This window comes from Salvelinus namaycush, unplaced genomic scaffold, assembly GCF_016432855.1.
Source record: "Salvelinus namaycush isolate Seneca unplaced genomic scaffold, SaNama_1.0 Scaffold1250, whole genome shotgun sequence".
Classification (NCBI taxonomy): domain Eukaryota; kingdom Metazoa; phylum Chordata; class Actinopteri; order Salmoniformes; family Salmonidae; genus Salvelinus; species Salvelinus namaycush.
The window spans coordinates 330-72,418 of record NW_024057954.1 but is presented as its reverse complement, the minus strand read 5'-3'; the positions used below and the strand labels follow the sequence as shown (position 1 = coordinate 72,418).

Below are 72,089 nucleotides of genomic sequence, written 5' to 3'. Positions count from 1 at the left end.
TTACTGACTGTTGGAGCTAGAAACACAAGCATTATATATTACTGTACTGTTGGAGCTAGAAACACAAGCATTATATATTACTGTACTGTTGGAGCTAGAAACACAAGCATTATATATTACTGTACTGTTGGAGCTAGAAACACAAGCATTATATATTACTGACTGTTGGAGCTAGAAACACAAGCATTATATATTACTGACTGTTGGAGCTAGAAACACAAGCATTATATATTACTGACTGTTGGAGCTACTGTAGAAACACAAGCATTATATATTACTGTACTGTTGGAGCTAGAAACACAAGCATTATATATTACTGTACTGTTGGAGCTAGAAACACAAGCATTATATATTACTGACTGTTGGAGCTAGAAACACAAGCATTATATATTACTGACTGTTGGAGCTAGAAACACAAGCATTATATATTACTGTACTGTTGGAGCTAGAAACACAAGCATTATATATTACTGACTGTTGGAGCTAGAAACACAAGCATTATATATTACTGACTGTTGGAGCTAGAAACACAAGCATTATATATTACTGTACTGTTGGAGCTAGAAACACAAGCATTATATATTACTGACTGTTGGAGCTAGAAACACAAGCATTATATATTACTGACTGTTGGAGCTAGAAACACAAGCATTATATATTACTGACTGTTGGAGCTAGAAACACAAGCATTATATATTACTGACTGTTGGAGCTAGAAACACAAGCATTATATATTACTGACTGTTGGAGCTAGAAACACAAGCATTATATATTACTGTACTGTTGGAGCTAGAAACACAAGCATTATATATTACTGTACTGTTGGAGCTAGAAACACAAGCATTATATATTACTGACTGTTGGAGCTAGAAACACAAGCATTATATTACTGACTGTTGGAGCTAGAAACACAAGCATTATATATTACTGACTGTTGGAGCTAGAAACACAAGCATTATATATTACTGACTGTTGGAGCTACTGTAGAAACACAAGCATTATATATTACTGACTGTTGGAGCTAGAAACACAAGCATTATATATTACTGTACTGTTGGAGCTAGAAACACAAGCATTATATATTACTGTACTGTTGGAGCTAGAAACACAAGCATTATATATTACTGTACTGTTGGAGCTAGAAACACAAGCATTATATATTACTGACTGTTGGAGCTAGAAACACAAGCATTATATATTACTGACTGTTGGAGCTAGAAACACAAGCATTATATATTACTGACTGTTGGAGCTACTGTAGAAACACAAGCATTATATATTACTGTACTGTTGGAGCTAGAAACACAAGCATTATATATTACTGTACTGTTGGAGCTAGAAACACAAGCATTATATATTACTGACTGTTGGAGCTAGAAACACAAGCATTATATATTACTGTACTGTTGGAGCTAGAAACACAAGCATTATATATTACTGACTGTTGGAGCTAGAAACACAAGCATTATATATTACTGACTGTTGGAGCTAGAAACACAAGCATTATATATTACTGTACTGTTGGAGCTAGAAACACAAGCATTATATATTACTGTACTGTTGGAGCTAGAAACACAAGCATTATATATTACTGACTGTTGGAGCTAGAAACACAAGCATTATATATTACTGTACTGTTGGAGCTAGAAACACAAGCATTATATATTACTGACTGTTGGAGCTAGAAACACAAGCATTATATATTACTGTACTGTTGGAGCTAGAAACACAAGCATTAGATATTACTGACTGTTGGAGCTAGAAACACAAGCATTATATATTACTGACTGTTGGAGCTAGAAACACAAGCATTAGATATTACTGACTGTTGGAGCTAGAAACACAAGCATTATATATTACTGACTGTTGGAGCTAGAAACACAAGCATTATATATTACTGACTGTTGGAGCTAGAAACACAAGCATTATATATTACTGTACTGTTGGAGCTAGAAACACAAGCATTATATATTACTGACTGTTGGAGCTAGAAACACAAGCATTATATATTACTGTACTGTTGGAGCTAGAAACACAAGCATTATATATTACTGACTGTTGGAGCTACTGTAGAAACACAAGCATTATATATTACTGACTGTTAGAGCTAGAAACACAAGCATTATATATTACTGACTGTTGGAGCTAGAAACACAAGCATTATATATTACTGTACTGTTGGAGCTAGAAACACAAGCATTATATATTACTGACTGTTGGAGCTAGAAACACAAGCATTATATATTACTGACTGTTAGAGCTAGAAACACAAGCATTATATATTACTGTACTGTTGGAGCTAGAAACACAAGCATTATATATTACTGACTGTTAGAGCTAGAAACACAAGCATTATATATTACTGACTGTTGGAGCTAGAAACACAAGCATTATATATTACTGACTGTTGGAGCTAGAAACACAAGCATTATATATTACTGACTGTTGGAGCTAGAAACACAAGCATTATATATTACTGACTGTTAGAGCTAGAAACACAAGCATTATATATTACTGTACTGTTGGAGCTAGAAACACAAGCATTATATATTACTGACTGTTAGAGCTAGAAACACAAGCATTATATATTACTGACTGTTGGAGCTAGAAACACAAGCATTATATATTACTGACTGTTGGAGCTAGAAACACAAGCATTATATATTACTGACTGTTGGAGCTAGAAACACAAGCATTATATATTACTGTACTGTTGGAGCTAGAAACACAAGCATTATATATTACTGACTGATTTCGCTGCAACTGCGATCTATCTGTGCACGTGACCAATAAACTTTGATTTGTATGTGTTTCAGGTGTGGGCCGTCTGATAGCAGAGTGCTCCCTTAACCCTGTTATTCTCCCTGTGTGGCATGTAGGTGAGTTACACCCCCCCCCCCACACACACACACTGACCACACACACACACACTGACCACACACACACTGAACACACACACGCACACTGACCACACACACACTGACCACACACACACACACTGACCACACACACACTGAACACACACACGCACACTGACCACACACACACTGACCACACACACACACACTGACCACACACACACTGAACACACACACACACACTGACCACACACACACTGAACACACACACGCACACTGACCACACACACACTGAACACACACACACACACTGACCACACACACACTGACCACACACACACACACTGACCACACACACACTGAACACACACACACACTGACCACACACACACTGAACACACACACACACACTGAACACACACCATGCACACACTTTGCGCACACGTTTTAACTTGTGTTCAATATTCCTGTCTCAGGTATGAGTGATGTCTTGCCCAATGAGCGACCCTACATCCCTCGTACTGGACAGGTGAGAACAAACACACACACACTGGACAGAGACTCTCTCTCTCACACACACACACACACACACTGGACGGATACACACACACACACACACACTGGACGGATACACACACACACACACACACACTGGACAGAGACTCTCTCACACACACACACACACACACACACACACACACACACACACACACATACACACACACTGGACAGAGAGAGAGAGACACACATACACCCTGACCTCTAACCCTTAACCTCTAACACCTGACCTCTGTGTTGTAGAGAATCACAGTCCTGATAGGGAATCCATTTACAGTCAAAGACCTTCTGGAGTCACTCCGACAACAGCAGAAGAGCCAGGTGAACACACACACACACACACACACACACACACACACACACACACACACACACACACACACACACACACACACACACACACACACACACACACACACACACACACACACACACAGGTCAGGGAGACACAGGTCAGACAGTACACACTGGGGTAGGACTAAAGACAGTACACACTGGGGTAGGACTAAAGACAGTACGCACTGGGGTAGGACTAAAGACAGTACGCACTGGGGTAGGACTAAAGACAGTACGCACTGGGGTAGGACTAAAGACAGTACACACTGGGGTAGGACTAAAGACAGTACGCACTGGGGTAGGACTAAAGACAGTACACACTGGGGTAGGACTAAAGACAGTACGCACTGGGGTAGGACTAAAGACAGTACACACTGGGGTAGGACTAAAGACAGTACACACTGGGGTAGGACTAAAGACAGTACACACTGGGGTAGGACTAAAGACAGTACACACTGGGGTAGGACTAAAGACAGTACACACTGGGGTAGGACTAAAGACAGTACGCACTGGGGTAGGACTAAAGACAGTACGCACTGGGGTAGGACTAAAGACAGTACGCACTGGGGTAGGACTAAAGACAGTACACACTGGGGTAGGACTAAAGACAGTACGCACTGGGGTAGGACTAAAGACAGTACGCACTGGGGTAGGACTAAAGACAGTACACACTGGGGTAGGACTAAAGACAGTACACACTGGGGTAGGACTAAAGACAGTACACACTGGGGTAGGACTAAAGACAGTACACACTGGGGTAGGACTAAAGACAGTACGCACTGGGGTAGGACTAAAGACAGTACGCACTGGGGTAGGACTAAAGACAGTACGCACTGGGGTAGGACTAAAGACAGTACGCACTGGGGTAGGACTAAAGACAGTACGCACTGGGGTAGGACTAAAGACAGTACACACTGGGGTAGGACTAAAGACAGTACACACTGGGGTAGGACTAAAGACAGTACGCACTGGGGTAGGACTAAAGACAGTACACACTGGGGTAGGACTAAAGACAGTACGCACTGGGGTAGGACTAAAGACGGTACGCACTGGGGTAGGACTAAAGACAGTACGCACTGGGGTAGGACTAAAGACAGTACGCACTGGGGTAGGACTAAAGACAGTACGCACTGGGGTAGGACTAAAGACAGTACGCACTGGGGTAGGACTAAAGACAGTACGCACTGGGGTAGGACTAAAGACAGTACACACTGGGGTAGGACTAAAGACAGTACGCACTGGGGTAGGACTAAAGACAGTACACACTGGGGTAGGACTAAAGACAGTACACACTGGGGTAGGACTAAAGACAGTACACACTGGGGTAGGACTAAAGACAGTACACACTGGGGTAGGACTAACTACACCCCAAAAAAACATCTGGGTCAGATGGTTTATACCCTTTCTTCTTTAAGGTTGCTGCCCCTATCATCGCCAAGCCTACAGTATCTCTGACCTTTTAAACCTGTCTCTCCTCTCTGGGGAGGTTCCCATTGCTTGGAAGGTAGCCACAGTTCATCTTTTATTTAAAGGGGGAGATCAATCTGATCCTAACTGTTAAAGGCCTATTTCTATTTTGCCCTGTTTATCAAAAGTGTTGGAAAAACGTGTCAATAATCAACTGACTGGCTTTCTTGATGTCTATAGTATTCTCTCTGGTATGCAATCTGGTTTCCGGTCAGGTTATGGATGTGTCACTGCAACCTTAAAGGTCCTCAATGATGTCACCATTGCCCTTGATTCTAAACAATGTTGTGCTGCTACTGACTTGGCCAAAGCTTTTGATACGGTAGACTATTATATTATTTTGGGCCGGCTAAGGAGTATTGGTGTCTCTGAGGGGTCTTTGCCCTGGTTTGCTAACTACCTCTCTCAAAGAGTGCAGTGTATAAAGTCAGAAAATATGCTGTCTCAGCCACTGCCTGTCATCAAGGGAGTACCCCAAGGCTCGATCTTAGGTCCCACGCTCTTCTCAATTTACATCAACAACATAGCTCAGGCAGTAGGAAGCTCTCTCATCCATTTATATGCAGATGATACAGTCTTATACTCAGCTGGCCCCTCCCCGGATTTTGTGTTATAATGCTCTACAACAAAGCTTTCTTAGTGTCCAACAAGCTTTCTCTACCCGTTCTGAACACCTCCAAAACAAAGGTCACGTGGTTTGGTAAGAAGAATGCCCCTCTCCCCACAGGTGTGATTACTACCTCTGAGGGTTTAGAGCTTGAGGTAGTCACCTCATACAAGTACTTGGTAGTATGGCTAGACGGTGCACTGTCCTTCTCTCAGCACATATCAAAGCTGCAGGCTAAAGTTAAATCTAGACTTGGTTTCCTCTATAATAATCGCTCCTCTTTCACCCCAGCTGCCAAACTAACCCTGATTCAGATGACCATCCTACCCATGCTAGATTACGGAGACATAATTTATAGATCGGCAGGTAAGGGTGCTCTCGAGCAGCTAGATGTACTTTACCATTCGGCCATCAGATTTGCCACCAATGCTCCTTATAGGACACATCACTGCACTATATACTCCTCTGTAAACTGGTCATCTCTGTATACCCGTCGCAAGACCCACTGGTTGATGCTTATTTATAAAACCCTCTTAGGCCTCACCCTCCCCCCTATCTGAGATATCTACTGCAACCCCCATCCTCCACATACAACACCCGTTCTGCCAGTCACATTCTGTTAAAGGTCCACAAAGCACACACATCCCTGGGTCGCTCCTCTTTTCAGTTCGCTGCAGCTAGCGACTGGAACGAGCTGCAACAAACACTCAAACTGGACAGTTTTATCTCAATCTCTTCATTCAAAGACTCAATCATGGACACTCTTACTGACAGTTGTGACTGCTATTGTGCCCAATAATATTTGTACCCTGTTTTGTGCTGCTACCATGTTGTTGTCATGTTGTGTTGCTACCATGTTGTTGTCATGTTGTGTTGCTGCCATGTTGTTGTCATGTTGTGTTGCTACCATGTTGTTGTCAGGTTGTGTTGCTACCATGTTGTTGTTATGTTGTGTTGCTACCATGCTGTTGTCATGTTGTGTTGCTACCATGTTGTTGTCATGTTGTGTTGCTACCATGTTGTTGTCATGTTGTGTTGCTGCCATGTTGTTGTCATGTTGTGTTGCTACCATGTTGTTGTCATGTTGTGTTGCTACCATGTTGTTGTCATGTTGTGTTGCTGCCATGTTGTTGTCATGTTGTGTTGCTACCATGTTGTTGTCATGTTGTGTTGCTACCATGTTGTTGTCATGTTGTGTTGCTACCATGTTGTTGTCATGTTGTGTTGCTGCCATGTTGCTACCATGTTGTTGTCATGTTGTGTTGCTACCATGTTGTTGTCATGTTGTGTTGCTACCATGTTGTTGTCATGTTGTGTTGCTACCATGTTGTTGTCATGTTGTGTTGCTGCCATGTTGTTGTCATGTTGTGTTGCTACCATGTTGTTGTCATGTTGTGTTGCTACCATGTTGTTGTCATGTTGCTACCATGTTGTTGTCAGGTTGTGTTGCTACCATGTTGTTGTCATGTTGTGTTGCTACCATGTTGTTGTCATGTTGTGTTGCTACCATGTTGTTGTCATGTTGTGTTGCTACCATGTTGTTGTCATGTTGTGTTGCTACCATGTTGTTGTCATGTTGTGTTGCTACCATGTTGTTGTCATGTTGTGTTGCTGCCATGTTGTTGTCATGTTGTGTTGCTACCATGTTGTTGTCATGTTGTGTTGCTACCATGTTGTTGTCATGTTGTGTTGCTACCATGTTGTTGTCATGATGTGTTGCTACCATGTTGTTGTCATGTTGTGTTGCTACCATGTTGTTGTCATGTTGTGTTGCTACCATGTTGTTGTCATGTTGTGTTGCTACCATGTTGTTGTCATGTTGTGTTTCTACCATGTTGTTGTCATGTTGTGTTGCTACCATGTTGTTGTCATGTTGTGTTGCTGCCATGTTGTTGTCATGTTGTGTTGCTACCATGTTGTTGTCATGTTGTGCTGCTACCATGTTGTGTTGCTACCATGTTGTTGTCATGTTGTGTTGCTACCATGTTGTTGTCATGTTGTGCTGCTACCATGTTGTTGTCATGTTGTGTTGCTACCATGTTGTTGTCATGTTGTGTTGCTACCATGTTGCTACCATGTTGTTGTCATGTTGTGTTGCTACCATGTTGTTGTCATGTTGTGTTGCTACCATGTTGTTGTCATGTTGTGTTGCTACCATGTTGTTGTCATGTTGTGTTGCTACCATGTTGTTGTCATGTTGTGTTGCTACCATGTTGTTGTCAGGATGTGTTGCTACCATGTTGTTGTCATGTTGTATTGCTACCATGTTGTTGTCATGTTGTATTGCTACCATGTTGTTGTCATGTTGTGTTGCTACCATGCTGTGTTGTCATGTGTTGCTGCCTTGCTACTTTGTCTTAGTAGGTCTCTCTTTATGTAGTGTTGTGTTGTCTCTCTTGTCGTGATGTGTGTTTTGTCGTATATTTGTTTTAAATTTATGTTTATTTTTAATCCCATTCCCCGTCCCCGCAGGAGGCCTTTTGCTTTTTGGTAGGCCGTCATTGTAAATAAGAATTTGTTCTTAACTGACTTGCCTAGTTAAATAAAAAATCTAAAGAAATGTTCACTCTGTCAATTAGGTTCGTATTGTGGAGTAACTACAATGTTGTTTATCCATTCTCAGTTTTCTCCTATCACAGCCATTAAACTCTGTAACTGTTTTAAAGTCACCATTGGCCTCATGCTGAAATCCCTGAGCGGTTTCCTTACTCTCTGGCAACTGAGTTAGGAAGGGCGCCTGTATCTTTGTAGTGACTGGGTGTAATTAATAACTTCAACATGTTCAAAGGGATATTCTGTCTGCTTTTTACATTTTTACCCATCTACCAATTGGTGCCCTTCTTTGCGAGGCATTGGAAAACCTCCCTGATCTTTGTGCTCGAATCTGTGCTTGAAATTCCCTGCTCGACTGAGGGACCTTACAGATAATTGTATGTGTGGGATGAGGTAGTCATTAAGAACCCCTGTTGATTCTTTAGAGTCTAAGACGTTGGGGGAGGGGTGGTGCTAAACGGACATGTTTTAAGACAGTCATACTATGGATCATTTAGCCATTTGATTTAGAATGTTAGGACACCTTTAAGTATAAAACATAAATAACAATAATTTCATAAAATATTGAATTTTGGTATTTAAATATTACTACATTGAATAACACATTCATAAATGGTGAAAAGGACAGTAAATAATAAATCCAAAGACACAAGATTCTGAAGTAAATCTACACATATTTAACCCCATTATTTGAGTTGACACAAAACTACCTTCATACTTCCATTAGTTGTTTTTTTAACTGGTTACATTCAGATGAGTCCTGTCGTAGAGCAAAACGGAGAAAACCATCGTGTTCGTGAGAGTCTCCCCTTTCCATTGAGTGGTCATAATAGTTTTTAGGTCAAACCGTTCGGACGCTACAGACATCGTCTCTAACTATGTCACCTTTCATCGCTGATGCGGAAGTGCCTGGATTGAGACGCATCCAATGCAACAATATCTCTAGATTAAACTGGCAGATTCTGATGGGGATGTTGACGGTGCGTCAATCGACTCTAGGGGGTTAAATACTATTATTACACACACAGAGTAAATCCATGCCACTTAATAAGTAGACTTGTTAAGTACATTTTTACTCCTGGACTTATTTAGGTTTGCCATAACAAAGAGGTTGAATACTTATTGACTCAAAACATTTCAGCTTTTCATAAAACATAATTCCACTTTGACATTATGTGTGTAAGCCAGTGTCGTGTGTTTCTTTTCTCTCAATGTCATCCATTTTGAATTCAGCCTGTAACACAACAATGTGGAAAAAGTCAAGGGGTGTGAATACTTTCTTTGCCCCCCAGCAGGCAAATCGAATGTGATGTTTATTGATAGTTGGCTCTGGTATCTTCCCCAATATTTGGAACCAAGGACTGATCACACCAATCCACAAAAGTGGAGACATTCAACCCCAATAACTATCCTGGGATATGCGTCAACAGCAACCTTGGGAAAATCCTCTTCATTAACAGCAGACTCGTACATTTCCTCAGTGAAAACAATGTCCTGAGCAAATGTCAAATTGGCTTTTTACCAAAATGGGCGGCAGGTAGCCTAGTGGTTAGAGCGTTGGACTAGTAACCGAAAGGTTGCAAGTTCCAATCCCCGAGCTGACAAGGTAAAAATCTATCGTTCTGCCCCTGAACAAAGCAGTTAACCCACTGTTCCTAGACCGTCATTGAAAATAAGAATTTGTTCTTAAATGCCTATTGGATATATTTGCCTAGTTAAATTAAAAAATACCCTACGACAGATCACATATTCACCCTGCACATCCTAATTTGACAAACAAACCAAAAAAAGGCATGCTTTGTTGATTTCAAAAAAGCTTTTGGCTGAATTTGGCATGAGGGTCTGCTTTACAAGTTGATGGAAAGCGGTGATGGGGGGAAATACGACAAAATGTACATGAACAATCCATGTACACAAACAAGTGTTAAAATTGGCAAAAAAAACACTGATTTTTATTTTTATTATTTTACACGTCCGTGGGGTGACACAGGAAGTCCGTTTAACTATCATTGTAAGTAAGAATTTGTTCTTAATTAACTTGCCTAATTAAATAAAGGTTACGTTTAAAAAACAAATTTAAACTTAATCTTTAAAGTTGTAATAGTAGAATCCACAAGGTGCAATTTCTATATTGGGTATTACATCATCAGTTCCTCTTGTCATTACAGACCTTAAAGATATTTATAACTTGTCAGAAATGTCCAGATCAACTAGCCCATGCCAGCTACCGTTTTTATAGTTCGTTTTTTTTAGCCTATAGATAATGTTGTAATTTTTTGTCACTCAAATATCACATGAATACACATTAAATGTATATAAAGTATATAATTGCAAGAAAATTTGCTTTAAAACTGCTAAATGTTCTTTGCACCCCATGACAAAATGTGTAGAATTGCAGGAAATAAGCTTTAAACCTGTAAAATTCTCTCCGCCAGTAAGAGGAGCGGTTTGTCATGAGCTTGTTGCCATAGAAATAGATGTGGTGCGACAGCTCGCGCGGGATGTTCCCCAACGCCAGAGCGAAAACGTTTGAGAACCACTGCTCTAGGGCAACAGTGTCTAGATATCATTTGTATTCGTGGTCCTGGCAGCTCGACCTTTTTTGGAACACCATTATTTTTGTCTTACTGAAATTTCCTGTCAGGGCCCAGGTCTGACAGAATCTGTGCAGAAGATCTAGGTGCTGCTGTAGGCCCTCCTTGGTTGGGGACAGAAGCCCCAGATTATCTGAAAACAGTAGACATTTGATTTCTGAGTCCGGTAGGTTAAGGCTGGGTGCTGTAGACTGTTTTAGTGCCCTTGCCAATTCTTTGATCATTTAAATATTTTTTATTTTATTTAACCTTTATTTAACTAGGCAAGTCAGTTAAGAACAAATTCTTATTTACAATGACGTCCTACCGGAGAACAGTGGGTTAACTGCCTTGTTCAGGGGCAGAACGAGAGATTTGTACCTTGTCAGCTCTGGGATTCGATCCAGCAACCTTTCGGTTACTGGCCCAACGCTCTAACCACTAGGCTACCTGCTGCCCCATGAGTAACTTTAAAGCCCTAAGGAGTGTGCCCCTCAGTTTGAGCACACAAAAAACGACATACCTCGGCCTAAACATCAGCGCCACAGGTAACTTCCACAAAGCTGTGAACGAGGCAAGAAGGGCCTTCCATGCAATCAAAAGGAACATAAAATTCGACATACTAATTAGGATCTGTCTAAAAATACTTTAATCAGTTCTAGAACCATTGCCCTTTATGGTTGTGAGGTGTGGAGTCCGCTCACCATTTAAACAGATAAAAATACACCTTATGGAACAGCGGGGACTGTGAAGTAACACAAACATAGTCACAATAACATACACACTATACACACGTACACATGGATTTTGTGTTGTAAATATATGATAGTAGAGTAGGGTCCTGAGGGCACACACTCAATGTGAAATCTGTTGTGAATGTAATGTAATGTTTTTAAAATTGTACTGCCTTAATGTTCCTGGACCCTAGGAAGAGTAGCTGCTGCCTTGGCAGGAACTAATGGGGATCCATAATAAACCACAGGAAGAGTAGCTGCTGTCTTGGCAGGAACTAATGGGGATCCATAATAAACCCCAGGAAGAGTAGCTGCTGCCTTGGCAGGAACTAATGGGGATCCATAATAAACCCCAGGAAGAGTAGCTGCTGCCTTGGCAGGAACTAATGGGGATCCATAATAAACCCCAGGAAGAGTAGCTGCTGCCTTGGCAGGAACTAATGGGGATCCATAATAAACCCCAGGAAGAGTAGCTGCTGCCTTGGCAGGAACTAATGGGGATCCATAATAAACCCCAGGAAGAGTAGCTGCTGCCTTGGCAGGAACTAATGGGGATCCATAATAAACCCCAGGAAGAGTAGCTGCTGCCTTGACAGGAACTAATGGGGATCCATAATAAACCCCAGGAAGAGTAGCTGCTGCCTTGGCAGGAACTAATGGGGATCCATAATAAACCCCAGGAAGAGTAGCTGCTGCCTTGGCAGGAACTCATGGGGATCCATAATAAACCCCAGGAAGAGTAGCTGCTGCCTTGGCAGGAACTAATGGGGATCCACAATAAACCCCAGGAAGAGCATCTGCTGCCTTGGCAGGAACTCATGGGGATCCATAATAAACCCCAGGAAGAGTATCTGCTGCCTTGGCAGGAACTCATGGGGATCCATAATAAACCCCAGGAAGAGTAGCTGCTGCCTTGGCAGGAACTAATGGGGATCCATAATAAACCCCAGGAAGAGTAGCTGCTGCCTTGGCAGGAACTCATGGGGATCCATAATAAACCCCAGGAAGAGTAGCTGCTGCCTTGGCAGGAACTAATGGGGATCCATAATAAACCCCAGGAAGAGTAGCTGCTGGCTTGACAGGAACTAATGGGGATCCATAATAAACCCCAGGAAGAGTAGCTGCTGCCTTGACAGGAACTTATGGGGATCCATAATGAACCCCAGGAAGAGTAGCTGCTGCCTTGGCAGGAACTAATGGGGTCCATAGTAAATGCAAATACCAACCAAGAACTCACAAAATGGGACAAACACCAAATTGAGATTTTGCATGCAGAATTCTGCAAAAACATCCTCAGTGTACAACACAAAACCACAAATAATGCATGCAGAGTAGAATTAGTACGATACCCGCTAAATAGCAAAATCCAGAAAATAAACGTTAAATTCTAAAACTAACTAAAAGGAAGTGATTCTCAAATCTTCATTAGTAAAGCACTCACCTACAGAGAGATTTCCCTCAGCCAGCAACACGAGCCCCAGGACAACAACACAATTAGACCCAACCAAATCATGAGAAAACAAAAAGATAATTACTTGACACATTGGTTAGAATTAACAAACAAAGCAAACTAGAATGCTATTTGGCCCTAAACAGAGAGTACACAGTGGCAGAATACCTGACCACTGTGACTGACCCAAACTTAAGGAAAGCTTTGACTATGTACAGACTCAGTGAGCATAGCCTTGCTATTGAGAAAGGCCGCCGTAGGCAGACCTGGCTCTCAAGAGAAGACAGGCTATGTGCACACTGCCCACAAAATGAGGTGGAAACTGAGCTGCACTTCCTAACCTCCTGCCCAATGTATGACCATATTAGAGAGACTACCCTGAAGAGATGAGTTGAGACCGAGTCTGCGTCTCTCACATGGATAGGCAGACCATTCCATAATAATGGAGCTCTATAGGAGAAAGCCCTGCCTCCAGCTGTTCGTTTAGAAATTCTAGGGACAGTAAGGAGGCCTGCGTCATGTGATCATAGCGTACGTGTAGGTATGTACGGCAGGACCAACTCGGAAAGATAGGTAGGAACAAGCCCATGTAATGCTTTGTAGGTTAGCAGTAAAACCTTGAAATCAGCTCTAGCCTTAACAGGAAGCCAGAGGCTAGCACTGGAGTAATATGATCACATTTTTTGTTGTACTCCATCACACAGATGGAGATGAGGAAGGCCCTGACAGATTCCATCCAGGAGGAGTTTCGTAGCCTGCGGACCAAGGCTGAGGCTCTCCACCAGCGGGTACAGACCACTACCTGAGCCCCAGGCTCCAGCCCGGCCTCCACACCTGGACCCTACCCTAACCTCAGGGTACCAACTCAATATAGAGTGGACAAAGAGACTGTATACACACACACACAAACAGTAAACTATATTCACACACACACACACACACACACCTGTGCCTCATAGTGTGTGCAGTCCAACCTGCTGTCTGATAAACCAGTGGTCACCAATGTGATAATTGCAAGGAGAATCCTGCGATGCCCCTCAAAAATCATTCAGGCAACATACAGGCAACGCTGAGAAAACAGTGTTTTTTGCTTCATGTTTGAAACCAATTCAATGGGAATGTCCATAAAGCCAATGTTGTGTTTAACAGGCATTGTACCAACTGTCCCGTTCCCTCCCGTGTTATGAAGTCACGTGACACTCACCTCTGTCCCCACGGTAACAGCAGAACTAGGAGTAGTGGAGTGAAGTGTGGTGCCCACGGTAACAGCAGAACTAGGAGTAGTGGAGTGAAGTGTGGTTCCCACAGTAACAGCAGAACTAGGAGTAGTGGAGTGAAGTGTGGTTCCCACGGTAACAGCAGAACTAGGAGTAGTGGAGTGAAGTGTGGTTCCCACGGTAACAGCAGAACTAGGAGTAGTGGAGTGAAGTGTGGTGCCCACGGTAACAGCAGAACTAGGAGTAGTGGAGTGAAGTGTGGTTCCCACGGTAACAGCAGAACTAGGAGTAGTGGAGTGAAGTGTGGTGCCCACGGTAACAGAACTATGAGTAGTAGAGAAGTGAAATGTGGTTCTGATCCTCTGGCAGCAGGAACTGACATACAGGCAGGAAAAACTACGGGTCCTAATCACAAATCCTTTCACTTTGTGCCCTCAATCTCTCTCTCTCTATTGTACTCTGTTTCTCTCCCGTTCTCCATCTCTGTTTCTCTCCCGTTCGCCATCTCTGTTTCTCTCCCGTTCTCCATCTCTGTTTCTCTCCCATTCTCCATCTCTGTTTCTCTCCCGTTCTCCATCTCTGTTTCTCTCCCGTTCTCCATCTCTGTTTCTCTCCCGTTCTCCATCTCTGTTTCTCTCCCGTTCTCCATCTCTGTTTCTCTCCCGTTCTCCATCTCTGTTTCTCTCCCGTTCTCCATCTCTGTTTCTCTCCCGTTCGCCATCTCTGTTTCTCTCCCGTTCTCCATCTCTGTTTCTCTCCCGTTCTCCATCTCTGTTTCTCTCCCGTTCGCCATCTCTGTTTCTCTCCCGTTCTCCATCTCTGTTTCTCTCCCGTTCTCCATCTCTGTTTCTCTCCCGTTCTCCATCTCTGTTTCTCTCCCGTTCTCCATCTCTGTTTCTCTCCCGTTCGCCATCTCTGTTTCTCTCCCGTTCGCCATCTCTGTTTCTCTCCCGTTCGCCATCTCTGTTTCTCTCCCGTTCTCCATCTCTGTTTCTCTCCCGTTCTCCATCTCTGTTTCTCTCCCGTTCTCCATCTCGCTCTGTTTCTCTCCCATTCTCCATCTCTGTTTCTCTCCCGTTCTCCATCTCTGTTTCTCTCCCGTTCTCCATCTCTGTTTCTCTCCCGTTCTCCATCTCTGTTTCTCTCCCGTTCTCCATCTCGCTCTGTTTCTCTCCCATTCTCCATCTCTGTTTCTCTCCCGTTCTCCATCTCTGTTTCTCTCCCGTTCTCCATCTCTGTTTCTCTCCCGTTCTCCATCTCTGTTTCTCTCCCGTTCTCCATCTCTGTTTCTCTCCCGTTCTCCATCTCTGTTTCTCTCCCGTTCTCCATCTCTGTTTCTCTCCCGTTCTCCATCTCTGTTTCTCTCCCGTTCTCCATCTCTGTTTCTCTCCCGTTCTCCATCTCTGTTTCTCTCCCGTTCTCCATCTCTGTTTCTCTCCCGTTCGCCATCTCTGTTTCTCTCCCGTTCTCCATCTCTGTTTCTCTCCCGTTCTCCATCTCTGTTTCTCTCCCGTTCTCCATCTCTGTTTCTCTCCCGTTCTCCATCTCTGTTTCTCTCCCGTTCTCCATCTCTGTTTCTCTCCCGTTCTCCATCTCTGTTTCTCTCCCGTTCTCCATCTCTGTTTCTCTCCCGTTCTCCATCTCTGTTTCTCTCCCGTTCTCCATCTCTGTTTCTCTCCCGTTCTCCATCTCTGTTTCTCTCCCGTTCTCCATCTCTGTTTCTCTCCCGTTCTCCATCGCTCTGTTTCTCTCCCGTTCGCCATCTCGCTCTGTTTCTCTCCCGTTCTCCATCTCTGTTTCTCTCCCGTTCTCCATCTCTCTCACCTGATCCCTCCTGTTGTACTGTTATGCATCCTCGGTTCAGTCATCTCTGATCTCTATTGATCACATATCTATTACTGTGATTGAAACAATGACACCAATAAAGTACTGCATTTTGTTCATTTCTGATGTGTGTATTGTAGGAATGCTGTTAACTGTAATGACTTGGGCAGATACGTTTGGACATCAGTGAATCATGGAAGACATTGAAGAACTATTTTGTCACACTCACCTTTCCTACAGACAATTAGGATCAATTAAAGCCATGTGCCACGTTATCTGGTATATTTTTTGCTCTACAGTTTACCCACCTTTTGCAGAGTTCACCCCCCCTTTTTTACCACTACATAACTAAACCAACGCACATTCCCTCTAAAATCAAAGAGTATTTGTTCAATCTGAATATTTGACAAACCTAACATAATAGATTGGACTTGTTTGAGGCGAAAGCATCTACTACAGCCGAGAATCAGACACGGATGTGGTTTTCCAACAGCAAGGCCCAGAGCATCGTGGCAGTGCTGCCATTGTTTAGAACAGTGTTTCTTTATAATGAGGAATATGTCTCCAACACCCATCACACTCAAACTGAAAATATATGTGGACATTTTACAATCAATTGGTTCATTTTTAAATTTCCACAGTATACATTAATTGCAGCAAAGTTGGTTTTGGTTTCAGTCATGTATATGATCAAGTTCACATGGGTCAAAACAACAACAAAAAATTATAATTGGTTGACAATAGAGCCCCCTACTATCCAGGCGGTGGCTGCAAGATGACGCTGGTGAAGAGCACAGAGGTTGAGGACACATCTTTGTATCTGTGACATCATAGCTTCTGTGACATCATGGGCAGCGTCATGAAGACTTATCTCCATTTTAAAGTTGTAAATGTTCTTCCTCACAATTGGCTGATCCACCCTGATGGACAACAGGGTCACCAGGAGGAATCAGCCACCCAGTTGACTACATTAAGATGGTGACGTTCTCAATGGCGCTGCCCGTGCTAATACGGCCTTTTGGCCACTAGAAGCCTCTACCATTCTCTATGATGAAGAGCAACTGCCCAAACTGGCAGTCGACTGCAGTCTAAACTTCGACTTGTAGGTGCAAGTCTGACTATTTTTATCCCCACAATGCAACACACTTTGAAAAGGCTGTGACTATCAACTTGACAAAAGTGATTTGTTAAAACGCACCCATTCTCAACTGGGAAATCTCAGACTTCAGTGAGTTCAAGACAACTGGGAACTTAAGACATGAAGGTCAGTCAATCCGGAAAATGTCAAGAACTTTGAAAGTTTCTTCAAGTGCAGCCGCAAAAACTATCAAGCACAATGATGAAACTGGTTCTCACGAGGACCGCCACAGGAATGGAAGACCCAGAGTCACCTCTGCTACAGAGGATACGTTCATTAGAGTTACCAGCCTCAGAAATTGCAGGCCAAATAAATGCTTCACAGAGTTCAAGTAACAGACACATCTCAACATCAACTGTTCAGAGGAGACTGTGAATCAGGCCTTCGTGGTCGAATTGCTGCAAAGAAACCACTACTAAAGGACACCAATAAGAAGAAGAGACTTGCTTGGGCCAAGAAACACAAGCAATGGACATTAGACCGGTGGAAATTTGTCCTTTGGTCTGATGAGTCCAAGTTGGAGATTTTTGGTTCCAACCGCCGTGTCTTTGTGAGACGCAGTGAGGGTGAACGGATGATCTCCGCATGTGTATTTCCCACCGTGAAGCATGGAGGAGGAGGTGTTATGGTGTGGGGGTGCTTTGCTGGTGACACTGTCAGTGATTTATTTAGAATTCAAGGCACACTTAACCAGCATGGCTCCCACAGCATTCTCTTCAACCTCAGGAGGCTGAAAAAATGTGGCTTGTCACCGAAAACTCTCACTAACTTTTACAGGTGCACAGTTGAGAGCATCCTGTCGGGCTGTATCACCGCCTGGTATGGCAACTGCACCGTCCTCAACCGCAGGGCTCTCCAGAGGGTGGTGCGGTATGCACAACGCATCACCGGGGGCAAACTACCTGCCCTCCAGGACACCTACAGCACCCGATGTCACAGAAAGGCCAAAAAGATCAAGGACATCAACCACCCGAGCCTCTGCCTGTTCACACCGCTATCATCCAGAAGGCGAGGTCAATACAGGTGCATCAAAGTTGGGACAGAGAGATTGAAAAACAGCTTCTTCCTCAAATCCATCAGATTGTTAAACAGCCACCACTAACACAGAGAGGCACCTGCTTACCTACAGACTTGATATCATTGGCCAATTTAATAAATGGAACACTAGTCACTTTAATAACGCCACTTTAATAGTGTTTACATATCTCTCATTACTCATCTCATATGTATATACTGTATTCTGTATCCTTCACTATCTATTCTTTACTATCTATTGCATCTTAGCTGCTCTGTCACTGCTCATCAATATATTTTATATTTATATATTCTCATCCCATTCCTTTACTAGATTGTGTGTATTAGGTTTTGTTGTGGAATTGTTAGATATGACCTGTTAGATACTACTGCACTGTTGGATCTAGAAGCATTTCACTACACTCACAATAACGTCTGCTAACCAGGTGTATGTGACCAATAACATCTGCTAGCCATGTGTATGTGACCAATAACATCTGCTAACCATGTGTATGTGACCAATAACATCTGCTAACCAGGTGTATGTGACCAATAACACCTGCTAACCATGTGTATGTGACCAATAACATCTGCTAACCATGTGTATGTGACCAATAACATCTGCTAACCATGTGTATGTGACCAATAACATCTGCTAACCATGTGTATGTGACCAATAACATCTGCTAACCATGTGTATGTGACCAATAACATCTGCTAACCATGTGTATGTGACCAATAACATCTGCTAACCAGGTGTATGTGACCAATAACGTCTGCTAACCATGTGTATGTGACCAATAACATCTACTAACCATGTGACCAATAACATCTGCTAACCATGTGTATGTGACCAATAACATCTGCTAACCATGTGACCAATAACATATGTTAACCATGTGTATGTGACCAATAACATCTGCTAACCATGTGTATGTGACCAATAACATCTGCTAACCATGTGACCAATAACATATGTTAACCATGTGTATGTGACCAATAACATCTGCTAACCATGTGACCAATAACATCTGCTAACCATGTGTATGTGACCAATAACATCTGCTAACCATGTGACCAATAACACCTGCTAACCATGTGACCAATAACATCTGCTAACCAGGTGTATGTGACCAATAACATCTGCTAACCATGTGACCAATAACATCTGCTAACCATGTGACCAATAACATCTGCTAACCATGTGTATGTGACCAATAACATCTGCTAACCATGTGTATGTGACCAATAACATCTGCTAACCATGTGTATGTGACCAATAACATCTGCTAACCATGTGTATGTGACCAATAACATCTGCTAACCATGTGTATGTGACCAATAACATCTGCTAACCATGTGTATGTGACCAATAACATCTGCTAACCATGTGACCAATAACATCTGCTAACCATGTGACCAATAACATCTGCTAACCATGTGACCAATAACATCTGCTAACCATGTGACCAATAACATCTGCTAACCATGTGACCAATAACATCTGCTAACCATGTGACCAATAACATCTGCTAACCATGTGACCAATAACATCTGCTAACCATGTGTATGTGACCAATAACATCTGCTAACCATGTGACCAATAACATCTGCTAACCATGTGACCAATAACATCTGCTAACCATGTGACCAATAACATCTGCTAACCATGTGACCAATAACATTTGATCTGGTGGCGTTGATGCGCTATTAGTACATAACTACCGGTCAAAAGTTTAGGAACACTCGTTCAAGTCGGGATCAGGTGGGACCATTCTAGCCAATGAGAAGGCAGATACGAGTGTGATAACTGGCACAAGTCCGATATAAAGTGTTTTTGTTGTTGCCGGGATGTCACGTGTCCTACTCATATCAGTACCCTGGTGTATAAAGGGTGTGACCATTGACCAAGTTGAAGAATCTGAACTCCTAGGAGTAACATTGGATGGTCAGTTATCAAGGTCAAGTTATATTGACAAAGTTGTTTTAAAGATGGGGAGCGGTACACTACATCACCAAAAGTATGTGGACACCTGCTCGTATATCTCATTCCAAAATCATGGGCATTAATATGGAGTTGGTCCCCCTTTGCTGCTATAACAGCCTCCACTCTTCTGGGAAGTCATTAACATGGAGTTGGTCCCCCTTTGCTGCTATAACAGCCTCCACTCTTCTGGGAAGTCATTAACATGGAGTTGGTCCCCCCCCTTTGCTGCTATAACAGCCTCCACTCTTCTGGGAAGTCATTAACATGGAGTTGGTCCCCCCCCTTTGCTGCTATAACAGCCTCCACTCTTCTGGGAAGTCATTAACATGGAGTTGGTCTCCCCCCTTTGCTGCTATTACAGCCTCCACTCTTCTGGGAAGGCATTAATATGGAGTTGGTCCCCCTTTGTTGCTATAACAGCCTCCACTCTTCTGGGAAGTCATTAATATGGAGTTGGTCCCCCTTTGCTGCTATAACAGCCTCCACTCTTCTGGGAAGTCATTAATATGGAGTTGGCCCCCCCTTTGCTGCTATAACAGCCTCCACTCTTCTGGGAAGTCATTAATATGGAGTTGGTCCCCCCTTTGCTGCTATAACAGCCTCCACTCTTCCGGGAAGTCATTAATATGGAGTTGATCCCCCCTTTGCTGCTATAACAGCCTCCACTCTTCCGGGAAGTCATTAATATGGAGTTGGTCCCCCCTTTGCTGCTATAACAGCCTCCACTCTTCCGGGAAGTCATTAATATGGAGTTGGTCCCCCCTTTGCTGCTATAACAGCCTCCACTCTTCCGGGAAGTCATTAATATGGAGTTGGTCCCCCCTTTGCTGCTATAACAGCCTCCACTCTTCTGGGAAGTCATTAATATGGAGTTGGTCCCCCTTTGCTGCTAGTACAGCCGCCACTCTTCTGGGAAGGATTTCCACTAGATGTTGGAACATTGCTGTGGGGACTTGCTTCCATTCAGACACAAGAGCATTAGTGAGGTTGGGCATTGATGTTGAGCGATTAGGCCTGGCTTGCAGTCGGCGTTCCAATTCATCCCAAAGGTGTTAGATGGGGTTGAGGTGAGGGCTCTGTGCAGGCCAGTCAAGTTCTTTCACACCAATCTAGACAAACCATTTCCTTATGGACCTCGCTTTGTGCACGGGGGCATTGTCATGCTGAAACAAGAAAGGGCCTTCCCGAAACTGTTGCCACAAAGTTGGAAGCGCAGAATCATCTAGAATGTCATTGTATGTTGTAGTGTTAAGATTTCCCTTCACTGGAACTAAGGGGCCTAGCCCGAACCGTGAAAAACAGCCCCAGACCCTTATTCCTCCTCCACCAAACTTTACAGTTGGCACTATGCATTCAGGTAGGTAGCGTTCTCCTGCATCCGCCAAACCCAGATTCGTCCGTCGGATTGCCAGATGGTGAAGCGTGATTCATCACTCCAGAGAACGCATTTCCACTGCTCCAGAGTCCAATGGCGGCGAGCTTTACACCACTCCAGCCAATGCTTGGCATTGCGCTTGGTGATCTTAGGCTTGTGTGCGGCTGCTTGGCCATGGAAACCCATTTCATGAAGCTCCCGATGAACAGTTTTTGTGCTGATGTTGCTACGCGCTTCAGCACTCGGCGGTCCCGTTCTGTGAGCTTGTGGTCTACCACTTCACGGCTGAGCCGTTGTTGCTCCTAGACGTTTCCACTTCACAATAACAGCACTGACAGTTGACCGGGGCAGCTCTAACAGTTGATGGGGCAGCACTTACAGTTGACCGGGGCAGCTCTAACAGTTGATGGGGCAGCACTTACAGTTGACCGGGGCAGCTCTAACAGTTGATGGGGCAGCACTTACAGTTGACCGGGGCAGCTCTAACAGTTAATGGGGCAGCACTTACAGTTGACCGGGGCAGCTCTAACAGTTGATGGGGCAGCACTTACAGTTGACCAGGGAAGCTCTAGCAGGGCAGAAATTTGAGGAACTGACTTGTTGGAAAGGTGGCATCCTATGACAGTGCCACATTGAAAGTCACTGAGCTCTTCAGTAAGGCCATTCTACTGCCAATGTTTTGTTTATGGAGATTGCATGGCTGTGTGCTTGATTTTATACACCTGTCAGCAACGGGTATTGCTGAAATAAAACAAAGTATTGAGATAAACTTTTGTTATTGACCAAATACTTATTTTCCACCATAATTTGCAAATAAATTCATAAAAAATCCTACAATGTGATTTTCTGGATCATTTTGTCTGTCATAGTTGAAGTGTACCTATGATGAAAATTACAGGCCTCTCTCATCTTTTTAAGTGGGAGAACTTGCACAATTGGTGGCTGACTAAATACTTTTTTGCCCCACTGTATTTGAACATTTAATTCATCCTTCATTCAGTTCAGTCATCCATTTAGTCATTTGTCTGAGTTGCAATAGGAACAAAATCAAAGAGAACAGAATATCCATTTGTTTATTGAAATCCATGTGTGTATTCAAATATATCTACATTTTCCAAAGTTCTTTAGCCTATCACTTTAATAATTCAATATTTAATTTAGGCCTATCCAAATAAAAAAATAGGCTTTCAACTTGTAGGCATTGCAATTTAGGCTATCATTTTGCGTACTGGTGTCTTGCGGAATAATTTTTGAATTATATTTGTTTTTTTATAACTGTTTTTATTATAGGCCTCCCCTTTAAAAGAGACCTAGTTCACAGGCCTCTAAATACATGTGAAACAGAAAGAAGCACATGCAGTGGCTGATAGGGGAAACAGATCTGGCAATAAGAATAGGCTGTAGATAGTCTTGACCATTTGGGACCCCTTGGCTATTTAGCTCAGGACAGGTCATAGTCAAGACTTGATATTTTGTTTTGTCTCATTTATTGATATGTATATATCCTCTGTGTGATGGGTTGAGCAACGCAAATGGCTGTAACAAGCCTCCATACAGAGTGGAATTGTCACGTTCCTGACCTGTTTTCCTTTGTTATGTATTTGTTTTAGTTGGTCAGGGCGTGAGTTGGGTGGGTTGGTCTAGGTTTGATTTTCTATGTTGGGATTTTGTGTTCGGCCTGGTATGATTCTCAATCAGAGACAGCTGTGAATCGTTGTCCCTGATTGAGAGTCATACTAAGGCAGCCAGGGTTTCACTTGTGTTTTTGTGGGTGTTTGTTCCTGTGGAGGTTTTTGTTGCCACACAGGACGGTTTCGGTTTTGTCACGTTGGTTGTTTTTGTATTTTGAAGTGTTTTGTTGATTTTCATTAAAAGAATGAACACTAACCACTCTGCGTTTTGGTCCCCACCTTCTGTCAGCGAGGACAGCCGTAACAGGAATTCACTAATACAACAGTCAAAAGACCTAATATAAGGCCTACAGTTCGTGCTCCTAAATACTGGGACAAGTGTGATTCATTAGGTTACATGATCACCACATTAGCCCCACGCGGCTATACAATTTATGCAATTAAATGTCCATTAAATAACACACAACAGCATGGCATATTTAGAGAGCGGAATAGGCCTAGACTAAATCATATTTACTTTCTATTTTGTAGCTCAGGCGGTTATTCTAGACAAGACTCTTCTGTGTCTTTATAGTATCATTCTCACACAAGTCATTAGCTGGAGGTCCAAGCCGTTACTACGCCATCTACTGGTATAACGTCGTTATTGAAGGCAGGTCTAAAACAAGCTCTGGACTTTTTGCTGCAAAGCAAGAGTTGCTTTATTGACTAGACATCTTCGACTAGCTTTGTTCGGTTCATGTCCTTTAGTTGTTTGTTTGACTAGCTAACTTCGACTAGCTATGTTCGCTATGTCCTTTGCAGATGCCACATTCCTGACAGTTTGTACATATAAAAAAGATCTGTAACAGATTGAAGGGAGAGGTAAAGTAAGAATTGAACGTGTAAATGTTCATTCATAGTCGTAACATAGGATTTACAGATCTAATTGAACTATTACATGTCATGTTTAACGCTTTTCTTACGATCCTCCTAACAATTTATGTATGGCTTTTCATACTATCCCAAAGATACCTACGTTCAACCTTTTGGCAGCTATCTGGCTCCATACAGCTGTCCTGATTATTCTTTTTTGACAGTGTGACTTTACTCTCATAAAAACTGTGGATGCTGGGATTTTCTTTTGTCGGTAAAATTTATTATGCGGAAAATTGCGGTGGAAACGTCTTTATGCGCAAATATTGAATAGTAACGATCATATCGAAGAACATTTGGAGTCACGTGATGATATGTTGTGCGGTCATCCCACTACGACGCCGTAATCCATGCAGTTTGTTTGGCTACAGATGAAATAAATGATGATGAATTTAACAGGGTGGTGAAAGTGCTCGGTGATGGTCCTGATGCTGCTTCCCAATAAATATCGAGGGACTTATTCTGGTGACATGATGATCGATGCTTGACTGCCGTTTGACAAATACAAATATTCTCGCTCTTATCCATAATAATCTCATCATGTAGACTACACAACCTGCAGTTTACCTGCAGCTAGACTAGATAACCCGCACAGCTTCACTGTGTCTGCAAACTGTTGGCTAGAGCGCAGGTTGCCAAGACCAGAGTAGACACAGACAAAACTATCGGTAGAGTTGAAAATGCAAAGCAAACATATTGAATTTTAGATTTTTATTTGGTCCAAATTTAAGCAAAAAAAAACATTTTGTGTGCAGTATGTCATCACGCACTGATTTGTATCTGCAACAAGTTTATTTGGTGGGAACATACGGGGCAACGTAGCCTTAGAGTGTTGGACTAGTAACTGGAATGTTGAATATCGGATCCCCGAGGTGACAAGGTAAAAATCTGTTGTTCTGTCCATGAACAAGGCAGTTAACCCACTGTTCCTAGGCCCTCATTGAAAATAAGAATTGTTCTTAATAACTGACTTGCCTAGTTAAATACATTTTTTTAAATACCACTGATGAGAAAATGCGCATCGTTTCTTTATGCGGATTCTAGAATATTCACATTAAAATCTGTCGCCAATTGGGATGGAAACCTAGCTACTGTCACGTTTCCTAGAAATAGCATAAATTGTCAAATGTAATTAATGTCGGTGCCTATTTACCTCCCCGACTTTACTCGATGACTTCCGTCTACACTCGGCTATCACTCAAACGCGCCCAATAAGACACAGGTTGGTCCCGTGATCTGCGGGCGACGGGCACGTCGTCATTCCCTGTAGGACCACAGTAGAACAGCTTTGGTAGTACTCCCGAGGAAGATGGCGGCTGAGCAGAGGATGATGTCTGGTCGGGTCTGTATGGCGGCATTTCTAGCCATGTTGTGCACCTTCTCCTCCGGGAAATGTGACGGACAGGTGCCGCTGATGCTGTGGACGAGTGAAGGGTAAGGGCGGTGTGTGTGGTTGGTTTTGGTCTCTGATATGGGGATGCGTTTCTAACCGTGCAAGGGGGTTGACCTCTTGTCATTCATACTCATAATGGGGATATTCATATTGTCCTAACGTATTTGCTTGCTCGATACCTAGCTAGCTACGTTATATCGTGACAATTAAAAAATAATAATAATATCGTGACAATTTCATATGTGAAGCCACTAGCCAGTAAGAAATGTACTATTATGTTGGCCATATGAGATGTAGTTAGTTTAGGTCATGTCCTCATCGAGCTAGCAAGACGTTTACCTAGTTAGCCACCTGATCTGTTTACATGGGCTAACTAAACAATATTTCAAATGTGTTCATCAATCCAATCTGGAGTGCCGTAAATTCCGAGCGTCGTTTCGCTCTCGGGTCACAGTGGACGCTCTGGCGGAGGAGTAGGATTAATCCCAGTGTTTCTCTCTCGGGTTATTCAGAGCGCACAGTGGACGCCCTGGCGGAGGAGTAGGATTAATCCCAGTGTTTCTCTCTCGGGTTATTCAGAGCGCACAGTGGACGCCCTGGCGGAGGAGTAGGATTAATCCCAGTGTTTCTCTCTCGGGTTATTCAGAGCGCACAGTGGACGCTCTGGCGGAGGAGTAGGATTAACCCCAGTGTTTCTCTCTCGGGTTATTCAGAGCGCACAGTGGACGCCCTGGCGGAGGAGTAGGATTAATCCCAGTGTTTCTCTCTCGGGTTATTCAGAGCGCACAGTGGACGCTCTGGCGGAGGAGTAGGATTAATCCCAGTGTTTCTCTCTCGGGTTATTCAGAGCGCACAGTGGACGCCCTGGCGGAGGAGTAGGATTAATCCCAGTGTTTCTCTCTCGGGTTATTCAGAGCGCACAGTGGACGCCCTGGCGGAGGAGTAGGATTAATCCCAGTGTTTCTCTCTCGGGTTATTCAGAGCGCACAGTGGACGCTCTGGCGGAGGAGTAGGATTAATCCCAGTGTTTCTCTCGGGTTATTCAGAGCGCACAGTGGATGCCCTGGCAGAGGAGTAGGATTAATCCCAGTGTTTCTCTCGGGTTATTCAGAGCGCGCAGTGGATGCCCTGGCAGAGGAGTAGGATTAATCCCAGTGTTTCTCTCGGGTTATTCAGAGCGCACAGTGGACGCTCTGGCGGAGGATTAGGATTAATCCCAGTGTTTCTCTCAGGTTATTCAGAGCGCACAGTGGATGCCCTGGCGGAGGAGTAGGATTAATCCCAGTGTTTCTCTCTCGGGTTATTCAGAGCGCACAGTGGACGCTCTGGCGGAGGAGTAGGATTAATCCCAGTGTTTCTCTCTCGGGTTATTCAGAGCGCACAGTGGACGCTCTGGCGGAGGAGTAGGATTATTCCCAGTGTTTCTCTCTCGGGTTATTCAGAGCGCACAGTGGACGCCCTGGTGGAGGAGTAGGATTAATCCCAGTGTTTCTCTCGGGTTATTCAGAGCGCACAGTGGACGCCCTGGCGGAGGAGTAGGATTAATCCCAGTGTTTCTCTCTCGGGTTATTCAGAGCGCACAGTGGACGCTCTGGCGGAGGAGTAGGATTAATCCCAGTGTTTCTCTCTCGGGTTATTCAGAGCGCACAGTGGACGCTCTGGCGGAGGAGTAGGATTAATCCCAGTGTTTCTCTCGGGTTATTCAGAGCGCACAATGGACGCTCTGGCGGAGGAGTAGGATTAATCCCAGTGTTTCTCTCTCGGGTTATTCAGAGCGCACAGTGGACGCTCTGGCGGAGGAGTAGGATTAATCCCAGTGTTTCTCTCGGGTTATTCAGAGCGCACAGTGGACGCTCTGGCGGAGGAGTAGGATTAATCCCAGTGTTTCTCTCTCGGGTTATTCAGAGCGCACAGTGGACGCTCTGGCGGAGGAGTAGGATTAATCCCAGTGTTTCTCTCGGGTTATTCAGAGCGCACAGTGGACGCTCTGGCGGAGGATTAGGATTAATCCCAGTGTTTCTCTCGGGTTATTCAGAGCGCACAGTGGATGCCCTGGCGGAGGAGTAGGATTAATCCCAGTGTTTCTCTCTCGGGTTATTCAGAGCGCACAGTGGACGCCCTGGCGGAGGAGTAGGATTAATCCCAGTGTTTCTCTCTCGGGTTATTCAGAGCGCACAGTGGACGCCCTGGCGGAGGAGTAGGATTAATCCCAGTGTTTCTCTCTCGGGTTATTCAGAGCGCACAGTGGACGCTCTGGCGGAGGAGTAGAATTAATCCCAGTGTTTCTCTCGGGTTATTCAGAGCGCACAGTGGATGCTCTGGCGGAGGAGTAGAATTAATCCCAGTGTTTCTCTCGGGTTATTCAGAGCGCACAGTGGATGCTCTGGCGGAGGAGTAGAATTAATCCCAGTGTTTCTCTCGGGTTATTCAGAGCGCACAGTGGATGCTCTGGCGGAGGAGTAGAATTAATCCCAGTGTTTCTCTCACAGTGGACGCCCTGGCGGAGGAGTAGGATTAATCCCAGTGTTTCTCTCTCACAGTGGACGCCCTGGCGGAGGAGTAGGATTAATCCCAGTGTTTCTCTCTCACAGTGGACGCCCTGGCGGAGGAGTAGGATTAATCCCAGTGTTTCTCTCTCGGGTTATTCAGAGCGCACAGTGGACGCCCTGGCGGAGGAGTAAGATTAATCCCAGTGTTTCTCTCTCGGGTTATTCAGAGCGCACAGTGGACGCCCTGGCGGAGGAGTAGGATTAATCCCAGTGTTTCTCTCTCGGGTTATTCAGAGCGCACAGTGGACGCCCTGGCGGAGGAGTAGGATTAATCCCAGTGTTTCTCTCTCGGGTTATTCAGAGCGCACAGTGGACGCTCTGGCGGAGGAGTAGGATTAATCCCAGTGTTTCTCTCTCGGGTTATTCAGAGCGCACAGTGGACGCTCTGGCGGAGGAGTAGGATTAATCCCAGTGTTTCTCTCTCGGGTTATTCAGAGCGCACAGTGGATGCTCTGGCGGAGGAGTAGAATTAATCCCAGTGTTTCTCTCGGGTTATTCAGAGCGCACAGTGGATGCTCTGGCGGAGGAGTAGAATTAATCCCAGTGTTTCTCTCGGGTTATTCAGAGCGCACAGTGGACGCTCTGGCGGAGGAGTAGGATTAATCCCAGTGTTTCTCTCTCGGGTTATTCAGAGCGCACAGTGGACGCTCTGGCGGAGGAGTAGGATTAATCCCAGTGTTTCCCTCGGGTTATTCAGAGCGCACAGTGGACGCTCTGGCAGAGGAGTAGGATTAATCCCAGTGTTTCTCTCTCGGGTTATTCAGAGCGCACAGTGGACGCTCTGGCGGAGGAGTAGGATTAATCCCAGTGTTTCTCTCGGGTTATTCAGAGCGCACAGTGGATGCCCTGGCAGAGGAGTAGGATTAATCCCAGTGTTTCTCTCGGGTTATTCAGAGCGCACAGTGGATGCCCTGGTGGAGGAGTAGGATTAATCCCAGTGTTTCTCTCTCGGGTTATTCAGAGCGCACAGTGGACGCTCTGGCGGAGGAGTAGGATTAATCCCAGTGTTTCTCTCGGGTTATTCAGAGCGCACAGTGGACGCTCTGCCGGAGGAGTAGGATTAATCCCAGTGTTTCTCTCTCGGGTTATTCAGAGCGCACAGTGGACGCTCTGCCGGAGGAGTAGGATTAATCCCAGTGTTTCTCTCTCACAGTGGACGCCCTGGCGGAGGAGTAGGATTAATCCCAGTGTTTCTCTCTCGGGTTATTCAGAGCGCACAGTGGACGCCCTGGCAGAGGAGTAGGATTAATCCCAGTGTTTCTCTCTCGGGTTATTCAGAGCGCACACTGGACGCTCTGGCGGAGGAGTAGGATTAATCCCAGTGTTTCTCTCGGGTTATTCAGAGCGCACAGTGGACGCTCTGCCGGAGGAGTAGGATTAATCCCAGTGTTTCTCTCTCGGGTTATTCAGAGCGCACAGTGGACGCTCTGCCGGAGGAGTAGGATTAATCCCAGTGTTTCTCTCTCACAGTGGACGCCCTGGCGGAGGAGTAGGATTAATCCCAGTGTTTCTCTCTCGGGTTATTCAGAGCGCACAGTGGACGCCCTGGCAGAGGAGTAGGATTAATCCCAGTGTTTCTCTCTCGGGTTATTCAGAGCGCACAGTGGATGCTCTGGCGGAGGAGTAGAATTAATCCCAGTGTTTCTCTCGGGTTATTCAGAGCGCACAGTGGATGCTCTGGCGGAGGAGTAGAATTAATCCCAGTGTTTCTCTCTCGGGTTATTCAGAGCGCACAGTGGACGCCCTGGCGGAGGAGTAGGATTAATCCCAGTGTTTCTCTCTCGGGTTATTCAGAGCGCACAGTGGACGCTCTGGCGGAGGAGTAGAATTAATCCCAGTGTTTCTCTCGGGTTATTCAGAGCGCACAGTGGATGCTCTGGCGGAGGAGTAGAATTAATCCCAGTGTTTCTCTTGGGTTATTCAGAGCGCACAGTGGACGCTCTGGCGGAGGAGTAGGATTAATCCCAGTGTTTCTCTCTCGGGTTATTCAGAGCGCACAGTGGACGCTCTGGCGGAGGAGTAGGATTAATCCCAGTGTTTCCCTCGGGTTATTCAGAGCGCACAGTGGACGCTCTGGCGGAGGAGTAGGATTAATCCCAGTGTTTCTCTCTCGGGTTATTCAGAGCGCACAGTGGACGCTCTGGCGGAGGAGTAGGATTAATCCCAGTGTTTCTCTCGGGTTATTCAGAGCGCACAGTGGATGCCCTGGCAGAGGAGTAGGATTAATCCCAGTGTTTCTCTCGGGTTATTGAGAGCGCACAGTGGATGCCCTGGCGGAGGAGTAGGATTAATCCCAGTGTTTCTCTCTCGGGTTATTCAGAGCGCACAGTGGACGCTCTGGCGGAGGAGTAGGATTAATCCCAGTGTTTCTCTCTCGGGTTATTCAGAGCGCACAGTGGACGCTCTGGCGGAGGAGTAGGATTAATCCCAGTGTTTCTCTCAGGTTATTCAGAGCGCACAGTGGACGCTCTGCCGGAGGAGTAGGATTAATCCCAGTGTTTCTCTCTCGGGTTATTCAGAGCGCACAGTGGACGCTCTGCCGGAGGAGTAGGATTAATCCCAGTGTTTCTCTCTCACAGTGGACGCCCTGGCGGAGGAGTAGGATTAATCCCAGTGTTTCTCTCTCGGGTTATTCAGAGCGCACAGTGGACGCTCTGCCGGAGGAGTAGGATTAATCCCAGTGTTTCTCTCTCGGGTTATTCAGAGCGCACAGTGGACGCCCTGGCGGAGGAGTAGGATTAACCCCAGTGTTTCTCTCTCGGGTTATTCAGAGCGCACAGTGGACGCTCTGCCGGAGGAGTAGGAATAATCCCAGTGTTTCTCTCTCACAGTGGACGCCCTGGCGGAGGAGTAGGATTAATCCCAGTGTTTCTCTCTCGGTTATTCAGAGCGCACAGTGGACGCTCTGCCGGAGGAGTAGGATTAATCCCAGTGTTTCTCTCTCGGGTTATTCAGAGCGCACAGTGGACGCCCTGGCGGAGGAGTAGGATTAACCCCAGTGTTTCTCTCTCGGGTTATTCAGAGCGCACAGTGGACGCTCTGGCGGAGGAGTAGGATTAATCCCAGTGTTTCTCTCTGGTTATTCAGAGCGCACAGTGGACGCTCTGGCGGAGGAGTAGGATTAATCCCAGTGTTTCTCTCTCGGGTTATTCAGAGCGCACAGTGGACGCTCTGGCGGAGGAGTAGGATTAATCCCAGTGTTTCTCTCTCGGGTTATTCAGAGCGCACAGTGGATGCCCTGGCGGAGGAGTAGGATTAATCCCAGTGTTTCTCTCTCGGGTTATTCAGAGCGCACAGTGGACGCTCTGGCGGAGGAGTAGAATTAATCCCAGTGTTTCTCTCGGGTTATTCAGAGCGCACAGTGGATGCTCTGGCGGAGGAGTAGAATTAATCCCAGTGTTTCTCTCGGGTTATTCAGAGCGCAAAATGGATGCTCTGGCGGAGGAGTAGAATTAATCCCAGTGTTTCTCTCGGGTTATTCAGAGCGCACAGTGGACGCTCTGGCGGAGGAGTAGGATTAATCCCAGTGTTTCTCTCTCGGGTTATTCAGAGCGCACAGTGGACGCTCTGCCGGAGGAGTAGGATTAATCCCAGTGTTTCTCTCTCGGGTTATTCAGAGCGCACAGTGGACGCTCTGCCGGAGGAGTAGGATTAATCCCAGTGTTTCTCTCTCACAGTGGACGCCCTGGCGGAGGAGTAGGATTAATCCCAGTGTTTCTCTCTCGGGTTATTCAGAGCGCACAGTGGACGCTCTGCCGGAGGAGTAGGATTAATCCCAGTGTTTCTCTCTCGGGTTATTCAGAGCGCACAGTGGACGCCCTGGCGGAGGAGTAGGATTAACCCCAGTGTTTCTCTCTCTCTGGTTATTCAGAGCGCACAGTGGACGCTCTGCCGGAGGAGTAGGATTAATCCCAGTGTTTCTCTCTCACAGTGGACGCCCTGGCGGAGGAGTAGGATTAATCCCAGTGTTTCTCTCTCGGGTTATTCAGAGCGCACAGTGGACGCTCTGCCGGAGGAGTAGGATTAATCCCAGTGTTTCTCTCTCGGGTTATTCAGAGCGCACAGTGGACGCCCTGGCGGAGGAGTAGGATTAACCCCAGTGTTTCTCTCTCGGGTTATTCAGAGCGCACAGTGGACGCTCTGGCGGAGGAGTAGGATTAATCCCAGTGTTTCTCTCTCACAGTGGACGCCCTGGCGGAGGAGTAGGATTAATCCCAGTGTTTCTCTCGGGTTATTCAGAGCGCACAGTGGACGCCCTGGCGGAGGAGTAGGATTAATCCCAGTGTTTCTCTCTCGGGTTATTCAGAGCGCACAGTGGACGCTCTGGCGGAGGAGTAGGATTAATCCCAGTGTTTCTCTCGGGTTATTCAGAGCGCACAGTGGACGCCCTGGCGGAGGAGTAGGATTAATCCCAGTGTTTCTCTCTTGGGTTATTCAGAGCGCACAGTGGACGCTCTGGCAGAGGAGTAGGATTAATCCCAGTGTTTCTCTCTCGGGTTATTCAGAGCGCACAGTGGACGCCCTGGCGGAGGAGTAGGATTAATCCCAGTGTTTCTCTCTTGGGTTATTCAGAGCGCACAGTGGACGCTCTGGCAGAGGAGTAGGATTAATCCCAGTGTTTCTCTCGGGTTATTCAGAGCGCACAGTGGACGCCCTGGCGGAGGAGTAGGATTAATCCCAGTGTTTCTCTCTCGGGTTATTCAGAGCGCACAGTGGACGCTCTGGCGGAGGAGTAGGATTAATCCCAGTGTTTCTCTCTCGGGTTATTCAGAGCGCACAGTGGACGCCCTGGCGGAGGAGTAGGATTAATCCCAGTGTTTCTCTCTCGGGTTATTCAGAGCGCACAGTGGACGCTCTGCCGGAGGAGTAGGATTAATCCCAGTGTTTCTCTCTCGGGTTATTCAGAGCGCACAGTGGACGCCCTGGCGGAGGAGTAGGATTAACCCCAGTGTTTCTCTCTCGGGTTATTCAGAGCGCACAGTGGACGCCCTGGTGGAGGAGTAGGATTAATCCCAGTGTTTCTCTCTCGGGTTATTCAGAGCGCACAGTGGACGCTCTGGCGGAGGAGTAGGATTAATCCCAGTGTTTCTCTCTCGGGTTATTCAGAGCGCACAGTGGACGCTCTGGCGGAGGAGTAGGATTAATCCCAGTGTTTCTCTCGGGTTATTCAGAGCGTACAGTGGACGCTCTGGCGGAGGAGTAGGATTAATCCCAGAGTTTTTCTCTCTCGGGTTATTCAGAGCGCACAGTGGACGCTCTGGCGGAGGAGTAGGATTAATCCCAGTGTTTCTCTCGGGTTATTCAGAGCGCACAGTGGACGCTCTGGCGGAGGAGTAGGATTAATCCCAGTGTTTCTCTCTCGGGTTATTCAGAGCGCACAGTGGACGCTCTGGCGGAGGAGTAGGATTAATCCCAGTGTTTCTCTCGGGTTATTCAGAGCGCACAGTGGATGCCCTGGCAGAGGAGTAGGATTAATCCCAGTGTTTCTCTCAGGTTATTCAGAGCGCACAGTGGATGCCCTGGCGGAGGAGTAGGATTAATCCCAGTGTTTCTCTCTCGGGTTATTCAGAGCGCACAGTGGACGCTCTGGCGGAGGAGTAGGATTAATCCCAGTGTTTCTCTCTCGGGTTATTCAGAGCGCACAGTGGACGCTCTGGCGGAGGAGTAGGATTAATCCCAGTGTTTCTCTCGGGTTATTCAGAGCGCACAGTGGATGCCCTGGCAGAGGAGTAGGATTAATCCCAGTGTTTCTCTCGGGTTATTCAGAGCGCACAGTGGATGCCCTGGCGGAGGAGTAGGATTAATCCCAGTGTTTCTCTCTCGGGTTATTCAGAGCGCACAGTGGACACTCTGGCGGAGGAGTAGGATTAATCCCAGTGTTTCTCTCTCGGGTTATTCAGAGCGCACAGTGGACGCTCTGGCGGAGGAGTAGGATTAATCCCAGTGTTTCTCTCGGGTTATTCAGAGCGCACAGTGGACGCTCTGCCGGAGGAGTAGGATTAATCCCAGTGTTTCTCTCTCGGGTTATTCAGAGCGCACAGTGGACGCTCTGCCGGAGGAGTAGGATTAATCCCAGTGTTTCTCTCTCGGGTTATTCAGAGCGCACAGTGGACGCTCTGCCGGAGGAGTAGGATTAATCCCAGTGTTTCTCTCTCGGGTTATTCAGAGCGCACAGTGGACGCCCTGGCGGAGGAGTAGGATTAACCCCAGTGTTTCTCTCTCGGGTTATTCAGAGCGCACAGTGGACGCTCTGCCGGAGGAGTAGGAATAATCCCAGTGTTTCTCTCTCACAGTGGACGCCCTGGCGGAGGAGTAGGATTAATCCCAGTGTTTCTCTCTCGGTTATTCAGAGCGCACAGTGGACGCTCTGCCGGAGGAGTAGGATTAATCCCAGTGTTTCTCTCTCGGGTTATTCAGAGCGCACAGTGGACGCCCTGGCGGAGGAGTAGGATTAACCCCAGTGTTTCTCTCTCGGGTTATTCAGCGCGCACAGTGGACGCTCTGGCGGAGGAGTAGGATTAATCCCAGTGTTTCTCTCTCGGGTTATTCAGAGCGCACAGTGGACGCCCTGGCGGAGGAGTAGGATTAACCCCAGTGTTTCTCTCTCGGGTTATTCAGAGCGCACAGTGGACGCTCTGGCGGAGGAGTAGGATTAATCCCAGTGTTTCTCTCTCGGGTTATTCAGCGCGCACAGTGGACGCCCTGGCGGAGGAGTAGGATTAATCCCAGTGTTTCTCTCGGGTTATTCAGAGCGCACAGTGGATGCCCTGGCGGAGGAGTAGGATTAATCCCAGTGTTTCACTCTCGGGTTATTCAGAGCGCACAGTGGACGCTCTGGCGGAGGAGTAGGATTAATCCCAGTGTTTCTCTCTCGGGTTATTCAGAGCGCACAGTGGACGCTCTGGCGGAGGAGTAGGATTAATCCCAGTGTTTCTCTCTCGGGTTATTCAGAGCGCACAGTGGACGCTCTGGCGGAGGAGTAGGATTAATCCCAGTGTTTCTCTCTCGGGTTATTCAGAGCGCACAGTGGACGCTCTGGCGGAGGAGTAGGATTAATCCCAGTGTTTCTCTCTCGGGTTATTCAGAGCGCACAGTGGACGCTCTGGCGGAGGAGTAGGATTAATCCCAGTGTTTCTCTCTCGGGTTATTCAGAGCGCACAGTGGACGCTCTGGCGGAGGAGTAGGATTAATCCCAGTGTTTCTCTCTCGGGTTATTCAGAGTGCACAGTGGATGCTCTGGCGGAGGAGTAGGATTAATCCCAGTGTTTCTCTCGGGTTATTCAGAGCGCACAGTGGACGCTCTGGCGGAGGAGTAGGATTAATCCCAGTGTTTCTCTCTCGGGTTATTCAGAGTGCACAGTGGATGCTCTGGCGGAGGAGTAGGATTAATCCCAGTGTTTCTCTCGGGTTATTCAGAGCGCACAGTGGACGCTCTGGCGGAGGAGTAGGATTAATCCCAGTGTTTCTCTCTCGGGTTATTCAGAGCGCACAGTGGACGCTCTGGCGGAGGAGTAGGATTAATCCCAGTGTTTCTCTCTCGGGTTATTCAGAGCGCACAGTGGACGCTCTGGCGGAGGAGTAGGATTAATCCCAGTGTTTCTCTCGGGTTATTCAGAGCGCACAGTGGACGCTCTGGCGGAGGAGTAGGATTAATCCCAGTGTTTCTCTCTCGGGTTATTCAGAGCGCACAGTGGACGCTCTGGCGGAGGAGTAGGATTAATCCCAGTGTTTCTCTCTCGGGTTATTCAGAGCGCACAGTGGACGCTCTGCCGGAGGAGTAGGATTAATCCCAGTGTTTCTCTCTCGGGTTATTCAGAGCGCACAGTGGACGCTCTGCCGGAGGAGTAGGATTAATCCCAGTGTTTCTCTCTCACAGTGGACGCCCTGGCGGAGGAGTAGGATTAATCCCAGTGTTTCTCTCTCGGGTTATTCAGAGCGCACAGTGGACGCCCTGGCGGAGGAGTAGGATTAACCCCAGTGTTTCTCTCTCGGGTTATTCAGAGCGCACAGTGGACGCTCTGCCGGAGGAGTAGGATTAATCCCAGTGTTTCTCTCTCACAGTGGACGCCCTGGCGGAGGAGTAGGATTAATCCCAGTTTCTCTCTCGGGTTATTCAGAGCGCACAGTGGACGCTCTGCCGGAGGAGTAGGATTAATCCCAGTGTTTCTCTCTCGGGTTATTCAGAGCGCACAGTGGACGCCCTGGCGGAGGAGTAGGATTAACCCCAGTGTTTCTCTCTCGGGTTATTCAGAGCGCACAGTGGATGCTCTGGCGGAGGAGTAGGATTAATCCCAGTGTTTCTCTCTCAGGTTATTCAGAGCGCACAGTGGACGCCCTGGCGGAGGAGTAGGATTAATCCCAGTGTTTCTCTCTCGGGTTATTCAGAGCGCACAGTGGACGCTCTGGCGGAGGAGTAGGATTAATCCCAGTGTTTCTCTCTCACAGTGGACGCCCTGGCGGAGGAGTAGGATTAATCCCAGTGTTTCTCTCTCGGGTTATTCAGAGCGCACAGTGGACGCTCTGCCGGAGGAGTAGGATTAATCCCAGTGTTTCTCTCTCGGGTTATTCAGAGCGCACAGTGGACGCCCTGGCGGAGGAGTAGGATTAACCCCAGTGTTTCTCTCTCGGGTTATTCAGAGCGCACAGTGGACGCTCTGGCGGAGGAGTAGGATTAATCCCAGTGTTTCTCTCTCACAGTGGACGCCCTGGCGGAGGAGTAGGATTAATCCCAGTGTTTCTCTCGGGTTATTCAGAGCGCACAGTGGACGCCCTGGCGGAGGAGTAGGATTAATCCCAGTGTTTCTCTCTCGTGTTATTCAGAGCGCACAGTGGACGCTCTGGCGGAGGAGTAGGATTAATCCCAGTGTTTCTCTCGGGTTATTCAGAGCGCACAGTGGACGCCCTGGCGGAGGAGTAGGATTAATCCCAGTGTTTCTCTCTCGGGTTATTCAGAGCGCACAGTGGACGCTCTGGCGGAGGAGTAGGATTAATCCCAGTGTTTCTCTCTCGGGTTATTCAGAGCGCACAGTGGACGCTCTGGCGGAGGAGTAGGATTAATCCCAGTGTTTCTCTCTCGGGTTATTCAGCGCGCACAGTGGACGCTCTGGCGGAGGAGTAGGATTAATCCCAGTGTTTCTCTCTCGGGTTATTCAGCGCGCACAGTGGACGCTCTGGCGGAGGAGTAGGATTAATCCCAGTGTTTCTCTCTCGGGTTATTCAGCGCGCACAGTGGACGCTCTGGCGGAGGAGTAGGATTAATCCCAGTGTTTCTCTCGGGTTATTCAGAGCGCACAGTGGACGCTCTGGCGGAGGAGTAAGATTAATCCCAGTGTTTAGACCTCACAACGGCAGTCATGCACCCAAGCTAATTGGCTAACGTTGGCTGGCTTGCTAGCTACATAAATGAGAGAACACCTCACTCTGACAATTTTACTCCACCTAGCAGAGCTGGGTAGGCTGTTTGTATTTTATCCAGAGGGTTGGTAACTAATTGCTGCTGGTAACAATTTAATTACGCATTTTTTTGTCGACACCGGCCATATTCAACGGGTGTTGAGCGTTCGTAAATTTGTCAGTTATTCTGAGCTCTGGCACATTCAAACGAAGGTGCTCTGAAATCGGAATAGCCAGAGTGAATTTACGAACGCACCCTTTGTCTCCAATGTTTATTTAAAACAATACATTTGCACAATGATTTTCAAATACATTGTTAGAGTTGTTGGTTAGCTAGCTAGCAGGTTTATGGTCATTAGCATAGAGGTGACACCAGTCAAAACATAGCGAGCGAGTTCTCTCACCTCGATATGAGAAGATGAATGGAAATAGCGCGACAGCTAGGTAAAATACCAGTCATTCACGTATAAAATAGATTAGATATGAGTCTTTGTGTATGGGATATTTTGTATTTTGACTAGTGATTGTTACTTTCATTCATGGTTTTAATCTTGCTGGTCTCAGTTTTCTGGGGTTGTGACAAAGAGAGAAAAAAATGCACTGAGTAACGTAAACTCACGTAAACTCGTACATCGCCTTGGTCCGTACAATTGCCCTTATTTTAGCGCCCCAAAAACGTAATCCTTCCAGATCAACTGTAATGTCAATACCATTGTAAAGCACAATTTCTCCCCTTTCCAACAGAATCAATTACATGACCTAAATGCTGCCCGTTTCTGCATAATTCAAGCAGGCAATGAGCCCCGTCGGGTCTTTTTAAAAATGGCGGGTGGGGAAGCAAAACTAATGTGTGATAGTGAGAAGGAGAGATGTTGTGGGAAAATTGCTTTTTTTCACTCATCTGTCCAACTTATCACCTTATCGCCTCTAAAATGTAAATAAAACATTATAAAGAGTTTATATAATGTCATTACATACCTATTTGAAGGTTTGTGTCGAATTTGAATCGGGTTTTTAGGGCGGCGCTAAAGTGATCTTAGAAGTAAACAGCGGCTTTGAGAATGATGATCGCATGCAATGATGACGCAAAAAAATGACTAGGTATCCCCCCCTTACCCCCGTCACTGTCCATTTCTTGTTTTTAAACGATGAGAGAAGTGCTACACCTGGTGGAGAGAGATTGTAAAACAGAAATAGTTGCTTTATGCGTGCTGTACGTTACGACATGACACGTCATGATGTAACGGCGGGTCCGTTTTTTTCAACTTTTCTCCAATACTATAGATCCATTACCATGTCGATCAACGCTTGAATAGAAACATAGTTCACACCCCAGATTTTGAAGTCAACACAGTCGCTACAGTCCCATTAGTTTTCTTTGTAGCCCCGTTTGAATGTCGCGGTTATGCACATTTGTACGGAATGGGGTGAGTTTACATTAGCCACAATTGATGGTTTGCACAATTTGAAGGTTAAGACAGATTGATCATTTTAATGAATGTAATGAATTCATGATGAAAAACGAGTCTTTAGCTGGCATGCACAAACATTTGGTGACCTATGTAGTTGTCAGTGAATATCACTGTTGACTAAATCATTTTCTTAAATCACGGAGTTGATTACCTCATGGGTACAGGAAACGTGTCTGTTCCTATGAGGAGAGGCTCACAAATGGACCACTGTGCTTTTGAGGCATCCTTTCCAATGGAGTAAAGCCCGTTCAGTGTGGCTACAGAAGACACAAGTCAGGAGTCACTGAGGGATGCTGTCACAAAACCAAGTAGAGGTCAGCGTGTTTTTTAAGGTAAGCAACACTGTTGTGTCACACACGGTCTTTCTCTGTCACACACACATTTCTTGTTTGTTTAGTATGTTGCTATTTATGGTCTCCTACCCTATACCAGTAAATCATTTTTCTGTTTTGTAGAAATGAGAAGAATGAACTCCATTTATTTTGTTCAAGCTCATTATAGGTGTCAACACAATGTGGCTGTCAGATCCCTAACAGCCAATGATAGGAGACTGTCCATGAACACCTGCCGTGAGGCAACGGTTACCTGTACTCTGCTGACATTGAGAAGGTGGGTCAGTGATTCACATGTCTAATCCACTTATTCCCTCTTTGTTCTCTGACTCAACTTGACACAATTCTGTGTGTGATTGGTCGCAGGAGCAAAGGCACTCATCTTCCGGAATATTTGGAATTTGTGTGCATGTACACAACAACACCCTCAGGCACAGGGATGTGGGGGCCAAAGCCATAGAGACACTGACTCGGCTCTTTGAAATGTGTCACTCTTCCTCATCTAACCTGACGGTCCTGAAGAACGACATGCAGATGGAGTATATAGAGGACAACATCTTCACCTCAGTCCAGACCTCCTGTTCTGTTACCGGTAAGTTCATATTTTTTAAGGAAGGTGCCTAAGAAACTGGGTGATATATTTAAAATTCAGGAAAGTGTTTTTTTGTGTTGTGATGATTTCCTTTTGTATCGTGGTAAGTGTTACAGTATTAGTAGTGAACTGGTGTAGGAACATGTGGACACCAAACAAACATTGTAGATTAGAATGTATAGGAATGAAGGGTAAATGTAGTACTGGTGACATGTAATGGGGAATTGATATACACTAACAGTCAAACACAAACAATTCACACCATGAAGGTATGAAACAATGAATGTGCACAAATTGTCAGGAGAGATTCTGGAGAGACGTACATCTTAGCCATACTCTCCTTCTTGGACGGTGCCATCCCCGCGGCCTCCAAAGGATTAGTTCAATGAGATGGGCGCGAATAAGACGGATGTCTCCTGTGTCATAAAACAGATCAGTGGGAAAGTATTCAGACCCCGTTTTCTACGTTACAGCTTTATTCTAATATGGATTCAGTTTGTTTCCCTCAACACAATGTCCCATAATGACAAAGCAAAAGCAGGTTTTTAGAAATTTTTGCAAATGTATAAAAAATGTATCACATTTACATAAGTATTCAGACCTTTTACTCAGTACTTTGTTGAAGCACCTTTTGACAGCAATTACAGCCGCAAACCTTCTTGGGTATGACGCTACAAGCTTGGCAAACCTGTATTTGGGAAGTTTCTCCTATTCTTCTCTGCAGATCCTCTGAAGTTCTGTTAGGTTGGATGGGGAGTGTCTCTCTGTACTTTGTTCACCTTTAACTCGATCCTGACTAGTCTCCCAGTCCCTGCCGCTGAAAAACATCCCCACAGCATGATGCTGCCACCACCATGCTTCACCGTAGGGATGGTGCCAGGTTTCTTCCAGACGTGACGCTTGGCAATCAGGCCAAAGAGTTCAATCTTGGTTTCATCAGACCAGATCATCTTGTTTCTCATGATCTGAGAGTCCTTTAGGTTCCTTTTGACAAACTCCAAGCGGGCTGTCATGTGTCTTTTACTGAGGAGTGGCTTCCCTCGGCCACTCTACCATAAAGGCCTGAATGGTGGAGTGCTGCAGAGATGGTTGTCCTTCTGGAAGGTTCTCCCATCTCCATAGAGGAGCTCTGTCAGAGTGACTACCTTCTCCCCCGATTTGCTCAGTTTGACTGGGAGACCAGCTCTAGGAAGAGTCTTGGTGGTTCCAAACTTCTTCCATTTAAGAATGATGGAGGGCCTCCCGTGTGCACAGTGGTAACTGTGCCACTAGAGATTCTGGGTTCGAATCCAGGCTCTGTCGCAGCCGGCCGTGACCGGGAAACAGATGGGGTGGCACACACTTGGCCCAGCGTTGTCCGGGGAAGGTTTGGCCGGCAGGGATGTCCTTGTCCCATCGCGCACTAGTGACTCCTGTGGCGGGCTCGGTGCAGTGCACGTTGACACAGTTGCCAGGTGTACGGTGTTTCCTCTGACACATTGGTGCGGCTGGCTTCCGTGTTAAGTGGGCATTGTGTCATGAAGCAGTGCGGTTGGGTTGTGTTTCGGAGGACGCACGGCTCTCGACCTTCGCCTCTCCCGAGTCCGTACGGAGTTTTAGCGATGGGAGAAAAAGGGATAATAGAAAATGTAATAGAATGGAGGCCACTGTGTTCTTGGGGACCTTCAATGCTGCAGACATGTTTTGGTACGCTTCCCCAAATCTGTGCCTCGGCACAATCCTGTCTCAGCTCTACGGACAATTCCTTCGACATCATACTTGGCTTTTGCTCTGACATGCACTGTCAACTGTTGGACCTTATGTAGACAGGTGTGTGCCTTTCCAATTCAAATCAATTGAATTTACCACAGGTGGACTCTAGTCAAGTTGTAGAAACATCTCAAGGATGATCAATGGAAACAGGAAGCACCTGAGCTCAATTTCAAGTCTCATAGCAAAGGGTCTGAATACTTATGTAAATAAAATAAAATAAATTATACATTTGCAAACGTATCTATAAACCTGTTTTCGATTTGTCATTATGGGGTATTGTGCGTAGACTAAGGAAATAATTTAATCCATTTTAGAATAACGCTGTAAAAGTGAAGGGGACTGAATACTTTCTGAATTCACTACCAGTCGAGAGTTTGGACAGCTACTCATTCAAGGGTTTTTCTTTATTTTACTATTTTCTACATTGTAGAATAATAGTGAAGACAAAACGATGAAATATCACATCTGGAATCATGTAGGAACCAGTAAAGTGTTAAACAAATCAAAATATATTTAATATTCTTCAAAGTAACAACCCTTTGCCTTGATGAAAGCTTTGCACACTTGGCATTCTCTCAACCAGCTTCATGAGGAATGCTTTTCCAACAGTCTTGAAGGAGTTCCCACATATGCTGAGCACTTGTTGGCTGATTTTCCTTCACTCTGCGGTCCGACTCATCCCAAAACATCTCAATTTGTTTGGAGGCCAGGTCATCTGATGCAGCACTCCATCACTCTCCTTGGTCAAATGGCTCTTACACAGCCTGGAGGTGTGTTTTGGGTCATTGTCCTGTTGAAAAACAAATGGTAGCTCCACTAAGCGCGAACCAGATGGGATGGCGTATCGCTGCAGAATGCTGTGGTAGCCATGCTGGTTAAGTGTGCCTTGAATTCTAAATAAATCAGTCACCAGCAAAGCACCATCACACTTCCTCCTCCATGCTTCACGGAGGGAACCACACATGCAGAGATCATCTGTTCACTTACTCTGCGTCTCACAAAGACATGGTGTTTGGAACCAGAACTCTAACATTTGGACTCATCAGACCAACATTTTTAACAAGGCACACCTGTTAATTGAAATGCATTCCAGGTGACTACCTCATGAAGCTGGTTGAGAGAATGCAAAGACTGTGCAACGCTGTCATCAAGGCAAAGGGTGGCTATTTGAAGAATCTCAAATATAAAATATTTAGATTTAACACTTTTTTTTTAGTTACTACATGATTCCATATGTGTTATTTCATAGTTTTGTGTCTTTACTATTCTACAATGTAAAAAATAAAGAAAAACCCTTGAATGAGTAGGTGTGTCAACTTTTGACTGGTTGGGTGTGTGTACACCATGGTATACTCATACATATTTATTATTATTACGTTGTTAGGTTCTTATTTTTCAGAGTAACTATCTCACGGACACTAGAGAAGCTTAACCAAGTTTAATTCTTCCCAAAGGGACCTTACAGCTGTAATTCAGACAAACATTTCACACTAGCACTGATAATTAACCCTTTCTCCCAGGCTGAGTCTCATCCTACACAACCGAACAGCCAAGGAATCTCTGTTGCTAGACAGAACATTAGTGATATCTGTTCTTCCTCACTTCATCTGACCTGACCTCTACCCCTAAGTGTTCACTCCTCCCCAACTCAAGGCTGTCATGTTTATTGATACCAGACTGTGTCTCTTCTCCTCCCAGAGGATCCCTGATGGCTAACAACATATCCTGACATAATGTAAACACTATACATTACCCTCTCTCCCTCAGTGATATATCCTGACATAATGTAAATGTTATACATTACCCTCTCTCCCTCAGTGATATATCCTGACATAATGTAAACGTTATACATTACCCTCTCTCCCTCAGTGACATATCCTGACATAATGTAAATGTTATACATTACCCTCAGTGACATATCCTGACATAATGTAAACACTATACATTACCCTCAGTGACATATCCTGACATAATGTAAACATTATACATTACCCTCTCTCCCTCCGTGACATATCCTGACATAATGTAAACATTATACATTACCCTCTCTCCCTCAGTGACATATCCTGATTTAATGTAAACATTATACATTACCCTCTCCCTCAGTGACACATCCTGACATAATGTAAACATTATACATTACCCTCTCTCCCTCAGTGACATATCCTGACATAATGTAAACGTTATACATTACCCTCTCTCCCTCAGTGATATATCCTGACATAATGTAAACGTTATACATTACCCTCTCTCCCTCAGTGACATATCCTGACATAATGTAAACATTATACACTACCCTCTCTCTCTGTGACATATCCTGACATAATGTAAACGTTATACATTACCCTCTCTCCCTCAGTGATATATCCTGACATAATGTAAACGTTATACATTACCCTCTCTCCCTCAGTGATATATCCTGACATAATGTAAACATTATACATTACCCTCTCTCTCTCAGTGATATATCCTGACATAATGTAAACATTATACATTACCCTCTCTCCCTCAGTGACATATCCTGACATAATGTAAATGTTATACATTACCCTCAGTGACATATCCTGACATAATGTAAACACTATACATTACCCTCAGTGACATATCCTGACATAATGTAAACATTATACATTACCCTCTCTCCCTCCGTGACATATCCTGACATAATGTAAACATTATACATTACCCTCTCTCCCTCAGTGACATATCCTGATTTAATGTAAACATTATACATTACCCTCTCCCTCAGTGACACATCCTGACATAATGTAAACATTATACATTACCCTCTCTCCCTCAGTGACATATCCTGACATAATGTAAACGTTATACATTACCCTCTCTCCCTCAGTGATATATCCTGACATAATGTAAACGTTATACATTACCCTCTCTCCCTCAGTGACATATCCTGACATAATGTAAACATTATACACTACCCTCTCTCTCTGTGACATATCCTGACATAATGTAAACGTTATACATTACCCTCTCTCCCTCAGTGATATATCCTGACATAATGTAAACGTTATACATTACCCTCTCTCCCTCAGTGATATATCCTGACATAATGTAAACGTTATACATTACACTCTCTCCCTCAGTGACATATCCTGACATAATGTAAACATTATACACTACCCTCTCTCTCTGTGACATATCCTGACATAATGTAAACGTTATACATTACCCTCTCTCCCTCAGTGACATATCCTGACATAATGTAAACGTTATACATTACCCTCTCTCCCTCAGTGACATATCCTGACATAATGTAAATGTTATACATTACCCTCTCTCCCTCAGTGACATATCCTGACATAATGTAAACGTTATACATTACCCTCTCTCCCTCAGTGACATATCCTGACATAATGTAAACGTTATACATTACCCTCTCTCCCTCAGTGACATATCCTGACATAATGTAAACGTTATACATTACCCTCTCTCCCTCAGTGACATATCCTGACATAATGTAAACGTTATACATTACCCTCTCTCCCTCAGTGACATATCCTGACATAATGTAAACATTATACATTACACTCTCTCCCTCAGTGACATATCCTGACATAATGTAAACGTTATACATTACCCTCTCTCCCTCAGTGACGTATCCTGACATAATGTAAACATTATACATTACCCTCTCTCCCTCAGTGACATTGTTAGTTTCCATGATCTCCACCCAACACATTCCAAAGCCATCTATCTGTCTTTCCACAGAAAACCATTAACTGACATAAACCCCAGTCTCTTTCACTCCTTATATTCTAAGCTTCTGATCTGTCAAGTCTTTAATATCTCAATGTTCAAAGTTTAGCCCGAATCCAACAGCAGATATTGCTCGACTAAAAATAATCTGCTGACTAATTGGGGTCAGTTCTACTCAAATCAATTTGAATTATATTAGTCTGGAAGACTGCATGCAAATTTGAACTCAAATCAAATTTGATTGGCCGCATACACATTTAGCAGATGTTATCGAGAGTGTAGCGAAATGCTTGTTCCTAGCTCCAACAGTGCCGTAATATCTAACAATTATATGCAAATAATAAATAAATAAAATTATGAAGAAATATAGAAATATTAAATGTGAATGATGCTGTTTGTGTCAGTGTTTAAGTTCCCCTCATGTATTTCATGTGTTTATCTAACAGACATTCTGCCTGATTCGCCTGACCTGGTGGTTCGCCTGACCCGGTGGTTCGCCTGACCCGGTGGTTCGCCTGACCCGGTGGTTCGCCTGACCCGGTGGTTCGCCTGACCTGGTGGAAGACAATCTAAAGGGTTTCAGTTCCTTGACCAGGCATGATGACTACAGTGAGGTAGCAATGGCCAAGCAATACAGAACAATGAAAGCAAATCCATCAAGCTTGATGTCTGCAATACAAAGGGCTGCCATGGAGACCCATTTCAGGAAGCTCTGGATGAACAGGTGTTGTGCTGAGTTTGGGAAACCCTGCCGAAGACCAGTCGGCTACACCCTCAGTGTGTAATGGTTATTCCTGGCTGATTTTCCTCGTGCTGGTCGTTGCTGCTTCATCTCTACTCATCTTCGTATCTGACAAGTAAACAGTAATATTCAAGATATTGTTAGCATACAGTACCAGTCAAAAGTTTGGACACCTACTCATTCAAGGGTTTTTCTTCTACATTGTAGAATAATAGTGAAGAAATCAAAACTATGAAATAACATATGAAATCATGTAGTAACCAAAAAAGTGTTGATTCTAAAATATTATTTAGATTTGTTTTTCAAAGTAGCCACCCTTTACCTAGTTGAAAGCTTTGCACACACTTGGATTTCTCTCAACCAGCTTCATCCGAAATGCTTTTCCAACAGTCTTGAAGGAGTTCCCACGTATGCTGAGCACTTGTTGGCTGCTTTTCCTTCACTCTGCGGTCCAACTCAATTGGGTTGGGGTCAGGCGATTGTGGAGGCCAGGTCATCTGATACAGCACTCCATCACTCTCCTTCTTGGTCAAATAGCTCCTACACAGCCTGGAGGTGTGTTGGGTCATTGTCCTGTTAAAAACAAATGATAGTCCTGCTAAGCCCAAACCACATTGGGATGGCGTATCACTGTGGTAGCCATGCTGGTCAAGTGTTCCTTGAATTCTAAATAAATCACTGACTGTCACCAGCAAAGCACCATGACACCACCACCTCCGTGGTTCGCGGTGGAAACCACACAAAGACACGGTGGTTGGAACCAAAAATCTCACATTTGGACTCCAGACCAAAGGACAGATTTCCACCGGTCTAATGTCTATTGCTCGTGTTTCTTGGCCCAAGCAAGTCTCTTCTTCTTATTGGTGTCCTTTAGTAGTGGTTTCTTTGCAGCAGTTCAACCATGAAGGCCTGATTCACACATTCTCCTCTGAACAGTTGATGTTGAGATGTGTCTGTTACTTGAACTCTGTGAAGCATTTATTTGGGCTGCAATTTCTGAGGCTGGTAACTCTAATGAACTTATCCTCTGCAGCAGAGGTAACTCTGGGTCTTCCATTCCTGTGGGGGTCACACCATCACACGGAACCCAAACCGGCTGCGCGCGTGCGCACATTTATTTTGTCCCACCACACCAAACGTGATCGCGTCACGCAGGTTAAAGTATCAAAACAAACTCTGAACCAATGACATTAATTTGGGGATAGGTCGAAAAGCATTAAACATGTATGGAGATTTAGCTAGTTAGCTTGCACTTGCTAGATAATTTGTCCTATTTAGCTAGCTTGCTGTTGCTAGCTAATTTGTCCTGGGATATATACATTGAGTTGTTATTTTACCTGAAATGCACAAGGTCCTCTACTCCGACAATTAATCCACACATAACTGTCAACCGAATCGTTTCTAGTCATCTCTCCTCCTTCCAGGCTTTTTCATCTTTGAACTTATATGGTGATTGGCATCTACGCTTTCATAGTATTACCACGACGACCGGCAAAACAGTTCGTCTTTCAATCTTTCAACCAGTGATGCTGGACGGGCGGGAGGGTGCTGGCAGCAATCGGTTGAAGAGCATGCATTTAGATTTACTAGCATTTAAGAGCAGTTGGAGGCCTTGGAGGGAGTGTTGTATGGCATTGAAGCTCGTTTGGAGGTTTGTTAACACAGTGTCCAAAGAAGGGCCAGATGTATACAGAATGGTGTCGTCTGCGGAGAGGGGGATCAGAGAATCACCATCAGCAAGAGCGACATCATTGATATATATACAGAGAAAAGAGTCGGCACGAGAATTGAACCCTGTGGCACCCCCATAGAGACTGCCAGAGGTCCGGACAACAGGCCCTCCGATTTGACACACTGAACTCTATCTGAGAAGTAGTTGGTGAACCAGGCGAGGCAGTCATTTGAGAAACCAAGGCTGTCGAGTCTGCCGATAAGAATGCGATGATTGACAGAGTCGAAAGCCTTGGCCAGGTCGACGAATACGGCTGCACAGTACTGTCTTTTATCGATGCGGTTTAATATCGTTTAGGTCCTTGAGCGTGGCTGAGGTGCACCCATGACCAGCTCGGAAACCAGATTGCATAGCGGAGAAGGTACGGTGGGATTCGTAATGGTCGGTGATCTGTTTTGTTAACTTGGCTTTCGAAGATTTTAGAAAGACAGGGTAGGATAGATATAGGTCTGTAACAGTTTGGGTCTAGAGTGTCTCCCCCTTTGAAGAGGAGGATGACCGCAGCTGCTTTCCAATCTTTGGGGATCTCAGATGACACGAAAGAAAGGTTAAATAGGCTAGTAATAGGGATTGCAACAATTTTTGCAGATTGTCTAGCCCAGCTGATTTGTAGGGATCCAGATTTTGCAGCTCTTTCAGATCATCAGCTGGCTGGATTTGGGTGAAGGAGATGCGGGGGGGGGCAAGTTGCTGCAGGGGGTGCTGAGATGTTGGCCAGGGTAGGGGTAGCCAGGTGGAAAGCATGGCCAGCCGTGGAAAAATGCTTATTGAAATGATCGATTATCGTGGATTTATCGGTGGTGACCGTGTTTCCTAGCCTCAGTGCAGTGGGCAGCTGGGAAGAGGTGCTCTTATTCTCCATGGACTTTAGTGTCCCAAAACTTTTTGGAATTAGTGCTACAGGATGCAAATGTCTGTTTGAAAAAGATAGCCTTAGCTTTCCTAACTGACTGAGTATATTGGTTCCTGGATACCTGGGCCAGGTCGATTAGAAAGGCCTGCTCGCTGAAGTGTTTTAGGGAGCGTTTGACAGTGATGAGGGGTGGTCGTTTGACCACGGACCCAGTACGTACGCAGGCAATGAGGTAGTGATCGCTGAGATCCAGGTTGAAGATAGCAGAGGTGCCCATGGTTACAGATTTCGGGTTGTACCTAGTAGGTTCCTTGATGATTTGTGTGAGATTGAGGGCATCTGGCTTAGATTGTAGGACGGCCGGGGTGTTAAGCATGTCCCAGTTTAGGTCACCTAACAGTACGAGCTCTGAAGATAGATGAGGGGCGATCAATTCACATATGGTGTCCAGGGCACAACTGGGGGCCGAGGGGAGTCTATAACAAGTGGCAACGGTGAGAGACTTGTTTCTTCAAAGTTGGACTTTTAAAAGTGGAAGCTCGAACTGTTTGGGTACAGACCTGGATAGTATGACAGAACTCTGCAGGCTGTCTCTGCAGTAGATTGCAACTAGGCTACTGTGCTGACCTTAGCATAGGCTACTGTGCTGACCTTAGCATAGGCTACTGTGCTGACCTTAGCATAGGCTACTGTGCTGTGACCTTAGCATAGGCTACTGTGCTGACCATAGCATAGGCTACTGTGCTGACCTTAGCATAGGCTACTGGGCTGACCATAGCATAGGCTACTGGGCTGACCTTAGCATAGGCTACTGGGCTGACCTTAGCATAGGCTACTGGGCTGACCTTAGCATAGGCTACTGGGCTGACCTTAGCATAGGCTACTGGGCTGACCTTAGCATAGGCTACTGGGCTGACCTTAGCATAGGCTACTGTGCTGACCTTAGCATAGGCTACTGTGCTGACCTTAGCATAGGCTACTGTGCTGTGACCTTAGCATAGGCTACTGTGCTGTGACCATAGCATAGGCTACTGTGCTGTGACCTTAGCATAGGCTACTGTGCTGTGACCTTAGCATAGGCTACTGTGCTGTGACCATAGCATAGGCTACTGTGCTGTGACCTTAGCATAGGCTACTGGGCTGACCTTAGCATAGGCTACTGGGCTGACCTTAGCATAGGCTACTGGGCTGACCTTAGCATAGGCTACTGGGCTGACCTTAGCATAGGCTACTGGGCTGACCTTAGCATAGGCTACTGGGCTGACCTTAGCATAGGCTACTGGGCTGACCTTAGCATAGGCTACTGGGCTGACCTTAGCATAGGCTACTGGGCTGACCATAGCATAGGCTACTGTGCTGACCATAGCATAGGCTACTGTGCTGACCTTAGCATAGGCTACTGGGCTGACCTTAGCATAGGCTACTGGGCTGACCTTAGCATAGGCTACTTGACCTTACCAGCTTCATTCAGAAGATAGGGAGATGTTTTATTAGCTAGAGAGGAATGGATTCACTTTTTCAGAGCTAGTTAAGGATACTATAAGCCTAGTTATCATGTTGCAAAAGGTAAGATGTGTTTTTCATTCTGGTGCTGCTCTGCACACACAAGCTTGTTAGCAAGTTAGCTCAAAGGACATTCAATGTTCCTCCATAGAAGCCGCTCCTAGGTATAATTTCTGTGGACCTAATTAATATAATGCATGTCATAACAAGATGCCCAGCGCTTCAAGTCTCCACCTCAACCCTCTCTCGCTCTCGACTCACCGGCAAAATTTCATTCACATTTTGCGCCATAGGCTACACTTCTGTCCATAACGCATGTAAACAACTAGCTAGCTCTATCCGCACTGATTGGTGACGTCATTTAATGAGCTAAATGTCCAAAATAAATAAATGATTTCACAGGTTAAAAGAGGAACGATATAAACCTGTCATTTTGGGGGGTTTGAACTGGTTCTGAACTGAGGAGCAGGGCTAGGAGCAGAGGAGCAGGGCTAGGAGCAGAGGAGCAGGGCTAGGAGCAGAGGAGCAGGGCTAGGAGCAGTGGAGCAGGGCTAGGAGCAGTGGAGCAGGGCTAGGAGCAGGGCTAGGAGCAGGGCTAGGAGCAGTGGAGCAGGGCTAGGAGCAGGGCTGGGAGCAGAGGAGCAGGGCTAGGAGCAGAGGAGCAGGGCTAGGAGCAGAGGAGCAGGGCTAGGAGCAGAGGAGCAGGGCTAGGAGCAGAGGAGCAGGGCTAGGAGCAGAGGAGCAGGGCTAGGAGCAGAGGAGCAGGGCTAGGAGCAGAGGAGCAGGGCTAGGAGCAGGGGAGCAGGGCTAGGAGCAGGGCTAGGAGCAGTGGAGCAGGGCTAGGAGCAGTGGAGCAGGGCTAGGAGCAGTGGAGCAGGGGAGCAGAGGAGCAGGGCTAGGAGCAGTGGAGCAGGGCTAGGAGCAGTGGAGCAGGGCTAGGAGCAGTGGAGCAGGGCTAGGAGCAGTGGAGCAGGGCTAGGAGCAGGGGAGCAGGGCTAGGAGCAGGGGAGCAGGGCTAGGAGCAGTGGAGCAGGGCTAGGAGCAGTGGAGCAGGGCTAGGAGCAGTGGCACAAAATGGATGGAAATAGTGGTTCTGTTCCCAAACGATTAGAAAGTAATTTCATTACAACCCCTGCTAGGGAGTTAAGCACAAATGTAAATGTTATTTGTCACATGCGCCCAATACAACAGCTATTACCGTGGAATGCTTACTTACAAGCCCTTAACCAGGCAAAATCCTAGAGGAAAGCCTGGTTCAGTTTGCTTTCCAACAGACACTGGGAGATCACCTTTCAGCAGGACACTAACCTAAACACAAGGCCCAATATATAGTGGAGATGCTGACCTAGAAGACAGTAAATGTTGCCTAGTTAGTTTTGACTTTAATCGGCTTGAAGGTATATGGCTTTTAAAATGGCTGTCTAGCAATGATCAACATCCGCTTGGAAGAATTTCAAGAAGATGGTGTGGAAAGCTCTTAGACGTACCCAGAAAGACACTAATAGCTGCCAAATGTGATTCTAACATGTATTGAGATGTGTGAATACTTATGTAAATTAGATCGTTCTGTATTTCATTTTTCAATAAATTTGCAAAAAATTCTAAAACCAGGTTTTCACATTGTCATTATGGGGTATTGTGTGTAGATGGGTGAGAATTTGTATTTATTTAATCCATTTTGAATTCCCGTTGTAATAACAAAATGTGGAATACGTCAAAGGGGGTATTTCGTTTTTTTTCTGAAGGCACAGTATTTCGACAACGCTTGCAGAGCTGTCTAATGGGACAATGAATTGTAGCCAACTGAGCAGAGAAGGGACTGGTCATTCATGGTCTCCTCTCTGCCCAGATACTGGTTCAGGCTATAACATAGAGACGCTTCCTTACGGAAATTCTACATATCTTCTTGTTGGACAAGTTGGGGGGAGATTAAGAGGAGTTTGGACCAGCATCCCATTGACAGTCCGAGTAGCCAAGACACAAACTACCCTTGATTGGTTAACCCAAACCAATAGTGCTGCTTTTTACTGTAACCAATTGTGTATCTGGGGGTGTTGGGGGAGGCAGAAGCCAAGTTTCCATTCTAACCAATTGACAAAGTTGTATTCTATTTGGAAATTCAGCATCGGTTTGCTGGTCTGACATGTCCCCTTAGTCTTTTCAGTTGAAGTCCCTGTTGCACTCTGTTTGGTAACGTTTGGTCCCTCCTGAACAATGTCAGGTCTGGTCTGCCGTCCCAGGCTGTTCCTGCTGCTGGTCACATAGTGGGTATCAGTCAGCTGAGCTCATACCTGGAGACCGCCCTGGGGTCATCCCCGCGCAACGTACTGCTCTTCCTGCAGGACAAGGTAACACACACACACACACACACACACCAGACAAACCCACCTTAGTAACCCGTATACGACGCACCGCACAAACCTACCTTAGTAACCCGTATACGACGCACCGCGCAAACCCACCTTAGTAACCCGTATACGACGCACCACGCAAACCCACCTTAGTAACCCGTATACGACGCACCACGCAAACCCACCTTAGTAACCCGTATACGACGCACCAGACAAACCTACCTTAGTAACCCGTATACGACGCACCACGCAAACCCACCTTAGTAACCCGTATACGACGCACCAGACAAACCTACCTTAGTAACCCGTATACGACGCACCACGCAAACCTACCTTAGTAACCCGTATACGACGCACCACGCAAACCTACCTTAGTAACCCGTATACGACGCACCACGCAAACCTACCTTAGTAACCCGTATACGACGCACCACGCAAACCTACCTTAGTAACCCGTATACGACGCACCACGCAAACCTACCTTAGTAACCCGTATACGACGCACCACGCAAACCTACCTTAGTAACCCGTATACGACGCACCACGCAAACCTACCTTAGTAACCCGTATACGACGCACCACGCAAACCTACCTTAGCAACCCGTATACGACGCACCACGCAAACCTACCTTAGTAACCCGTATACGACGCACCAGACAAACCTACCTTAGTAACCCGTATACGACGCACCACGCAAACCTACCTTAGTAACCCGTATACGACGCACCACGCAAACCTACCTTAGTAACCCGTATACGACGCACCAGACAAACCTACCTTAGTAACCCGTATACGACGCACCACGCAAACCTACCTTAGTAACCCGTATACGACGCACCACGCAAACCTACCTTAGTAACCCGTATACGACGCACCAGACAAACCTACCTTAGTAACCCGTATACGACGCACCACGCAAACCTACCTTAGCAACCCGTATACGACGCACCACGCAAACCTACCTTAGTAACCCGTATACGACGCACCACGCAAACCTACCTTAGTAACCCGTATACGACGCACCACGCAAACCTACCTTAGTAACCCGTATACGACGCACCACGCAAACCTACCTTAGTAACCCGTATACGACGCACCACGCAAACCTACCTTAGTAACCCGTATACGACGCACCACGCAAACCTACCTTAGTAACCCGTATACGACGCACCACGCAAACCTACCTTAGTAACCCGTATACGACGCACCACGCAAACCTACCTTAGTAACCCGTATACGACGCACCACGCAAACCTACCTTAGTAACCCGTATACGACGCACCAGACAAACCTACCTTAGCAACCCGTATACGACGCACCACGCAAACCTACCTTAGCAACCCGTATACGACGCACCACGCAAACCTACCTTAGCAACCCGTATACGACGCACCACGCAAACCTACCTTAGTAACCCGTATACGACGCACCACGCAAACCTACCTTAGTAACCCGTATACGACGCACCACGCAAACCTACCTTAGTAACCCGTATACGACGCACCACGCAAACCTACCTTAGTAACCCGTATACGACGCACCACGCAAACCTACCTTAGTAACCCGTATACGACGCACCACGCAAACCTACCTTAGTAACCCGTATACGACGCACCACGCAAACCTACCTTAGTAACCCGTATACGACGCACCACGCAAACCCACCTTAGTAACCCGTATACGACGCACCACGCAAACCTACCTTAGTAACCCGTATACGACGCACCACGCAAACCTACCTTAGTAACCCGTATACGACGCACCACGCAAACCTACCTTAGTAACCCGTATACGACGCACCACGCAAACCTACCTTAGTAACCCGTATACGACGCACCACGCAAACCTACCTTAGTAACCCGTATACGACGCACCACGCAAACCTACCTTAGTAACCCGTATACGACGCACCACGCAAACCTACCTTAGTAACCCGTATACGACGCACCACGCAAACCTACCTTAGTAACCCGTATACGACGCACCACGCAAACCTACCTTAGTAACCCGTATACGACGCACCACGCAAACCTACCTTAGTAACCCGTATACGACGCACCACGCAAACCTACCTTAGCAACCCGTATACGACGCACCACGCAAACCTACCTTAGCAACCCGTATACGACGCACCACGCAAACCTACCTTAGCAACCCGTATACGACGCACCACGCAAACCTACCTTAGTAACCCGTATACGACGCACCACGCAAACCTACCTTAGTAACCCGTATACGACGCACCACGCAAACCTACCTTAGTAACCCGTATACGACGCACCACGCAAACCTACCTTAGTAACCCGTATACGACGCACCACGCAAACCTACCTTAGTAACCCGTATACGACGCACCACGCAAACCTACCTTAGTAACCCGTATACGACGCACCACGCAAACCTACCTTAGTAACCCGTATACGACGCACCACGCAAACCCACCTTAGTAACCCGTATACGACGCACCACGCAAACCTACCTTAGTAACCCGTATACGACGCACCACGCAAACCTACCTTAGTAACCCGTATACGACGCACCACGCAAACCTACCTTAGTAACCCGTATACGACGCACCACGCAAACCTACCTTAGTAACCCGTATACGACGCACCACGCAAACCTACCTTAGTAACCCGTATACGACGCACCACGCAAACCTACCTTAGTAACCCGTATATTAGCTGTATTACTGTTTGTCTCCTCCCTCTAGATGAGTATTGAAGACTTCACCATGTACGGAGGGGCATTTGGCAACAAGCAGGACAGTGCCTTCCCTAACCTAGAGGGGGCACTCCTCTCCAGCCCTTCCCCATTGATCCTGCCTACCGTGGCCTGGCCAGCATCCAGTGCTGTGATTGGTCAACTCCAGGACCAATTAGACACCTCTCCTCTCTACATGGACCCAGAGATGCTGAGCCAGCTACGACTCAACTCTTCTACCCCCGCCCTGCTGGTCTTCAGACTACCCTACAGCACCGGGTACAGTTCTGTTTATCTCACTGGTCAGTTTTAGATGGTTTACAGTGTTTCCCCTAGTTGTTTTTTCAGCAGCAGTGGGAAAGTTTTTATTTTTTTTAAACGCCATCCCTTTTAGTCACAAAGACAGTATTTTTATGTTTTAAAGTAATTGCCAAGTGTTTTCAGATTTTAATGAAATATACAAATTAATTCAAAAAAATTGAATAAATAGTTTCCCCCTCCACCTCAATCTACACACAATACCCCCATAATGACAAAGCAAAAACAGGTTTAGAAAATGTTGCAAAAAACCCCTTTGGGTGCTTCGGTGACAAAACGGATGGCACTGTGATGAATACATCGAGTTTGCTGAGTAGAGTGTTGGAGGCTATATTGTAAATTACATCGCCGAAGTCAAGGATCGGTAGGATGGTCAGTTTTACGAGGGTATATTCAGCAGCATGAGAGAAGGAGGCTTTGTTGCGGGCAGCGATCGGTTGAAGAGCATGCATTTAGTTTTACTTACATTTAAGAGAAGTTGGATGCCAGGGAAGGAGTGTTATGGCATTGAAGCTCGTTTAGAGGTTAGTTAACAGTGTCCAAAGAAGAGCCAGAAGTATACAGAATGATGTCGTCTGCGTAGAGGGGGATCAGAGAATCACCAGCAGCAAGAGTGACATCATTGATATATATACAGAGAAAAGAGTCGGCCCGAGAATTGAACCCTGTGGCACCCCCATAGAGACTGCCAGAGGTCCGGACAACAGGCCCTCACATTTTAAACACTGAACTCTGTCTGAGAAGTAGTTGGTGAACCAGGCGAGGCAGTCATTTGAGAAACCAAGGCTGTTGAGTCTGCCTATAAGAATGCGGTGATTGACAGAGTCGAAAGCCTTGGCCAGGTCGACGAATACAGCTGCGCAGTATTGTCTCTTATCGATGGCGGTTATGATATTGTTTAGGACCTTGAGAGTTGTTGAGGTGCACCCATGACCAGCACGGAAACCAGATTGCATAGCGGAAAAGGTACAGTGGGATTCAAAATGGTCAGTGATCTGTTTGTTAACTTGGCTTTTGAAGACCTTAGAAAGGCAGGGTTGGATAGATATAGGTCTGTAACAGTTTGGGTCTAGAGTGTCTCCCTCTTTGAAGAGGGGGATGACCGCAGCAGCTTTCCAATCTTTATAGGGTTCTCAGACAACACGAAAGAGGTTGAACAGGCTAGTAATAGGGGTTGCAACAATTGCGATATATAATTTTAGAAAGAGAGGGTCCAGATTGTCTAGCCCAGCTGATTTGTAGGGGTCCAGATTTTGCAGCTCTTTCAGAACATCAGGTGACTGGATTTGGGTGAAGGAGAAGTGGGGGAGGCTTGGGCAAGTTGCTGTGGGGAGTGCAGTGCTGTTGACCGGGGTTTGGGGTAGCCAGGTGGAAAGCATGGCCAGCCGTAGAAAAATGCTTGTTGAAATTCTCAGTTATCGTGGATTTATCGGTGGTGACAGAGTTTCCTAGCCTCAGTGCAGTGGGCATTATTCTCCATGGACTTTAGTGTCCCAGAACTTTTTGAAGTTTGTGCTACAGGATGCAAATTTCTGTTTGAAAAAGCTAGCCTTTGCTTTCCTAACTTCCTGTGTATATTGGTTCCTAACTTCCCTGAAAAGTTGAATATCGCGGGGGCTATTCGATGCTAATGCAGAATGCCACAGGATGTTTTTGTGCTGGTCAAGGGCAGTCAAGTCTGGGGTGAACCAAGAGCTATATCTATTCTTAGTTCTACATTTTTTAAATGGGGCATGCTTATTTAAGATGGTGAGGAAAGCACTTTTAAAGAATATGGGCAGGTGTGGTGGTGTGGAGTGAGGTAGACTGAGGGCAGGTGTGGTGGTGTGGAGTGAGGTAGACTGAGGGCAGCTGTGGTGGTGTGGACTGAGGTAGACTGAGGTTGGGCTTGTTACAGGCTTGAAGTGCTGCTGACACTTATCCATTTTTTTAAATCACATTTTTTTAGTCACATGCGCCGAATACAACAGGTGTAGACCTTACAGTGAAATGCTTACGTACGAGCCCCTAACCAACAGTGCAGTTTCCCAAAAAATACAGATAAGAATAAGAGATAAAAGTAACAAGTAATTAAATACCAGCAGTAAAAAAATATATATATATACAGGGGGTGGTGGGGGGGTACAGAGTCAATGTGGAGGCTATATACAGGGTATTACGGTACAGAGTCAATGTGGAGGCTATATACAGGGTGTTACGGTACAGAGTCAATGTGGAGGCTATATACAGGGTGTACCGGTACAGAGTCAATGTGGAGGCTATATACAGGGGGTACCGGTACAGAGTCAATGTGGAGGCTATATACAGGGGGTACCGGTACAGAGTCAATGTGGAGGCTATATACAGGATGTTACGGTACAGAGTCAATGTGGAGGCTATATACAGGGTGTTACGGTACAGAGTCAATGTGGAGGCTATATACAGGGGGGTGCTGGTACAGAGGCAATGTGAATAGTCTTGGTAGCCATTTGATTAGCTGTTCAGGAGTCTTATGGGTTGGGGGTAGAAGCTGTTTAGAAGCCTCTTGGACCTAGACTTGGTGCTCCGGTACCGCTTGCCGTGCGGTAGCAGAGAGAACACTCTATGACTAGGGTGGCTGGAGTCGTTGCCAATTTTTAGGACCTTCCTCTGACACCACCTGGTGTAGCGGTCCTGGATGGCAGGAAGCTTGGCCCCAGTGATGTATTGAGCCGTCCGCATTACCCTCTGTAGTGCCTTGCGGTCAGAGGCCGAGCAGTTGCCTTAACAGGCAGTGATGCAACCACAGGATGCTCTCGATGGTGCAGCTGTAGAACCTTTTGAGGATCTGAGGACCCATGCCAAATATTTTCAGCCTCCTCAGGGGGATTGGTATTGTCATGCCCACTGGTGATGTGGACACCAACAAACTTGGAGCTCTCGACCCGCTCCACTTCAGCCCTGTCGACGTGAATGGGGGCGTGCTCAGCCTTCCGTTTCCTGTAGTCCATGATTAAATCCATTGAGGAAGAAGTTGTCCTGGCAACACACAGCCAGTTCTCTGACCTCCCTGTAGGCTGTCTTGTCGTCGATCAGGCCTACCACCGTCGTGTCGTCTGCAAACCAAAGGATGGAGTTAGTTGTGCCTGGCCATGCAGTCGTGGGTGATCAGGGAGTACAGGAGGGGACTGAGCACGCACCCCTGAGGGGCCCCCGTGTTGAGGGTCAGCTTGGCATATGTGTTGTTACCTACCCTCACCACCTGGGGGCGGCCCGTCAGGAAGTCCAGGACCAGTTGCAGAGGGAAGTGCTCAGTCCCAGGGTCCTTAGCTTCTTGATGAGCAGCATTCTCATGTAGGCGTTCCATTTGTCCAAGTGGGAAAGTACAATAGAGATTGTGTCATTTGTGTGTGTGCCGTTCTCACGTTAATTAACATCCACATCTTCGGGGAGCAGTTGTTGTTGGGGGTTAACTGCCTTTCTCAAGGGTAGACCAGCAGATTTTTCAGTTACTGGCCCAACGCTCTTAACTGCTAGGCTACCTGCCGCCCAAACCTAGCCGTGATGCAGCCAGTCAAGATGCTCTCAATGGTGCTCTGTTCGGCTTCCTGAGGGGGAAAAAGTGTTGCCGTGTATCCTTCACGGCGTAGTTGGTGTCTGTGGACTTTAGTGATGTGGACATGCTCTTGACCCCACTTCACTACACCCCCTGTTGATGTCAATGGGGTCGTTTCCTGTAGTCCACCCTCAGTTCCTTGTCTTGCTGAATGGGGGGCGTTTCCTGTAGTCCACCTTCAGCTCCTTGTCTTGCTGAATGGGGGGCGTTTCCTGTAGTCCACCCTCAGCTCCTTGTCTTGCTGAACGGGGGGCGTTTCCTGTAGTCCACCCTCAGCTCCTTGTCTTGCTGAATGGGGTGGGAGTTTCCTGTAGTCCACCCTCAGCTCCTTGTCTTGCTGAATGGGGTGGGAGTTTCCTGTAGTCCACCCTCAGCTCCTTGTCTTGCTGAATGGGGGGGGGGGGGCGTATCCTGTAGTCCACCCTCAGCTCCTTGTCTTGCTGAATGGGGGGTGTTTCCTGTAGTCCACCCTCAGCTCCTTGTCTGGCTGAATGGGGGGCGTTTCCTGTAGTCCACCCTCAGCTCCTTGTCTTGCTGAATGGGGTGTGTTTCCTGTAGTCCACCCTCAGCTCCTTGTCTTGCTGAATGGGGGGCGTTTCCTGTAGTCCACCCTCGGCTCCTTGTCTTGCTGAATGGGGGGGGGGGGCGTTTCCTGTAGTCCACCCTCAGCTCCTTGTCTGGCTGAATGGGGGGTGTTTCCTGTAGTCCACCCTCAGCTCCTTGTCTGGCTGAATGGGGGGGGGGGGGCGTTTCCTGTAGTCCACCCTCAGCTCCTTGTCTTGCTGAATGGGGGGTGTTTCCTGTAGTCCACCCTCAGCTCCTTGTCTGGCTGAATGGGGGGCGTTTCCTGTAGTCCACCCTCGGCTCCTTGTCTTGCTGAATGGGGGGTGTTTCCTGTAGTCCACCCTCAGCTCCTTGTCTGGCTGAATGGGGGGGGGGGGGGGGCGTTTCCTGTAGTCCACCCTCAGCTCCTTGTCTGGCTGAATGGGGGGTGTTTCCTGTCGTCCACCCTCAGCTCCTTGTCTTGCTGAATGGGGGGTGTTTCCTGTCGTCCACCCTCAGCTCCTTGTCTTGCTGAATGGGGGGCGTTTCCTGTAGTCCACCCTCGGCTCCTTGTCTTGCTGAATGGGGGGCGTTTCCTGTCGTCCACCCTCAGCTCCTTGTCTTGCTGAATGGGGGGCGTTTCCTGTAGTCCACCCTCAGCTCCTTGTCTTGCTGAATGGGGGGTGTTTCCTGTAGTCCACCCTCAGCTCCTTGTCTGGCTGAATGGGGGGTGTTTCCTGTCGTCCACCCTCAGCTCCTTGTCTGGCTGAATGGGGGGTGTTTCCTGTAGTCCACCCTCAGCTCCTTGTCTTGCTGAATGGGGGGCGTTTCCTGTAGTCCACCCTCAGCTCCTTGTCTTGCTGAATGGGGGGCGTTTCCTGTAGTCCACCCTCAGCTCCTTGTCTTGCTGAATGGGGGGTGTTTCCTGTCGTCCACCCTCAGCTCCTTGTCTGGCTGAATGGGGGGTGTTTCCTGTCGTCCACCCTCAGCTCCTTGTCTGGCTGAATGGGGGGTGTTTCCTGTAGTCCACCCTCGGCTCCTTGTCTTGCTGAATGGGGGGTGTTTCCTGTAGTCCACCCTCAGCTCCTTGTCTGGCTGAATGGGGGGGGGGGGGGGGGGCGTTTCCTGTAGTCCACCCTCAGCTCCTTGTCTGGCTGAATGGGGGGTGTTTCCTGTCGTCCACCCTCAGCTCCTTGTCTTGCTGAATGGGGGGTGTTTCCTGTCGTCCACCCTCAGCTCCTTGTCTGGCTGAATGGGGGGTGTTTCCTGTAGTCCACCCTCAGCTCCTTGTCTGGCTGAATGGATGACTCCTATTGTATAACTCCACTATTCCTGTCGGCAATAGAACAAGCTTTCTAATGGTCACCTGACCCAGATTGTGTTTTTATAACGGGCTGTTTTTGGATTGCGTCAACCACAACAGTATCTGTGTGATGGTGGGGATGCAGTGTGTCTACTCTAGTTCCTCTGTGATGGTGGGGATGCAGTGTGTCTACTCTAGTTCCTCTGTGATGGTGGGGATGCAGTGTGTCTACTCTAGTTCCTCTGTGATGGTGGGGATGCAGTGTGTCTACTCTAGTTCCTCTGTGATGGTGGGGATGCAGTGTGTCTACTCTAGTTCCTCTGTGATGGTGGGGATGCAGTGTGTCTACTCTAGTTCCTCTGTGATGGTGGGGATGCAGTGTGTCTACTCTAGTTCCTCAACGGCACAGCTAGGAGAGCTAAAAACACCTTATTGTTAAACTCAAGTTATAAAAGTGCGTTGAAATGACTTAGGAAGTGTGCACACTTTAGAGAGGGCTGTGGCCCCCCAAACCTGTGTATTTAGTTTTTTTGATGCAGTTACCAGGAATATTCTTATGTTATCATATTACTGAATGTATAGTACAGTAAATGTCAAATGAACATAAAATCAGCAGTGTCAGGATTCAGTCTTGTTAGGTGAACAGTTGTCCTCAAATTTAGTCTAATCATTTTCCCATTGCTTTCCATATTTCAATGTAGCCCTATCCATATAGGCACATTCTCACTAGTGTAAAGGGTTAAAGCTAATGTTCTGCAATCCTACACATTAAGGCCATTCGTTATGCCTTATGCTGAGTGACTCAAACATAACTAAATCAATGGGAGCCCGATGCCATGACATTTAGGGGATTTTAGATTCTCCCTGACGGTTGTAGTTTGGAATGGCGGCCATGATAAATGAATAAAGGGGGGATGTTGTTTTTTTCTTCTGAATATGGGTGTGGTCTATCTGATTGTGGGTGTGGTTTCTAACAGGGCCGATCTGATGTCCGTTAAGGAGGTTCTCAGCGGGAATGGTGAGTGTTCCAATGTTCTATATTGGTCTATAGTTCTACTGTACGGTGGCTCTGCTGGGACAAACATCACCTGCATTCACTGTGTTCCTTATAACAGCATGATACAGATTGCTGAAGACTAACTTTGTGTGTCTGTGTGTAGATGAGGTGATTGGACAGGTGATGAGCATTATGAAGAGCCAGTCTGTCCCCTACACTGCCGTCTACACTGCAGTGAGACCCTCACGGGTAAGTGTGTTTATGTGCGTGTTAGGGCCGGGACTATACCAGTATCGCCATACTCCTTAGTATCGTGGAAAGGGAAAAAAAATAAAACTTCTTTATAAAAACATCCCTAATTTTGTTAACAAACAACATTGTTGTCCTCAAGTCACATTTTATTTCTACTGAAGAAGAACATAAACACATGTGAAGTGTTGGTCCCAGGTTTCATGAGCTGAAATGTAAAAGATCCTAGACATGTTCCAGATGCACAAACAGCTTTTCTCTCTGATGTTCACAGATTAGTTTACATCCCTGTTAGTGAGCATTTCTCCTTTGCCAAGATAATCCATCCACCAGACACGTGTGGCGTATCAAGAAGCTGATTAAACAGAATGATCATTACACAGGTGCACCTTGTGCTGCGGACTAGGGCTGTTACGGTGACCGTATTACCGCCACACTAGCTGTCACGAGTCATGAAGGCAGTCAAATTCCACGTGAACATTTAGTCACTAATTAGGCTTCTCCATGCTCTGATGCTGCTGATGGTCATTAGTAGTCTACCAAACCTTCTAACTGCCTGGTACTCAGCACTCTGTTGTCCCTCTAATCACTCTGACATCAATACAAATGTCATTTAAAATCTAATCAAACACTTCACGAGAGCTCATGTTGGGCAATACATTGTAGAATAATAGTGAAGACATCAAAACTATGAAATAACACATGGAATCATTTAGTAACCAAAAAACTGTTAAACAAATCAACATTTATTTGAGAATCTTCAAAGTAGCAACCCTTTGCCTTGATGACAGCTTTACACACTCTTTGCATTCTCTCAAACAGCTTGCATTTCAATTAACAGGTGTGCCTTGTAAAAGTTAATTTGTGAAAATTATTTCCTCCTTAATGCATTTGAGCCAATCAGTCGTTGTGACAAGGTCGGGGGTGGTATACAGATAGCCCTATTTGGTAAAAGACCAAGTCCATATTATGGCAAGAACAGCTCATATAAGCAAAGAGAAACGACAGTCCATCATTACTTTAAGACATGAAGGTCAGTCAATACAGAAAATGTCAAGACATTCAAGCGCTATGATGAAACTGTCTCTCATGAGGACCGCCACTGGAATGGAAGACCCAGAGTCACCTCTGCTGCATAGGATAAGTTCATTAGAGTTACCAGCCTCTGAAATTGCAGGCCAATTAAATGCTTCACAGAGTTCAAGTAACAGACACATCTCAACATCAACTGTTCAGAGGAGACTGTGTGAATCAGGCCTTCATGGTCGAATTGCTATAAAAAGAAACCACTACTAAAGGAAGAAACACGAGCAATGGACATTAGACCGGTGGAAATCTGTCCTTTGGTCTGATGAGTCAAAATGTGAGTTTTTTGGGGTCTAACCGCCGTGTCTTTGTGAGGCGTAGAGTAGGTGAACGGATCTCTTCATGTGTGGTTCCCACCGTGAAGCATGGAGGAGGAGGTGTGTTGGTGCATTGCTGGTGACATTGTCTGAGATGTATTTAGAATTCACACTTAACCAGCATGTTTAGCACAACATTCTGCAGTGATACGCCATCCCATCTGCTTTGGGCTTAGTGGGTCTGACATGACCCAGAACACACCTCCAGGCTGCCTATTGGCCAAGAAGGAGAGGGATGGAGTGCTACATCAGAAGACCTGGCCTCCACAATCACCCGACATATCCTGTGTGTGTGTGTGTGTGTGTGTGTGTGTGTGTGTGTGTGTGTGTGTGTGTGTGTGTGTGTGTGTGTGTGTGTGTGTGTGTGTGTGTGTGTGTGTGTGTGTGGTGTGTAAACCCAACGTGCTTCTGTCCAGCTTTAACATAAAAGGGGAATCAGGTGCTGATGGATTTGAAAATCCATCTCATTCCAAAATCACGGGCATTAATATGGAGTTGGTCCCCCCTTGCTGCTATTACAGCCTCCACTCTTCAGGGAAGTCATTAATATGGAGTTGGTCCCCCCTTGCTGCTATAACAGCCTCCACTCTTCTGGGAAGTCATTAATATGGAGTTGGTCCCCCCTTTGCTGCTATAACAGCCTCCACTCTTCTAGGAAGTCATTAATATGGAGTTGGTCCCCCTTTGCTGCTATAACAGCCTCCACTCTTCTAGGAAGTCATTAATATGGAGTTGGTCCCCCTTTGCTGCTATAACAGCCTCCACTCTTCTGGGAAGTCATTAATATGGAGTTGGTCCCCCTTTGCTGCTATAACAGCCTCCACTCTTCTAGGAAGTCATTAATATGGAGTTGGTCCCCCTTTGCTGCTATAACAGCCTCCACTCTTCTGGGAAGTCATTAATATGGAGTTGGTCCCCCCTTTGCTGCTATAACAGCCTCCACTCTTCTGGGAAGTCATTAATATGGAGTTGGTCCCCCCTTTGCTGCTATAACAGCCTCCACTCTTCTGGGAAGTCATTAATATGGAGTTGGTCCCCCTTTGCTGCTATAACAGCCTCCACTCTTCTGGGAAGTCATTAATATGGAGTTGGTCCCCCCTTTGCTGCTATTACAGCCTCCACTCTTCTGGGAAGTCATTAATATGGAGTTGGTCCCCCCTTTGCTGCAATAACAGCCTCCACTCTTCTGGGAAGTCATTAATATGGAGTTGGTCCCCCCTTTGTTGCTATAACAGCCTCCACTCTTCTGGGAAGACATTAATATGGAGTTGGTCCCTCCCTTTGCTGCTATAACAGCCTCCACTCTTCTGGGAAGGCATTAATATGGAGTTGGTCCCCCCTTTGCTGCTATTACAGCCTCCACTCTTCTGGGAAGGCATTAATATGGAGTTGGTCCCCCCTTTGCTGCTATAACAGCCTCCACTCTTCTGGGAAGGCATTAATATGGAGTTGGTCCCCCCTTTGCTGCTATTACAGCCTCCACTCTTCTGGGAAGTCATTAATATGGAGTTGGTCCGCCCTTTGCTGCTATAACAGCCTCCACTCTTCTGGGAAGTCATTAATATGGAGTTGGTCCGCCCTTTGCTGCTATAACAGCCTCCACTCTTCTGGGAAGTCATTAATATGGAGTTGGTCCGCCCTTTGCTGCTATAACAGCCTCCACTCTTCTGGGAAGTCATTAATATGGAGTTGGTCCTCCCTTTGCTGCTATAACAGCCTCCACTCTTCTGGGAAGTCATTAATATGGAGTTGGTCCTCCCTTTGCTGCTATAACAGCCTCCACTCTTCTGGGAAGTCATTAATATGGAGTTGGTCCTCCCTTTGCTGCTATAACAGCCTCCACTCTTCTGGGAAGTCATTAATATGGAGTTGGTCCCCCCTTTGCTGCTATTACAGCCTCCACTCTTCTGGGAAGTCATTAATATGGAGTTGGTCCCCCTTTTGCTGCTTTAACAGCCTCCATTAGGTTTTCTACTAGATGTTGGAACATTGCTGCGGGGACTTGCTTCCATTCAGCCACGAGCATTAGTGAGGTCGGGCACTAATGTTGGGCGATTAGGCCTGGCTCGCAGTGTGTTCCAATTCATCCCAAAATGTTTGATGGGGTTGAGGTCAGGACTCTGTGCAGGCCAGTCAAATTCTTCCACACCCATCTCGACAAACCATTTCTGTATGGACCTCGCTTTGTGCACGGGGCCATTGTCATGCTGAAACAGGAAAGGGCCTTCCAGAAACTGTTGCCATGAAGTTGGAATCACAGAATCGTCTAGAATGTCATTGTATGTAACCTTTTAGATTTCCCTTCACTGGAACTAAGGAGCCTTTCACAAACCATGAAAAACAGCCCCAGACCATTATTCCTCCACCACCAAAATGTACAGTTGGCACTATGCATTTGGGCAGGTAGCGTTCACCAGGTATCCGCCAAACCCAGATTCGTCCGTTGTACTGCCAGATGGTGAAGCGTGATTCATCTCTCCAGACAACACGTTTCCACTGCTCCAGAGTCCAATGGTGGCGAGCTTTACACCACTCCAGCCGATGCTTGGCATTGCGCATGGTGATCTTAGGCTCGTATGCGGCTGCTCAACCATGGAAACCCATTTCATGAAGCTCCCGACGAACAGTTCTTGTGCTGTCGTTGCTTCCAGAGGCAGTTTGGAACACGGTGGTCTCGTTCTGTGAGCTAATGTGGCCTACCACTTCGCGGCTGAGCTGTTGTGGAAACTTTTAGGCGCAACATTACAATAACAGCACTTATAGTTGATTTGACTTACGGACTTGTTGGAAAGGTGGCATCCTATGACGGTGCCACGTTGAAAGTCACTGAGCTCTTCAGTAAGGCCATTCTACTGCCAATGTTTGTCTATGGAGATTGCATGGCTGTTTGATTTTATACACCTGTCAGCAATGGGTGTGGCTGAAATAGCCGAATCCACTAATTTGAAGGGGTGTCCACATACTTTTGCATACGTATGTACAGTGCATTCGGTAAGTATTCAGACCCCTTCTCTTTTTCCACATTGTTACCTTACAGCCTGTTGTGACAACGTGGGAAAAGTCAAGGGGTCTGAATACTTTCCGAAGGCACTTTATGTTTGTGTCTCCCACCCTTTTCAGAAGGCTCTGATGAAGGCAGACTATGCACAAACATAAACCTGTTTGTATTGTCAGTGAACCGGATTCATGCACAAACATAAACCTGTTTATTGTCAGTGAACCAGATTCATGCACAAACATAAACCTGTTTATTGTCAGTGAACCGGATTCATGCACAAACATAAACCTGTTTGTATTGTCAGATTCAGAAACCGTGCTCCTTTCGTTTTGTTTTCCTGGATAGTCACCAGTTGACGTATCCTGTTAACCATCTCTTTCTTTCTCTCTAGCAGGTGTCATCTATTTCTATGGACATGGAGGCTGGTGTAAGAGGAGGGCGCTCTCTATTGCAGTACGGAGACAGAAAGAGGGAGAGAGAGAGACAGAGGGAGAAGGAAAGGGCAGAGAAGAAGGTCAACGACAGGACATCAGACAGGACAGGAGTCTACCCACCAGTGGAGTTTAAGGTTCTCTCACACACACAGCAGTTAAAGAGCCTCTTTAGTTGGATGAATAAATACACTATGAAATAATAAACTGAGACAGTGATTTGGCGTTGCCACGAGCACCAGGATATTGTAAACAAGAGTGATACAAGACATTGCACTCGCCCCCAAAAATCTGCCCAAGTACCTGGTACTCTTCGCGCTGCTGTAATGGGAGAACAGAGCAGCAGAGAAGTTGAGCCTCATTTCATACTCTTAGTTGTTGTGGCAGTCGGCCAGATACAGCTGTTTACTTTGTGCTGATTCTTCCTTTAAGAGATGAGGGTTTATTTCTGATCTTCTCTCCCCAGGAGGGCGGAGCCGGCTGTATCATGCTGTGGGCGGAGAACCTGACCGTGAGCGTGCTGCGTGGCGGTCGCTGGGAACGACACGACCTCACCTCTCTGACCTTTGGAGAGGGCGTGACCCCTAGGCTCCAGGGCTCCCTCTGCAACCAATCACACTCCAGGTCAGGGGTTTAGTGCTGGAACCATGGGAACAGCAGCCTTGTTGAACTTGGAAATGATTGGGATGAATTATGTTGTAGTCGATTTTCTTTTAATCAAATATTTTTCTTTCATCTCTGTCAGTCTGGTTCTAAACTATGAGAATATCCTGGGACACCGCTCCTTCAAACTAGTGTGAGTTGACTGGACACACACACACACTCTGTTACAAACCAAGACATTTGAACTAATGTTGTGTGTGTCTCCAGGTTTGCCATGTCCCAGCGCCACTACAAGGTGTCAGCTCGCCGCTGGTTCACGCTAGACGCCGTGGAGATAGAATACGACGGTCAGAAAGCAACGTTTAACGGGAGCCGTAACGTGTACGCACCGGCTGAGTACTCCTACCGCTGTCAGTCAGTCACTAACTTCAGATACCCCATCCTGGTACCGCGCACCTCCAAAGACCCTGCTAACCAGTGGAGGGTCTCATTCACTGACTTCCAGGTAGGGGCCGTGTTTCTGTGTATGCAGTGTGTCTGAAACCAGACCGTACAATACGAACAGACCGTTGAAACACTTTCTACTGTTGCTCTCTCTCTCCCTCTCCCTCTCCCTCTCCCTCTCCCTCTCTCTCTCTCTCTCTCTCTCTCTCTCCCCCCGCCCTCTATCTCTCTCTATCTCCCGCCCTCTATCTCTCTCTATCTCCCGCCCTCTATCTCTCTCTCTCTCTCTCTCTCTCTCTCTCTAGATCCAGGGTTTCAACGTGGCAGGGGGAGAGTTCTCCTATGCCAGTGACTGTGCAGGGTTCTTCAGTCCTGGTATCTGGATGGGACTGCTGACCAGTCTACTGATGCTTCTGGTCCTGACCTACGGCCTCCATATGATCATGCAGCTACACACCATGGACCGCTTTGATGACCCCAAGGGACCTGCTATCTCCGTACCACAGACTGACTAACACACACACCTTACACACACACACACCCTACACACACACCCTACACACACACACACACACACACACACACACACACACACCTTACACTACTTGTTGAGATCATTCCTTTAGTCACCATAGCAACCAGACCACTCTGCGCATGGGAATGAAGGAGGGGGATACAGGCGGGGGGGGGGGGGGGGATACGGGCTGGAGGAGGGGGGGGGGGCGGCTGGAGGAGGAGGAGGGGGGGGGGGGGGGATACGGGCTGGAGGAGGGGGGGGGGGGGGGGGGGGGGTAATACGGGCTGGAGGAGGAGGAGGGGGGGGGGGATACGGGCTGAATATTTCTGTTACTGAAGGGAAGTGTGTGTCTGTCCATAGTTTTTGTTAACTTAATGTAAAGATTCTAAATGATCATGTTTAGTCAATACGGCCCATGTTGTACTTTACATGAATAGAAACTATATGATGTATTTATCAGCCCATGTTGTACTTTACATGAATAGAAACTATATGATGTATTTATCAGCCCATGTTGTACTTTACATGAATAGAAACTATATGATGTATTTATCAGCCCATGTTGTACTTTACATGAATAGAAACTATATGATGTATTTATCAGCCCATGTTGTACTTTACATGAATAGAAACTATATGATGTATTTATCAGCCCATGTTGTACTTTACATGAATAGAAACTATATGATGTATTTATCAGCCCATGTTGTACTTTACATGAATAGAAACTATATGATGTATTTATCAGCCCATGTTGTGCTTTACATGAATAGCAGCTATATGATGTATTTATCAGCCCATGTTGTACTTTACATGAATAGCAGCTATATGATGTATTTATTATCAGCCCATGTTGTACTTTACATGAATAGCAGCTATATGATGTGTTATTTATTAGTAAAACGTGTTTGACCTTGTGCTTGTGTCTATAGCAGCCTAGGGTAGTAGTGTTTAAGTTAACTAGGACTGCTTCTGAAATGGCTTATTCCCTATATAGTGCACTACTTTTTACCAGAGCCCTGTGGGTGTGGCCCTACGGGCCCTGGTAGGGTGCCATTTCAGAAGCAGACTAGGTTTCACTAGGGTTGTGTAGGTTCCACTAGGGTTGTGTAGGTTTCACTAGGGTTGTGTGTCAGTTTTTAGATGTGTGCAACAGAGAGTTATTCTAAGCTTCAATGGGACTGAAGGGACACAGTGGTACCATAAAGTTACATCAATGTTACTATGAGGTTTACAATGTGACTTAACAGTTAAATGTTACTACGAGGAAAGGTTGAGGCACCCATGCATCTGGTCAGAATGTTCTGGACACACCTCTTGACCAGACAGTCAGGTATTAGGGGTCAGAGGTTAGGGGGGGGATGACCAGAGGTTTAGATGACCCTCTGTGTTTACTGTGAACAAAGAGGTGTTTCTGTTATTGATTTACTGATTGTTTTGTGGTTTATATAAGTTGGGTGTTACTAATGATTCTGTTGATTTGACTTCCTGTTGTCTGGTCCTCTATCATTCCTAGAGGTTTAATGTATTATAACATGTCTCCCATTATATCATTCATGGAGGTTTAATGTATTATAACATGTCTCCCATTATATCATTCATGGAGGATTAATGTATTATAACATGTCTCCCATTATATCATTCATGGAGGATTAATGTATTATAACATGTCTCCCATTATATCATTCCTAGAGGATTAATGTATTATAACATGTCTCCATTATATCATTCCTAGAGGATTAATGTATTATAACATAATGTCTCCATTATATAATTCCTAGAGGATTAATGTATTATAACATAATGTCTCCATTATATCATTCATGGAGGATTCATGTATTATAACATAATGTCTCCATTATATCATTCCTAGAGGATTAATGTATTATAACATAATGTCTCCATTATATCATTCCTAGAGGATTAATGTATTATAACATAATGTCTCCATTATATAATTCCTAGAGGATTAATGTATTATAACATAATGTCTCCATTATATCATTCCTAGAGGATTAATGTATTATAACATAATGTCTCCATTATATCATTCATGGAGGATTCATGTATTATAACATAATGTCTCCATTATATCATTCCTAGAGGATTAATGTATTATAACATAATGTCTCCATTATATCATTCCTAGAGGATTAATGTATTATAACATAATGTCTCCATTATATAATTCCTAGAGGATTAATGTATTATAACATAATGTCTCCATTATATCATTCATGGAGGATTCATGTATTATAACATAATGTCTCCATTATATCATTCCTAGAGGATTCATGTATTATAACATAATGTCTCCATTATATCATTCCTAGAGGATTAATGTATTATAACATAATGTCTCCATTATATCATTCCTAGAGGATTAATGTATTATAACATAATGTCTCCATTATATCATTCATGGAGGATTAATGTATTATAACATAATGTCTCCATTATATCATTCATGGAGGATTAATGTATTATAACATAATGTCTCCATTATATCATTCCTAGAGGATTAATGTATTATAACATAATGTCTCCATTATATCATTCCTAGAGGATTAATGTATTATAACATAATGTCTCCATTATATCATTCCTAGAGGATTAATGTATTATAACATAATGTCTCCATTATATCATTCCTAGAGGATTAATGTATTATAACATAATGTTTCCATTATATCATTCCTAGAGGATTAATGTATTATAACATAATGTCTCCATTATATCATTCCTAGAGGATTAATGTATTATAACATAATGTCTCCATTATATCATTCATGGAGGATTAATGTATTATAACATAATGTCTCCATTATATCATTCATGGAGGATTAATGTATTATAACATAATGTCTCCATTATATCATTCCTAGAGGATTAATGTATTATAACATGTCTCCATTATATAATTCCTAGAGGATTAATGTATTATAACATGTCTCCATTATATCATTCATGGAGGATTAATGTATTATAACATAATGTCTCCATTATATCATTCATGGAGGATTAATGTATTATAACATAATGTCTCCATTATATCATTCCTAGAGGATTAATGTATTATAACATAATGTCTCCATTATATCATTCATGGAGGATTAATGTATTATAACATAATGTCTCCATTATATCATTCATGGAGGATTAATGTATTATAACATAATGTCTCCATTATATCATTCCTAGAGGATTAATGTATTATAACATAATGTCTCCGGTTCTGTGCTACTGTTGTCGTGGTGCTTCTGTGATTTAACCCCCCCCCCCCCCCCAGGTATGTTTTCACTCTTCAGAATATTGTAAATAAAGACATTACCTAAACATTGCTCAGGGTGAATCCCAGTCTATATGCTGCTTAGGGCTCTATTCAATC

General features: G+C 45.8%; 2 protein-coding genes across 2 annotated transcripts; both read left to right on the top strand.

The window, feature by feature from the left end:
* The first annotated feature begins 2,752 nt into the window (after nt 1-2,752).
* taz (tafazzin) lies at nt 2,753-14,585 on the top strand. Its single transcript, XM_038982699.1, has 4 exons — nt 2,753-2,879; nt 3,335-3,387; nt 3,660-3,737; nt 13,841-14,585. The coding sequence occupies exons 2-4, from the start codon at nt 3,337-3,339 to the stop codon at nt 13,940-13,942; spliced, it is 231 nt and encodes a 76-aa protein (XP_038838627.1). The 5' UTR covers nt 2,753-2,879; nt 3,335-3,336; the 3' UTR covers nt 13,943-14,585.
* Nucleotides 14,586-25,546: 10,961 nt separating this feature from the next.
* Nucleotides 25,547-68,850, top strand: LOC120036217 (V-type proton ATPase subunit S1-like). Its single transcript, XM_038982698.1, has 10 exons — nt 25,547-25,671; nt 52,489-52,615; nt 55,332-55,600; nt 62,037-62,077; nt 62,220-62,305; nt 67,098-67,274; nt 67,604-67,761; nt 67,883-67,933; nt 68,008-68,245; nt 68,490-68,850. Exons 1-10 carry the CDS (start codon nt 25,547-25,549, stop codon nt 68,697-68,699), a joined length of 1,482 nt encoding a protein of 493 aa, XP_038838626.1. The 3' UTR covers nt 68,700-68,850.
* Nucleotides 68,851-72,089: the final 3,239 nt, after the last annotated feature.

Excerpts from the sequence above, each read along its gene's own strand:
- taz (XM_038982699.1), top strand. The coding sequence starts at position 3,337 with ATGAGTGATGTCTTGCCCAATGAGCGACCCTACATCCCTCGTACTGGA. Across the intron at positions 3,388-3,659 it reads ACATCCCTCGTACTGGACAG|AGAATCACAGTCCTGATAGG; the intron begins GTGAGAACAAAC and ends TCTGTGTTGTAG. Across the intron at positions 3,738-13,840 it reads GACAACAGCAGAAGAGCCAG|ATGGAGATGAGGAAGGCCCT; the intron begins GTGAACACACAC and ends TCCATCACACAG.
- LOC120036217 (XM_038982698.1), top strand. The coding sequence starts at position 25,547 with ATGGCGGCTGAGCAGAGGATGATGTCTGGTCGGGTCTGTATGGCGGCA. Across the intron at positions 55,601-62,036 it reads AGACTACCCTACAGCACCGG|GGCCGATCTGATGTCCGTTA; the intron begins GTACAGTTCTGT and ends GGTTTCTAACAG. Across the intron at positions 62,078-62,219 it reads GGAGGTTCTCAGCGGGAATG|ATGAGGTGATTGGACAGGTG; the intron begins GTGAGTGTTCCA and ends GTCTGTGTGTAG.